We start from the raw sequence: 72,089 nt of genomic DNA, 5'->3' as shown, positions 1-72,089 counted from the left end.
TCCTTCAAACATGAGTGTTTTTGTCCTATTTTTATCTTCTGTAAACACTAGATGGTCACTCTTTCACTTATGAAAATGTAGTTTCATTCATGTACTAATTATATAATTATTCATGTGGCAAGCATCATTCATGCATAACAATAGCACTATGCTTTTGCCCATTTGTTTATAGGTGTATGTAATTTTTTTTTTAAATGTTTATCCATCTTTTAGATATATACATAAAGACAGCATAAAAGTATGCAATACATTTCCATTTTCACATTCTTCTTTTGTTTTTGGCAATTTACATTCTTCATTTATTGCCACCTACTGGGCAAGGAGGATAGTTTATAGTAAAAAGGACTTAAATATTGATCTGTTTCTCACCCACCCATATCACACATCTTCTGACAATATAGATTTAAGCACTCGAGTCTTATGGATTATTTTTTGCTGACTTTGTGCATTTTGGAGCTTCTAAATTTTGGTACCTATTGACTTGCATTGTAGACATGAGATATACTTCTAAAAATCTCTGTCTGTGTTCAGCAGAATAAAGAAAGTCATACACACCTGAGATGGCATGAGGGTGAGTAAATAATAAGGTGATGAGGTCTCTTTGGGGAAAATGTAGACATTTCACCTGGAAACTGAACTGACACAAACAGCATTGACTGTTTTTTTTTTAGCTCTTGTTACAAATTTGTAATGAGACCAGGTTGAAATATTTAATGTTAAATGTCCAATTTTGAGCAGCTGGACCAAAGACATTTCACTCTGGGCAGGGCTGCATGACAGAAATAGAACCCAAGTGATAGTCATATTGTCCTGTTGTTGGTCAAATTCATGGCTGGTTTGGACAAAATCTCTGATTAACATGAAAAGGTTAGCTTTAATCACTTGTCGCTTTATAATTTAGTGTCTGGTTCAGACACATTGCAAGCCATTTCCATGACTGATTTATACAGCAGTATACCAGCTGTCTTTTTCTGATTTAACAACTGGAATATTGGTTTAATCATGGCAATTGGGCTACTGCATGACAGATACATAATCAGACCATTGTTATATGATGACCATCTCATTTTGTGGGTTTACATGCAAATAAATAAGCCAACACTGTTAGAAAGTCATATTTGCCTTAGAAAGGTTAAAGGTGCTGTAAGCGATTTTAGCATTCTGAGATTTCATGTGACTTTGCTGTTGAATTAGCCACACCCCCATTCCAAAATCCCACTCTCCAAATATATTTTTGAGACCAAAACCAAGCAAAAGAGCAGCATTGTTTGTTCCTGTTGCTGCTGCTAGTAAACAGACCATGCCATCCCCCGGTGGAGGGCCGGTAGGAGAATCTTTTGTTCCTTTCTCATTTAATTTCGCCACACGCTCAAGTGGCTGTGGTACCCAAAAGTTTAACAAAGGAGCAGTTTCCTCAGTCCCTGGATCTCATAACTGGTGTTTAAGGCCGTCACCCGGACCACCGTCTTCTATCTCTCTTTGGCAGGTCCAGCACCCCACCGGCAGTCTCTGCGCACCAAGCTGTGGCACTAACATACTCAAACCCAGACGGTTTCGAGGGACCGCAGGGACCTCTTCCTCCCTCCTCGACCGATCTGCTGGTGAGTATCAGGAGGGAGGTAAGTGATTCGATGTCTCTCGACTAAGCACCTCCACAGGGCTCAGACCCCGTCAATGTGGCCTCCCTGGCTCTACCCCGCCGCAAGACCCCACCCACCGGTACGTCTGACAAGATTGTTCCCCTGGTCCCCCTCGCCCGGACGCGTGGCACATGCTTTCCAACCCGTCGCAATAGCTGACCTGGACCTTCCGACTCAGCTACGCGATTCAGTTCGCCAGGCCCCCGGCCAGGTTTACTTGCATCCACTTCACCACGGTGAAGTGTGAAGCGGAAATCGCCACCCTTCAGGAAGCATGCGATAGAGCCCATCCCTCCAGCGGAAATGAAGAATGGGTTTTACATCCCCTACTTCATTGGTTGCGGCCAATCTTGGACTTACGAGTTCTGAACCGGGCTTTACACAGACTCCTGTCCAAAATGCTGATACAAAGGTGCATTCTAGCAAGCGTCCGGCATCAAGATTGGTTCGGGAGCAGTAGACCTGAAGGACGTGTACTTCCTTGTCTCAATTCTACCTCGACACAGACCCTTCATGCAGTTTGCACTCGAGGGTTGGACGTACCAGTACAAAGTCCTCCCTTTCGGCCTGTCCTTGCCTCCTCGCAACTTCACGAAGGTTGCAAAGGCTTAAGGGAAGTGGGTATTCGCATTCTCAACTACCTTGACAAATGGCTAAACTTAGCTCACTCTCGAGACATGCTGTGAGCACACAGGGACCTGGTGCTCGTGCACCTCAGCCGGCTAGGGTTTAGGATCAACAGGCAAAAGAGCAAGCTCCTCCCGTTCCAGAGCATCTCTTTTCTCGGTTTGGAGTTGGACTCGGTCTTGATGACTCTCTCAGATGGTGCTGACCTGTTTGAAGGCATTCAGACAGAAGACCGCAGTTCCACTGAACTATTTCAGAGTTCAGGGCATATGGTATCCTCTGCGGTGGCCACACTGCTCGGGTTGATACATATGAGACCTGTACCATGTTGTAAAGGTATGCCTCCCCTCCCCTTATCTCTGAATGTCCCAGTTGAAAATTGAAATTGCAAATGAATGCAAGCTCAAGTTGTAAAGTAGCAAACTCCTATTTACAATGAATCCAAAGGCACATAAAGGCAGCATCAATGCTGCTATCTTTTAAAAGAAATAGCTTTCTATAACACATTAAAGGTTTGGTATGGAAGGAGGAGACGGCGAGCAGTGGCACACTTCAGGTAGGCTTTTTATTTTCTGAATTCAGTCTCTTTGAGTGAAGCCATCTCAGGGCTTTTCTTATTTCAGTAAGTTCAATGTCAGAAAACTCAGTTAACAAAACTTCTCAAACTCTTCAGCTTCACAGTAAATCAATAAAACACACAATAAGGCATGCCAGTCGCTGCACTCTCGTGCCATTCTCTCTCAGCTCTCTGGTGTGTTTTGACTGCTTTTGACATCTTTCCCCATTGTAACAAGAAACAGCTGTTAAAAATTATGCCAACCAAGTGCCACACCATGCCCTAGCAAAAATGTAGTTATCATTAAGTCAGCCTTAAGTCTTTACAAATCTGTAAGATTTCCTTTCTTCTGCAGAACACAAAAGGAAATAATTGAATGCATGTTCAAGTTGGCTGAATTCAATGCAATACCAGTACATACTGTAGTGACTCACAATGTATGATTGTGCATGTACAGCTGTAAACAAATTAATTGTCAATAAAAAATGCAGCAGTATTAGCTGATCTATAGATTGTTGGAAACAGCACCTCCTCCCTGTTTATGACACTGTTAATGATCCACTTTCCTTGTAATCCCTGCTCGGACTGATATTGTGTATAAGAGCTTACATTTTTATTATGGTACTTTGCAATTACAAAAATCTAAACAAGCTGCAAATTTAATGCAAATATGTGCCAGAAGGTTGCAGTTCTTCACATGTAGTGGATAAACTCCTGCAAACCTTTGGCAACAATTTGCCACAAAGCTCATTAAATTATCAGTGGCGAATTTGCGGCAAGTTTGTGGAAACTTTGTCATGAACTCTCGATTTTCGTCAGGGCAGTGATGAGTTGGATGTATGTGTATAAAATAAATATATCCTGTGCTTCAAAAGGCTGTATGAGTAACTGTTTCAGCGAATATAAATGGGCAAAAGCCAATGTACATCTGGCAGCATGTACCGTAACTGGCTGTTGAAGAAACACATATGTGTGATGCTACTCTGCAGGGTCCAGTTATTAACCATTTCTTATGTGAGACGGTACGTATGAAAGTGTTAAAATGCATAATCCTATATATGTATCCCAATAAAATAGAATCAAGGTCAGAATGAACTTTTTTAATGAAGGATTTTGTCCATTAAACCATACTGAACTGTATTTAGAGTAATAAAACTGTACCATTTACCTTTATCAACTATAGGGCCAACATCATTATCAAAAATGAGTGCATAAACATATATGTGTATGTGTCACGTCTGTGTGTTTTTGTTCATGTTCTGTTTTCATGTCTTTTATTTTGGAATACATTTTCTTCCTGTTCCTGTTTCTTGTCCACCTAGGCGCCTGTCCTTCGTTATTTCGTACACCTATCAGCCTAAAGTGCCACCTAAGTGACTACTCAGTCTTCCTCTCGTCCCACGAACAGCCTATTCGTCCACCTAAGTGCCTATTTTTCGTCATTGTGCCTAAAGCGCCACCTAAGTGGCCACTCTTCACCGTAGTCTTCCTCACGTCCCACGAACAGCCTATTCGTCCACCTAAGTGCCTATTTTTCGTCATTGTGCCTAAAGCGCCACCCAAGTGGCCACTCTTCACCGTAGTCTTCCTCACATCCCACGAACAGCCTATTCGTACACCTAAGTGCCTATTTTTCGTCATTGTGCCTAAAGCGCCACCCAAGTGACTACTCTTCACCGTAGTCTTCCTCACGTCCCACGAACAGCCTATTCGTCCACCTAACTGCCTATTTTTCCCAAAATCGACCCGGGGGGCCCCAAACTTCGCATCCTGGTAGCCTAGGGTCCCCACTGCCACATACTAGGAGGACGAGTCCCTAGAGCGCAGGGAAATTATTTTTGACCTTCTTTTTTCAAAATCTCTCACAAAGGCCTCTTCCACTCATAGACAGAAAGAGCCTCTCCAAAGGGCCAAGTGAAAATATAGGGTAGGGTTAGGAAACAGACTCGGTGCCCACCTAGGACCCTGAAACCCTGGATCCTGACCCAGGGGCCCCTGGACTACCACCGTGTCAAATTTGGAGCAGCTGCGAACTTTTGACCCCTGCTTTCCAGACGTCCGTCCTGCAACCTATTCTATGTAGGCTGTTCGTTGACACTTGGGCCAATTAAGCACGAAAACAAGTCGAAGGGACACGAGGCTTCAGACACGGCCCCAGGGGCCCGTGACGAGGTGTGGGTGTCAATTTCGGGCCAAACGGAGTCATTGGCTGCTGTTTGGCCCCCGGGGGTCCGAGGGGCCCCAAACTTCGCATCCTGGTAGCCTAGGGTCCCCACTGCCACATACTAGGAGGACGAGTCCCCAGAGCGCAGGGAAATATTTTTGACCTTCTTTTTTCAAAATCTCTCACAAAGGCCTCTTCCACTCATAGACAGAAAGAGCCTCTCCAAAGGGCCCAGTGAAAATATAGGGTAGGGTTAGGAAACAGACTCGGGGCCCACCTAGGACCCTGAAACCCTGGATCCTGACCCAGGGGCCCCTGGACTACCACCGTGTCAAATTTGGAGCAGCTGCGACCTTTTGACCCCTGCTTTCCAGACGTCCGTCCTGCAACCTATTCTATGTAGGCTGTTCGTTGACACTTGGGCCAATTAAGCACGAAAACGGGTCGAAGGGACACGAGGCTCCAGTCACGGCCCCAGGGGCCCCTGACGAGGCGTGGGTGTCAATTTCGGGCCAAACGGAGTCATCGGCTGCTGTTTGGCCCCCAGGGGTCCGAGGGGCCCCAAACTTCGCATCCTGGTAGCCTAGGGTCCCCACTGCCACATACTAGGAGGACAAGTCCCTAGAGCGCAGGGAAATAGTTTTGACCTTTTTTCAAAATCTCTCACAAGGGCCTCTTCCACTCATAGACAGAAAGAGCCTCTCCAAAGGGCCCAGTGAAAATATAGGGTAGGGTTAGGAAACAGACTCAGGGCCCACCTAGGACCCTGAAACCTTGGATCCTGACCCAGGGGCCCCTGGACTACCACCGTGTCAAATTTGGAGCAGCTGCGACCTTTTGACCCCTGCTTTTGCAGACGTCCATCCTGCAACCTATTCTATGTTGGCTGTTCGTTGACACTTGGGCCAATTAAGCACGAAAATGGGTCGAAGGGACACGAGGCTCCAGACACGGCCCCAGGGGCCCCTGACGAGGCGTGGGTGTCAATTTCGGGCCAAACGGAGTCATCGGCTGTTGTTTGGCCCCCGGGGGTCCGAGGGGCCCCAAACTTCACATCCTGGTAGCCTACGGTCCCCACTGCCACATACTAGGAGGACGAGTCCCTAGAGCGCAGGGAAAATTTTAACACCCACCTAGGACCCTGAAATCCGGGATCCTGAACCGGGGGCTCCTGGACTACCACCGTGTCAAATTTGGAGGAAATTAATGAAAATAGGCGCCTAGGTGGATGAATAGGCTGGTCGTTGGACGTGAGGAAGACTAAGGATGAAGAGTAGTCACTTAGGTGGCGCTTCAGGCACAATGAAGAAAAATAGGCACTTAGGTGGACGAATAGGCTGTTCGTGGGACGAGAGGAAGACTACTGTGAAGAGTAGGCACTTAGGTGGTACTTTAGGCTGATAGGTGGACGAATTACTGAAAAATAGGCGCCTAGGTGGATGAATAGGCTGGTCGTGGGACGAGAGGAAGACTACGGTGAAGAGTAGGCACTTAGGTGGCACTTTAGGCTGATAGGTGGACGAATTACGGAAAAATAGGCACCTAGGTGGCACTTTAGGCACTTCGTGGACATAGTAATGAGGAATAGGCACTTAGGTGGCACTTTAGGCACTTCGTGGGAAATGATTATGGATCCTGGCCCCCTAGTGGTGGAAAAAACATCCCCCTAAGTGCCTACGGTTCCGTAAACCAAATTCTGAGGGAAAACCATTCATTTAAGTTGGACGTTGGGTCCGGAATGGTGCCTTTTCATCCATTTGTCCCCCTATTTCGCCATATGGCAACTTATATGAACTACCAAAAATCCACAGACTGCCAATTTTCCCTTGCCTTAAATAGGGGACATGACATCATGGAATAACTTAAATGACAGCCCGTTGACGCGAATCCCTAAGCGCTGCGCGGCGCCCCCTAATAATTTTTTGGCCCCCAAACGATGCCTATGGATCGATCGGGCCTCTTCCCCTGAGGCCGGGGACAGTGGTCCCGTCTCCTGAGACCCTCCAGGGGCCCCGCAACGGGGCAAAATGGCCCTAAAAATGCTTTTACAGGTAAGTCACAGGAAGGATGCATTACATTAAAAGGTCATATTTCATAATTACAGTGGTTATATGTGGTGAAACCTACTGTACACCACACAGGGGACACACCACAACACACTGATGTACATTTCAGCTATTATTTATGCAAAATTAGCATAATATTCAACTGTCCGGGGGGAAGCCTATACGGCACCCCTCAAATAGGTTACAGGATGGATGCTGTTTTTGACCGGATGTATCTCAAGAACTAAGCTGACTTTGGGCTCCATACTCCGGGGTCATGGGGGTCCCACTGGTACCTCCCCATGCCCAGCGTATGGAGCTCCAAGTAGGCGTGGTTTCCGAGATACACCCGGTCAAATTTCCACAGGAAGTTGCCATATCTCAGGAACCAAGCCGACTTCGGGCTCCATACTCTGGGGTCATGGGGGTCCCACTGGTACCTCCCCATGCCCGGAGTTTGGAGCTCCAAGTTGGCGTGGTTTCCGAGATACACCCGGTCAAAGCTGCACCGGAAGTGGCCGTATCTCGGAAACAAAGCCGACTTTCGGCTCCATACTCTGGGGTCATGGGGGGCCCATGGGTCCCTACCCATGCCCAGAGTATGGAGCTCCAAGTCGGCGTGGTTTCCGAGATACACCCGGTCAAAGCTGCACCGGAAGTGGCCATATCTTGGAAACGGAAGGTCCCAGGAGCTGGGAACGGTGGGGTCAAACCCTCATGCCCGGAGTTTGGAGCTCCAACTCGGCTTAACTCCCAAGATACATCCGGTTATACATAAGGGACTTTTCCTAGGGGCCCTCTCAGACCCCAGAGTCCCGAGCCTCTGGGACCCTTCCTTCCGAAGTGCACCCTTTCCTGTTGGGCCCCGTATCTCGGACCGTGGGGGCGCTAGAAGCTCGTTGGAGAGGGCCCCTCGGGACCTTACTTTGACCCGAGTTTGGTGTCGCTAGGCGGCCGGGTCCCCGAGTTATAGCCTTTCAAAGTTTGGAGCCAACCTGCAACTTACTCGACAGAGCCCCTATAGGCTTCCCCCTGACAGTACAATAATGGGACAAATGTCATAATTACAGTGGTTTTATGAGGTGAAACCTACTGTACACCACACAGGGGACACACCACAACACACTCATGCACATTACAGCCATTAATTATGCACAATTTGCATAATATTCGACTGTCCAGGGGGGAAGTCTATAGGGCACCCGTCAAATAGGTTACAGAATGGATGCTCTTTTTGACTTTCAGCGGGTCAGATCCTGTAAAGATTTGGGGATTTCACATTATGTGGTGAAGTCCAGTCAGTAACTTATTAAGCTACAGGTTGGATGCTGATTTTGACCGGGCATATCTCAGGAACCAAGCCGATTTTGGGATCCATACCCTGGGGTCATGGGGGGCCCATGGGTCCCTACCCATGCCCGGAGTTTGGAGCTCCAAGTTGGCGTGGTTTCCGAGATACACCCGGTCAAAGTCCCATCCACAGACAGCCTATAGGGCACCTGTCAAATCAACACATTCTCACCCCGACTCGTCACATACGGACGCTAGGGCAGTTTCGTCACATATTGACACGCCGGGTAGTCCGATAGACTTCTATGTATCTCTGAACCGGAGCGTGTAGCGTTGAAATGTCACGTCTCGGGTAAGCTCACGCCGCGAATGGGTGGAGAGTCGAGACCGCGATAAATGACAATAAAAAGGAATAGGCTACAATGGCCCTCCAACTGTTTTTTGATGTTTAAAACACCGGACACGTCGTAAAATGACGCCGTTCTACATATCTCTGAACCGGAGCGTGTAGCGTTGAAATTTCACGTCTCGGGTAAGCTCACGCCGCGAATGGGTCGAGAGTCAAGACCGCAATCAATAAAAATAAAAAGGAATAGGCTACAATGGCCCTCCAACTGGTTTTTTATGTTTCAAAACCGGACGCGTCGTAAAATGACGCCAAAGGTACACCCGGCACGTCAATAAGTGACGCCAAGGGGTCCTGCCCTAGCGTCCGTATGTGACGAGTTGGGGTGTGAGAATGTGTTGGTCAAATAGGTTACAGGATGGATGCTGTTTCTGACTTAGACATTTTCAGCGGGTCAGATCCTGTAAAGATTTGGGGATTTCACACTATGTGGTGAAGTCCAGTCGGTAACTTATTAAGCTACAGGTTGGATGCTGATTTTGACCAGGTGTATCTCGAGAACCAAGCCGACTTTTGGCTTCATACTCTGGGGTCATGGGGGGCACAAGGGTCCCTACCCATGCCCAGAGTATGGAGCTCCAACTCGGCTTAGTTCCCGAGATACACCTGGTCATACATAAGGGACTTTTGGACAAAACGGTCTATATCTCGGAAATGACGAGGCCCAGCGGATCGTCCTTTGGGGCAGTGAGGGGCTCCTAGGGGCCCTCTCACACCCCAGAGTCCCGAGCCTCTGGGACCCTTCCTTCCGAAGTGCACCCTTTCCTGTTGGGCCCCGTATCTCGGACCGTGGGGGCGCTAGAAGCTCGGGCTAGGGCCCGTTGGAGAGGGCCCCTCGGGACCTTACTTTGAACGACTATAACTCGGGGACCCGGCCGCCTAGTGACACCAAACTCGGGTCAAAGTTTGGAGCCAACCTGCAACTTATTTGACAGAGCCCCTATAGGCTTCCTCCCGGACTGTACATTAATGGGTCATATTTCATATCTACAGTGGTTTTATATGGTGAAACCTACTGTACACCACACAGTTGACGCAATACAACACAATGATGTACATTAAAGCTATTAATTATGTATTATTAGCCTTGAAATGAACTGTCCAAAGACTGCTCACAGGGGCCTAAATGTACAGCATATCTGTCCCTGTCAAATATGGACTTAATCATTCAAAATGTTATGTGTGCTTACAACATAGATGGAGACAATGTATTTAAAGCCTTTTATTAAATTTAAAGTAGAAACATTTAGTGCAAAAGCTTACATTTAGTGCAAAAGTAAAACTTAAATGTCAAGTTAAATTAATAAATAATCTTAAAATTTATATATTTTTATTATATAATTTTATATTATATATATATATATTATATCTTAAAAGTCTAAGACTTACAGAGACAAAATATTAAAAAAGTTATTAAAAATGTAAAAAAAAAAAAGTTGTTTCTTTATATGATCTAACAAAATCACAAATGTTCAAAGTTTTATACATTTAGTTGGAACCCAGGAAGTCTTGGAAATTCAAAGTCAGCAGGTCACCAAATTGATCATTAAAACCATGGGCAGGATCTGCCTCTGTAAAAAAAAAACATTCACTGTTAACAGACCATTCAGATAATACAATAGAGCCTGATTTGCTGACACAAAATCTATTAACACTTACCCTGCATCATAAAAGACTCATCCTGTAAGCCGTCTGGACGTTGTTCACTGTCTCCAATTCTCTCAGGCTGATCCATGGATTCACCTGTAAAATTATAATTTTTTTTTTTAAATTCCATTCTGTAAAAAATACTCATGTTCAAATAAGATTGCAGATTGGTTTACTTACCTAGCAATTCCAAAAAATCCTCATCCTATTGAATCTGTGAAGCTGGCACTTCGTCTGACCTGGTCATACTTTCAGTGATATCCAATGTGCTGGCCATTGGAATGTCAGGATTTGTTTTCCTCAGGTGAGCTAGGAGAGGCTCAATAGATATTGCATGCAGGAGACCTGAAAGAGGGCACTCCTGCCTTATTCCCCTGGTTACAGAAAAAGGCCTAGTTAGGGAACCATTAAGTCTTAACATGCTGTAAATTTCATTATATAACATTTTAATGAGAGAAACAAAATAAGGACCAAAACCAAAAGCTTCCAGGGTCTTAAATAAATATTGATGGTCTACCCTGTCAAACGCCTTTTCTTGGTCTAGTGAAAGAAACCCAATATCCAAATTATGCATTTTTGCAACAGTAATAGTATCTCTCAACAAAACGAGATTGTCAAAAATCGACCTTTTAGGAATACAAAATGTTTGATCATTGTGATTGACTGATGCCATAAATTTTTTAAGTTGATTAGTCTTAAAATCAGCACAGATCAATGATACCGTATGCCAGTTCTTTAGACACCCAAGATTACCCTTTTTTGGGATTAGTGTTAAAATTGCCCTTTCGACAACTCAAAGGAAGAGTTCCTTGCTCAATACATTCAAGAAAAACACCATATAGGTCTTGTCCAATTAAATTCCAGAAAGACTTGAAAAACTCTGCTGAAAGTCCATCCAACCCAGGTGATTTCCCAGAACACATCTCCTGAACCGCTTGAGAAAGTTCTCCAAATGATAAAGGACTGTAAAAGTCATCATGATCCTCTTCAGATAGTTTAGATAAATCATATAAAAATTCATCAGCTACAGCTCCATCACATTTCTCGGAACAGTATAAATCCTCATAAAAGGAAAGGGCATATGCTTGAATTTCCCGTTGATCAGTTGTAACTCCACCACATGGCATCTTCAATTGATGAATGATCTTCTGTTCTCTTGACTTTTTTTCAAGTCCAAAAAAGAAAACTGTTGGAGCATCCATGTCATTCAGCTGGGCAAACCTGGCCCTTAGAAGGGCTGTTTTTCCTCGTTCCTCCAATAAGTTCTTTAAAAAGATCTTATCTCTTGCAACAGAGTCAATAAAAGATGAATTATTATGGGTAGAATCACTGCTTTGCCCAAAAATATCTTTTTCCAGATACTTCATTTTTTCTTTAAGGGCTCTAGTACTATGTGCAGTGTACTGTTGGCAAAAAGTCTTAATTTGATCTTTACCGATATCCCACCATTGACTCAATGACTGAAAACTGCATCTCTCCTCTCTCAAGAAATGTGTTTCCTGTAATAAGATCACATCTGCTTCTTTAAGTGCAAATAATCAAATAAAGCCGCTCTCTTTTCTATACCCGACAACCATTAATATTAAAAGTTCCAATGTTTAAGGTTGTCATGAGGAAAGAAAAAAGAAAAAACATCCCAAAATATCACCCTGTTAATAAACATTAGTATTTCTTGTAACAAATTTTCAGTCTTTTTTTAACAGCGCTCACATGTTTACAGTGGAATTATTACAGGAACAATCCCCCCGGAACAACCTGGAGTTAAGTGCCTTGCTCAAGGACACAATGGTGGTGGCCGTGGGGTTAGAACCTGTGACCTTCTGATTAACAGCCCTGCTTCAGCCACTACGCCGCCATCCCATGAAAATGTTTTTTTAAAATGTAAAATGTAGCTAGTTTTTGAAAAAGCTGAACTGAACTACTGTCACACTACTGGAAATTGTAGTTAAGTTAGTAGGGTTGCTACTTTTAGATGCTATATGTAATATTTTTACTGTACTAAATTATAAAATGACCATTCTATGTCATTAGAGATTTAGGAAGCATGCTATGTTGAAATCTTGGCTTCTCCGATAACAATGCTACAGCCAGTATATTCTACTTTGAAGTTTCCATTCCGGGCCAGAATTTCTGTTTATGTTTTGGCCTGTGTGATCCCGCCCACTGCCAACTCACCAACAGTATTTCGACACAGCCGGGTTACCGGTTTGCAGGCAAACAACACTGCGTGCTGCAGCCATGGAAGCCAACAAACAAACTGATCAGAGATAACAGATTCCACCCAACATAAAAAGCCTCGCCATCCATCTAAAAACCACCATGACAAGAGGCATAGTAAAACAAGGATAAATATTGGAGATACCTTTGGAAAATGGAGACAGCTTAAAGCCCAGAAATCCTTTCAAACGGATACTGAGTTGGCTAAATTGTGTGTCAACATTCTGGCAACCCGCATGAGGTTTGAGTCTGGGGCAGGGCAGACAACTTTCCAATATTTTGAATTTGGACTGCAGTACCCATTTCAAACGCTTGTTGTCAATCTTACATATAGCACCATTAACTACTCCCCAACACTTCAAGGGCCAAAATGTTGCAAAAATAAGATGCAATATAAAATTGTGTGCTGTAGGTAGTTAAAGTTTAATATACGTTATAAAACCTTCATTACATTTTTTATTGAAGAGTGTTTCTGTACAGAGTGGCAGCAGGTGCTGCAGGATGGTTAGAGGGACTTGTCAATGACATTGTACAAAGGTAGCATGTTTTTAAGGCTGCAAGGATCTCTTGGTTCCTGATAATGACTGGCTCATGATAAGATTTTGATTACCAAAGCCATTGGAATTGTGTTAAACTGGAGCCGATATTGGACAGACCTTCACAGAGAAATCATGCTCTGCCTGTTATACATGAAGTACTCACCACATTAGGAACTGGGCGATCAATCATGAATGTCTGTCAAATGTCACACCTGTATGGGAGGCCAAAATGAGGATTGCACCCAGATACATCGTCCTTAAACACTTGTCCCCTACAACATACTATACAAAGTCAAACATCAAAACACAACTTGGAACGATCACCAGTGCACTGTAAAAAAAATCATGTTCTTCTTTTGATCTTATGATAGTGTTAAACAAACTCCCTGCCCAGTATTGGAATTTATATCTCACATTGGGTCAACTGCATGAATGAACTGTCTTTTTCATGCGGTGACTTTGCAACATTAGAAATGCCTGGAATCATTTGTGCTTGCCAAACACACTGAAAGGCACCTTGGCATCTCGCTGTTCGAAAGGACTACAGATATCCCTACTAACATTGATATGAGGAAGAGAGAGTTTTTTTTAGTTTTTACACATTTTATGATCAGAAGATTGGTGTTATTATCGGGCATGCTAATGCTAACAATTCTCTACAATGTGCAGTTGTGTACTTGCGAAAGCTACCTTAAGGAAATAGTTCCTCTAAAATGTCAAATTAATTTTAAACCCCATTACTTTTTACCCCATTTACCCCATTACAGAACACGAAAAAAACGATTTTGTAGAATATCCAAGTTTCTATTTTCCACAGAACAAATGTAGATGGTGACCACGGTGTGACGAGACAGGCAAAGAATGAGGATCTAAGTGCAGCTTTAATGCAAACAAACAATGAACAATGTAACACAGGAAACCAGGCACAAAACATACAAAAACTAACAAAGGAAACACGGAAAACAAGGGCTTAAATACACAAGGGAAAACAAGGAACACCTGGCGAAACAATCAGTGAATAAAACTACAAGGACTACAAAACTAACACAGGAAACTAAACAAGAATTCCAACATAAAAATCACAAAAACAAAAGACAACAGGGAATATGTCAGAGCCACCACGGACGAAATAGTTTCTGGGGAAGCCGCTGGAGGAGCAATCTCTGGGGGAGCGGGCGGAGCCGTGGGAGGAATAGGCTCTGGGGGTGGAGCCGTGGAAGGCGGAGCCGTGGAGGAGAGTACAGGCAGAAAATGGGGAACAGAAGCCTTCCCTCTTTTCCTCCTCTGAACGTCCGAGGCTGGCAACGCTGGCTCTGGGACGAACGAGGCAGGCAACGCTGGGTCTGGGACGGACGAGGATTCCAGCTCGTTGGTCATGGCAGGCGTGGGGTCATTGGCCGTGGCAGGCGTGGGCACTGGCTCTTTAAGACGATTCTCAGAAGCGAACATCTCTAAAATTAAATCCACGTACTCTTCCCATGTGTAGTCACCGGTCTCCGGCAATTCCTTCCATTCATGAGCAAGGAGGCGGATCTGGTACAGGGACTTCAAGTGGGCATCAGCAAATCTAGTGCATCTGGCAATGGTGCCGAACAGACAAGTGTATTCAATTATAGGGAGGTTTGCTCGGCTCAACTGGATGAAGACCGCTGCTAGATCCATCTTGGGTCAGTTTTTCTGTGACGAGGCAGGCAAAGAATGAGGATCTAAGTGCAGCTTTAATGCAAAAAAACGATGAACAAAGTAACACAGAAAAATGCAGGAAACCAGGCACAGAACATGACAAAACATGCAAAAACTGACAAAGGAAACAGGGAAAACAAGGGCTTAAATGCACAAGGGAAAACAAGGAGCACCTGGGGAAACATTCAGGGAATGAGAAACAATCAGGGAGAATCAATCAAGGAATAAAACTACAAGGACTACAAAACTAACACAGGAAACAGTAAACTAAACAAGAATTCCAACATAAAAGCACAAAAACAAAAGACAACAGGGAATAGGACACATGGGATGTTAAGCTCCAAAAATCATTAGAAAACTTATATATACTTATAAGAATATAGTGCAGAAATCATGTGCACTTTATGATGCTTTTTAAAGTAATTTAGTACTTTTATGTGAGGAACAGCCTGAAATTTATTTTGCCAGGTGTTAGGAAGCCTAGTCAAGACAAGAGAAGTCTAAAACTTCCAGAGGAAAATATGTTGGACCAGAGCTTATATAACCATGTCTGAGTTCTTAGTCACTGACACCCACACTTTTAGGGCAGAAAAAAGAAGAAACAGAAGAAAATGGTAAATGGTCTGCACTTATATAGTGCCTTTTTTAACCTTAGTGGTTTTCAAAGTGCTTTACACTGCATCTCATTCACCCATTCACACACACATTCACACATCAATGACAGCAGAGCTGCCATGTAAGGCGCTAGCCTGCCATTGGGAGCAACTTGGGGTTCAGTGTCTTGTCCAAGGACACTTCTACATGTGGAGATGTGTGGGCCGGGAATCGAACTGCCAACCCTGCAATTAGTGGACAATTCGCTCTACCACCTGAGCCACAGCCGCTCTGATTATTACAAATACAAATACAAATTTACAATAGGTCCTATGCACTTTCATTGCTTGGGCCCTAATTAAGAGAAACTGTACGCTTTTAGTGCTCTTTTTATTTCTTTTACCACACTGACATAATGATGTGTCATTAAACCAGAAACTCTCCTTCAAAATCTGAACACAACTGGTAAAAGAAAACGCCCATAATACAGTTATATGGTGATGTCTTGATTGTCCACTTCTGATAGGATCACCCAAAACAAAATGCATCTATGGACAAAATGCATCTCTTTTATGTTTGTTTAGGCCTAAAGTTTATCATGAAAATTTCCTGTCGACATGTGCGCATGTTTGTGAATGAATTTCAGGATCACTCAACTGTCAATCAACTGATGCGTTAAAGCAAGAATTTTAAACCATATGCCTGAATCTGATGGCCTTCTACTCCAGAAGACGCAACGCAAGACTTTTGATGCAATTCTGAAGTGAACAGCTTTTGAACTGTTTTTGTGTGAGGGAAATAAACTTTTTAAACTGTCAAGAAAGTTAAACCTCCGTGGCAGTGCAGCGCAAAAAAAAAGTAGACTAATTACCGGCTAACGGAAACCCTGCTGCTGTCTCCAAGGTTCTGTCACACTGTCTCTATTTGATAGTGTTCTAGCCAGTGCAGAAGTTGGAGACATTGCTGGAACCCTGCGGGTAATCTACATTAACCCATTTAACCCTCTGGGGTCGATGGATGCGCATTTAAAATACTCCGTCATTTTTTGGGTATACGGATAAGTGAAAGACATCATTAGAGACTATAAAGGGTCTACTTTTATTTGTGTACTCTCACAATAACAACAAAACCTTGTGCTTTTGTAAAATAAAGAAAATAAAAAGGTTGAGCTGTAAGCGGTCTCTGGGTTTGCGAGCATATAACTGAAACTCCGTGAATACTTATCACACAAAGATGAAACATATGTCTAAAGAAAGCTTAAAATGTCTAATTAAATCATTTTAATTAATTAATTAAAACAAATATTCTCCTGCAATGCAATCTGTATGAAACAAAGCAATGTAAATTTTTTACTGGTTCATCTAATTATCCCTAATGGGATCACACCCACCAGCAGAGCACGCCATTCATATGCTAATGTGCTGAGACGATCAATGCAAATGGTAAATGCCCCGACTGTGCCTTAAAAACAATACAAGTTCGTAAATTTTCCTCAGAAGAAGAGCGGGACTTTGATGAAGGTTTGTATTTTGAAGAGAGACTTGATCCAGCCGAGGATACAATTTCGGATGAGTAAGCCAGTTAGTTTTCATTAGTTGACATGCTATTTTATATAAACATGTACATATTTTACTAGTGGGACTGTTTCTAGACTTGCCAGCCAGGATTCAGAGTATTGAATGTCCCAATAGGCAAGTTTTAGTTACATTTAAATGCTGTTTTAGCTAAAGCAGGTATTTAAATTGTATGCTGTATGATATAAATATGATATGTAATATGATATAAAAATAATATGAATGTTTAGATTATATTTTATCTAGTGTTTACGCTGCCACATTATCATCAACAAAGCTTGTGCTTGCAAATATGTGTTCAGGTTAAATGAGTAAAATGCACTATAAATATGCCCATATTAGAAAATCAGAAAAGTAGAAATTTCTGAAGGATCATGTGACACTGAAGACTGCAGTAATGATGCTGAAAATTCTGCTTTGATCACAAATGGCATTTTAAAATATATTCAAATAGAAAACTGTTCTTTTAAATTGTAAAAATAGTTCAAAATATCACTGTTTTTACTGTATTTTGGATCAAATAAATGCAGCCTTGGTGGGCAGAAGAGACTTCTTTTAAACAGTATTGTAGGTCTAAAATTAAGTGAAGTCTAGTCAAGAAAATGTATAGTCAGATTACTTCTTGTAACTTAAAACTTGGTTTTGATCATTAAGTCTCCTCAGATTCATTCTCTTTCTGTCACATTCCTCATTGATAGGCCAAGGGGAGGGGTCTTTTGTCTCCTCAGCTGTGAATAACAATATTCATAATAGTTCAGGCATCCTCGCATATGACCTTTTTAACACTAAAAGTGTCTTACAAAAGTTAAATTAGTATATTGTGTTGTATGAATGAGTGATCAGTTTTCACATCATTTTGTAGCAGAAACTCTAGGCTACAAGATCCAGTTCTCAAAAGTCATGGACAAACGTTTATTATTATGTGTTATATGGCCTTATTTCAATGACTTAAAATATATATTTTTTTAAAAACCACACATAAACATTATTTTCTCTAAAATACAAACCTGTACATACATGTTGCTCACATATTATTGTAGCCCAGTTTGTGCTGAATACAGTGTTATCAGACTTAAGCCATTAATGTGTTTTTAAGCAACTGACAAAAGCACAAATGCCAAGGCACATCAAAACGTCTCCAAGGCCCAAAAGACCCTCAGACCCCAGAGGGTTAATCCCACCAGTTACAATTATGAAAAGGGTCTAAAATGAGTTTTTGATATATATTTTCGCAGAGTTGTCAATTGTATGATAGCGCAGAATTTTTTGAATGAGTGGTGCAGATAGTCACATGACCAGAGCTATTTAATTCCACTGTGCTCCTGGAAAGATTACGTCTGTCAAAACTCCACAAAAATAAGTTAATAATTCCTGTCACAATACACTTAATAATACATGATTTTAACTGAATTGTGCTGTGTTCATTTTATGTTGTTCAACTCTGTTGGTTTTGTGTGGATTACTGAAAAATACATGTAACTAAAAAATTTACAAAAAACAATTATGCAATTAATCTCAATTAAATATTTAATCGTTTGACAGCCTTATTATTTTTTATAAATAACGTAATTTCAGAATGTTTTTCAGTCAGCAGGGTTTTAGTACTTGATAGACGGTAAGCCAATGTTTTTTCCCTTCTACTCTGGCATGCTGAGGGGCCATCGTGCCTTGTTAAAACTGTTTACTGTTACTTTACTTTTATGAATGTTGCCTATTTTGCTTAAATAATGATGCTTAAATAAAAACAACCTATTGCAACAAATGTACTTGCTTTGAGAAGAAATTATAAAAAGAGTGAGCGATTTCAAATTTGGTTCAGGCTTTTAATTTGACTGTAATTTTAACAGTTCAGCCCCCCACTTAATGCCCATACAGACTTCCCCAAGTACCAGTAACCCTGCATATCTGGAGTGCCTTGTTTCTGGGTGTCCGGCTAATACAGACCTCTCTTCGGGCGGGCCCAGGCCCCACTGGCCTGGGTCATAATCCATCCTTGGATTGCAAGGCCTAGCAAATGAAATAAACTTGATTGTTGCATTCCTCCATTAGGCCTCTTTCAAATAGCACAGAGCAAGCTAGCAAAGCTTCAAAAATTTGCAGCTCTTCACTGGTAGTGGGGAAACTGCAGAAAAGCATTGGTTATAATGAAGAGTAAGATTAAGAGGGCAAGCTTGCAGCAAGTTTGTGACAACTGTACATTGGGTGATCTTCTGATGTCTCAAAATGTACCTTCAGTTTGTTCACCAGCAGAGATCTGCACCCACTGAGACAATATTGCTTTACTCCAATCTAGACCAGGAAACATATTGAAAGAGAGGTGGGCTACAATATAGAAATGAAATGCATCAGGGGCCTGTAGATATACAGAGTATAATTTACATAAGAGTTTGTAATCACTCATCAGCTCTCACTAAGCTCTCTCAGCTTTTCAATATCAGGCCACTTCATACTACACATTGTAATGCACATGATATTGAACATTGAAACAGATTGTTGTGTCTCACTGTCACCATGTCTATGTATGAACATCACCTTGGTCATGGCCTTGTGATGAAATTTGTGGTATCAGGACTAGGCCATCTTATTTTGGAGCTGAGAATTGTAAATATCTTATTTAAATAAAAAAAGTTTTTTTTTACTTACACAGGAAATGGAGATGCTGCTTCTGAATGTTTATTTACCATCCAAATCAATGACATCCTGATGAATTACTGACAAGCCCCATTCCCCACATTTGTGCATCAGTTCAGATGTGTTCACTGTTCCTTTTAGCAATACTTAACTTCTGTGATATGGATTCTGGTCCCATGGAAACCAGGTAGTTGTCACTTTCATTCCAGGACACAGACTCTGTTCCAATGGAAACAAGAAAGAAGTCATGTTCACTGTGAGACACAGATTCTAGTCCATTTGGAAACCAGGAAATAGTTATTCTAGCAAACCAAAACATAAACATAAATGACTTGACTTGACAGACATGGCATGAAACTAACAAAACCCTAAACAAGATAATTAAACAAAAAAAAAAACAATGAAAGCAAGACACATGAACACGGAGGGAAAACAGGACATTACATGACTAGAGAAAATGGAACTAAACTTTTCAAAATAAAAGACATGGAATACAAGAACCAACACATTAAACATTACAGTTATGTTCACTTAGAGACATGGTTTCTGGTCCCATTGAATCCAGAAATAAGTAACTTTTATTCAGAGACATGGGTTCTGGTCCCATGGAAACAAGAAAGCAGTCACGTTTACACCTAGACACAGTTTCTGGTCCAGCAGAAACCAGTATTACATTCACATTTTCAATGATTAGCATGATTCAGAGGTGTGCATTTTGGCTATAAAATATTTTTTTTACTACTGACAGTTTAGGGTTTGGATTTAGGGCATTTGTTCAATAAAATATGCATTCTTGTTGTCTGTAATACATCACTTTTAGTGCCATTCTGTGGACATTGCAACTCAACAACACTTCCAGCAGTGGTTCGAATTTCTGTAAGCACAGAACATTTTCAGCAGCAAAACCTTTAACTTCCAGTTGCTGAATTCAAAGTGTGATCAGTCTGAAGTATCACTTTTTAATAATTGTTCACATAAAGAGTACCAGTCATACAATTAATGTGGATAGTAAAGCTCACATATTTGGGTCTTGGAAGAATTTGATGAGAGAGTTTTCATTATACGTATATATTACAGAGTTTATAATACAATGTTTGACTTTTGATAGCAGATTTTGGCAAATTTGTTCAAAGTTAATATTATTGCCATTGAGGAGGATCTATTGAGATATTGAAGATATCTAATTTCTTTCCAATAGGACATGTTATCTCCATTTAAGTAAGATAAACGTATTGCCATTGTGAGTCTTAAGTGCTTTTACAATTAAACGAAAGCATTGTAATTTTTTACTTGGGTTTTTAATGCCCCAGTTTTTTTATTTCCCCCTTTTTTAAACAAAAGTTGAAATCCTGCATTTATTGCTAGAATCTATTAGATATTTAGTCTGCGTTTATTCACAGGTAACAGCTATTAGGACAGTCTGTCTTGTCTGACTAAATAAATTTACAAGCAGCACTACAGTAACCCTAAAAGACACAACAAAATAAGGTTGTTTTAGTTGTGTCGCCACAGTTAGCTTGAGGATTTTCTAAATCAGTGGCTAGCATGACCCACATGCAGCAGTATCAATGCCCCAGGGGAAAGACCTCTTGCACTCCTCTCAGACTGAAGCTCTGAAGATCAAGACACTTTCTGGATGCTCTTCCCTTAGAGCCTATTAGTCACATTAGTCTGTTACAGTCATTAGTGAATGTCCTTGAAAATAAAAGGGGCCACACGAATGTGCAGAATCTAGTGCTGCATTAAGTTACTGCATGCATAGAACAAATTGCAGTTTTTTAGTGAGGACTAAACAAATCTGCTAATTCAATCGTCCAATACTGCTTAGAATGGAAGCATTCAGACATGCCTGGAATGCTTCCATTTAAGGAATTTACTTTTCCACATGATTTCTTTTTTTATTTTCATTTATTTACATTCATATATGAATGTAAATATTCATATATTTCATAATTATATATTTCCAGATTCTCTATATATTATTTTTAACTTTTTATCATACATTTTAATCAACAAACAAACAACATTCCTTTTATGTTTTTGCTTTACCATTTATCAATTTACATTATTTCTGCTACAAACATTTTAGTTTCGGTGCATTTTTATTATTTCACAAAAACATTTAGATTCATAAGCCTTCAAGTGACACACAAAACACACACAAAGTCTGAATTTAAGGGCAAAAGTGAATGACATCTGTGAAGTCCACCACCAGCTGTGGCTGTCTTGCAGCTCTCCTGCGCTCTGCCTCTCTGATGTTCGCAAGGCGCTGTGCTAAATCCAGACCTGGGCACTGCTGATAAGGCTTTCCATGCTGCTCAAAGTCCAGAGGCTTAGCGTGTAATGGGAAGGAGCTCACTTTAAACCCCAGTTTGAGGACAGAACGGACTGGTCTACTAGAAATTCCTGTCAATTGTTGTTTAATTTTGAGCTATGCAAGGGGCGCCTCCCACTTTTAGCCTTCAACTGAACTTCATAAAAATATGCGCATTGCCGGCACAGACGTTAATAGTAATAAAGCATGGGAATTGAATGAAAAGGAGTGACTGCTAGCCACTTTGAATCATTGCTTTACTGTTCTAGAGAGATAATAATCATCAAATTGATGTCTCACTTAAGCAATCAATAGGTCAGGCTTCAGCAAATTTAAAGAAGTGATGGGAGCTTAGGAAACTTGTTTCATAAAGCTTTGAGATGTTAATGTAACCCTGTATAATTTGAAGAATTAATTATAAAAAGGAATTAATTAGTTGTTAAAATAATAACCTATTCAGAAATGGGTGAAAAGTGTAGGAAAAAATATAAAATCAAAAAGAAATGCATGTCAGTGTGATGATTGACATTTTATTGATTTGTCCAATTACGTGAGGTTTATGTTGAAGTCCCGCCCCACCACCCCTGCTGAAAAAAACAATAGAAACCATTACAGAATTGCTAATGGTTTTATTGGTTATATAGGGAACTGTATTGTTTTTAATGGAAACTGTAATGGTCCTAGTAGGTCTCTATTGGTAATTTGCTTTCTCCTATTGGTGGCATGTTTTGTCTATTTTTCTGTATTGGTTTTAATGGAAACTGTAATGGTCCTAGCAAGTCTCTATTGGTAGTTTGCTTTCTTCTATTGGTGGCATGTTTTTTTCTATTGGATACCATTAAGGACCAATAGAACACCTTTGGCAACTTATAGGTTACAAGTATCTACTGAACACCAGTATGAACCATTACGACTCCAATAAATGTAGTGTTTTCTTTGGTTTGATGATAATGATTTAATATACACATACACATAATTATAGGCTAGATGCAGATTTTTTTTTACAATTATTGCAACAACAAAATAGATTTAAAAATTACATAAATAAACGTTTTGTGTGTGTGTGTGTGTGTGTGTGTGTGTGTGTGTGTGTGTGTGTGTGTGGTGTGCGATAACATTACGATATCCAGAAACCAATTTCAATAGCACATTAAGTTTAATTTATCGACATCGAACTCATGTTTACTATGATAGTTTCATCTTTACATCTACTAGGCTTGCTTCTGCATGATTTCAAAAACAACACATTCCAGCGCCAGATCGCCTCTTATTTAACTCTGCTTGTCAACTATGGTTTCATTCGTCTCTGATACATTTGTAACAGTGGTGGGGACAATATCGACCCAGGCAAAAAGTTGTGGCGACATGTCTCACCCACAAATTACGCCGCAAATTCAGTCTCCACTGTCCTTTTGCCTTGTAAGCGCATGAGAGAAAGAACAATAAGGGCAATTCACTCAAAGAGTCTGCTTGTTTGTGTGTTGTATCAGGAGCGAATGAATGCCTGCTGCTCCGTTTCTGATTGTCCACGCAACTCCAAATCTACACAACGCAGAGGTTATTAGTGTCTTCTAACTGGTGTCACTAAGCTATCTGCATGGCTGCACATCAGCCAGGCTTGGCCCACCGGTTACACTTACACTAATAGAGAAACTCTCTGTTCAAACTTCAATTTAGCAGGCTTGTAGAAAGAAAAAAATACAATCAGACAGGTATACAGAAGGAGGTCATTTAAATTATTTAAATAATACACATAATGCATGATATTACTGTGGACATTAACTTTATTAAGTTCATGTTTAGGCTCCGTGGTATAATAGAACTAGTTATTTAAAACACTTACATCAGGTTGCTTTAAATCAAAGATCAAGATAAAAAGGAGTGAATCACACACACACACACACACACACACACACACACACACACACGCACGCACACACGTCTGGCAAGGGTTTGTTCTAGTCCCTCTCAAAAATGTTTGGAAAACTGCAAATGTATAGTTTGTCTTCCACTTTGATACACATGCATTTACCCTGAAGGCAACTAACAGGAACTAATTCTGTCTTGGATGATTCCCAGCGTTGCACAATGGAAATGTGTGGAACAAAACCACAAGGTTGTGGTAGTGGAAATACTGCAGCTACCTTAAATGTTGTTAATAATAATGCTATGTGATCATCCGTGGTAGAGAAAGAAATAATTTTATCGATTACCCCACATGTTCCATCTGTTAGTTTCACATAGCTTTCATCTCGTCTCTGAGATTGAGTGTAATCTCTGCTACTATACACCAGACCTCCTTTGATCATACGTTTGTGCACTACAACTTCATCAGGTATGCACACGCTAGAGGCACAGAAGGCAGCCCGTTCTTCCTGTGTAACAATATGCACGCTCCCATTGTCAAGTAGCGTAGTATTGTCACATTTGACAGCATTTTGGATCCTTGGGTACTTGTTCAAATCAGAACAGAACCGTAACACCTCTTCTTTCACCGTGTACTTGGATGAGAAGTAAGGAATTGATCTAAACAGAAGAAACTTGGTAACTATCTGATTAGCCACTCCCTTTGTTCCTTTTACCAAAGTCAGGAGTTTGCCATTTGCGTTTTTGAAAGGAAATGCAGAATGTGTCCACAATGGGCCCCACAACTTGACTGACTTGGCAAGATGACTGAGAAGGTGAATGTTAAATGTCATCTGTGACTCGCCATATAAAATCTGAAACCTGAACATGAAGTCAAGCAACAAGATCTCAGCTCTGTTGATTTCACAAGGTTTTAGTTCATTCTTCAGTAGCAGATAAATGGCTGATACAAGTAGGCCAAGATGTTGCAGGTACTTTTTGGGAACAAATCCTTCAAGACATGGTAGGCTGTAGAACAGGAGCCAGGATCGCCACTCTGAGGCTTTCCAGTGCACCCTATCTGACAACCCTCTAGGCAGTCGAGTAATCAGGTGTGGAGGTTGGATACCAACAATTCTAGCATCGATCTCTCTCAAAGTGGCAGGGCTGCCTACATAATATGGCTGGGTGGATGAAGTAGTATCAACCAGGAGTCTAGTCACCTGTCTTGAAACCCCCAGTAAGACTGCATGCATGTAGTCTGGGACAAAACCCCAGACAACATCAAAGTATGGCAAGTTGATTAGTGGAGAAGGACCTTTTACGCCCCTAATATTTGTCCCACGTTCTACAGCCAACTCCATATCCCTAACCATTTCCTCATTTGTTCTATCAGAATATTCTTCTGCTGACACTGGATACTTTACTACCCTATCAACCAGCTTCCCAGGATGCAGACAGAATCCACAGCCATAATATCCATTAAACTGGGTAGTGTTTTGCATCAGTGGTCTCGCTTTGGAATCAACACTACAACAGAGCCCAACTATTTTGCTGTTAATAACAGACCCTTCTTTATGCCATGTGACACCAGTGTCAGCAAGGGTCTTGGCCTGGTCCACAAATGACTTCAGAAAGATTTCCATCACAGGCTCTTTTGGCCCAAACCAAAGGCCAGCAAGCAATACATTCTTAAACCTGAGTTCAGGGGAAGCTCATTGATCATTATGTGGATGGGCCATATAGAGAACTTTGAGGAATTAAAGACAGGGCTTCCATCTGAGTTAAATATGTATGATAGGTTGTGAGAATCTGAGAGGATCTGATTTGGGCCAGACAAATGTCTGTACTTCTCCCCATCATAGATGTCTGACACCATCTCATTATGGCTCTTTTGCCTATCAAACCTATAATTCAAATGGGCACTCGCATCTGTGCTTTCAAGCAGAGTCTGAATTTGTTGGGCAAGAGGAACATTGATAAAGAAGTTACCACCATTCATAGAACCAGAATCAAAAGTGTTGCCACATGATCCACATTCATCCATTTGTTTGTCACTGATTTCCTGGACTGTTCCTATGTTTAAGTAACAAATTTCACAGTAGAACTGAAATTCTACTTCCTCACAGCTGTTTTTAAACACTCTGTTAAAAAGATACTTGGATCGAGGTACAACCTCTTGCCCAAACAATTTATTTATCAACTGCAGTAAATCATGTAACTGGCAACCAGTTATTTTATGCTTTGCTGCATGGCTCATAATCATGAGCATTGCCTCAGCTTTTGTGGTAGTTCCTGTGGCAGTCAAAGCAGTGTCCATGTCCGGCTGTAGGTCAATCATTGACAGTGGATCAGAAGTGTTCTGCTCCATGCTGCCTGTCCTATGGTCTATCTCAGACTCTGACTCTGTTCCACTGCATGCCTTTAAAAAAGCAACATCTCTGTTAAAGGTATGGTTGTGTGTAGGTCTGCTCATACACATATTCACAGTTTACATTTACATTTTACATTTATTCATTTAGCTGACGCTTTTATCCAAAGCGACTTACAATTGCTATATATGTCAGAGGTCGCAGGCCTCTGGAGCAACTAGGGGTTAAGTGTCTTGCTCAGGGACACATTGGTGATTCGAACCCGGGTCTCTCACACCAAAGGCATGTTTCTTATCCACTGCGCCATCACTACCTCATAGTTATATTTTTTGTTATTTTTTTTAAACATACAGACCCTCCAAAATGAATAATTAATCAAATACTTTGATCAATTTATACTTCAAAACTTACATGTGTACCTGAGAGAGAGAAAAAACAATTATCAGAACAAGCTAAACTAGTACTCACATGTGTTTCTGAAGGTCTACTTGAGCCTGGTGCAACGTCTACCTCACTACTGTACTCATCTGTCATCAGTTCAGCTGTTTTTTAAAATTGTAATTAGTAGTGTACAGTACATGAGAAAAGTTTATCAGAACAAGCTAACTAGTACTCACTAGTACTTGAAGGTCTACTTGAGCCTGATGCAACGCCAACCTCACTACTGTACTCATCTGTCATCAGTTCAGATAATTTGCATATGGAGTTGAGTGTTGTTATGGTGGCTGCTTCACTGTCTGGACCATTCTGACAATAATGATACAGTTATGTTACAATCGTGACATCTATGTATCTATGTTACTATGTTACAATCATGACATCTATGTTACAATTATGTTACACCCATGACATTGCACTTGCACTAACAGTTAGAAGGACTGTGAAGAATATGACTTCATCTGACTCCTGTAGCTGCCTGTTTCCATGCTTATTTTTTGAATGTGTAACTTTAATGGCCTTTTACATAGCTTTCATTACATCTGAAAAACAGATCATAAAACTCACACATACCACAAATGGTGTACTCAATATTGAATGGCTGTTCTGTATGCTCTCTGTCTCACTGTTCTGTGTGCTGTCTCTCTCACTCTCTCTCACTCTGTCTGTGCTGTTTGTCTCACTCCCTGCCTCTGAGAGCATATCTATTAAAAATACCATAAGGAACAAGAAAAACAAGCTGAAGAAATCTCATATATAAATATATCACAAATAATGTATGTTATAATAATTTAACTGTTTCTTTGAACACTAGGCTACTGTTTAACAACAGTCCGCAATATACAGCACACTGCTACAAGCTATTCAAAATGCTTTCTTAAAGTTTATAATGTAAATAACCTTTTAAAATAGGCTCTACAAAAAAATAAAATGACAAAGAAATATGAAACTGACCACTATCTCATCTTTTTCACTGTTAATACTTTTATTTAACAGGTATACGTTGTGTGAGGACTTTTATTTTGATATATCCGATGAGAATTCTTCTCCTTTTCTCTGGGTTTTTATTTATTTGTCTATTAAAAATCAAAAGTTATTATTCAGTAAGAATGTCAGACTTTGCTGGATCACCTCCGCCGTATGTACTAAAGTTTTTCCTTTTCTTTTTTAATAATCAAATTTATTCAAATAATCGGGACAATCCTACTGGATAAGCTTGATAGTCTAACGTTAATTTACCTGTTTCATTGGCTGTTTGGCTCTCTTCCTCGTCAACATCAACATCAACACTTGGCCTGTCATGTCGACACAGTGTCTGGCGAGGTATCTTTGCCTTACTTTGAGGTTCCAAGTATAGCTTATATTTTTGCCTATTTCTACGCATATTTGTCCAAAAAAATAAATAATGATGCTCGAGACGAGTTGTTGAGTTCTTATCATGTAAAAAGGGGGCGGAGCTTAGCTTGCGCGTGACAGAGTGCCAACTGAAATAACGGTAAACTGATCTGCCCGTTCACTGGCGAAACCACCCAACTTTTTCTGTCAGGTAAGTTAGTGTCATTAATACTTTTCTTTCCTGTTATTTTCGATGCTATATTTATTTTCTGTCCATATTTTATACCTTTTCTCTGTCTTTACTACTTTATGTCAGTATTGAGGTAACGTTAGACTTTCGTACCGGGCTGTGTAACGTTAGCACTATTTATCCGGTGCTAACATTACCTCAGTGCCAGCTATGCAGATAATTATGGTTATGTTGTCGTAAGTTAGTAAAAAAATATGTATAGCCATTTAAAAATGAGACAAAGTGGACTCAATAAGTTATCCTAAAAGGATGGAAACTGCTGGAAAGGATGGACGATTTGAGTATTGAATTAAATGTGTCGGTCAATAGAGATTTTCTGCTAACGTTAAATCGTTTCTGTCTTGGAATGTAACGTTATGTATCAACATTGTTAGTAAGTAACTTGACTGCTTATTAACATACCACATAAGTTAAGTCTGTTGATAGTAATAATAACAAAAGTAACTTAATTAAAGGCTGACACAGACAAGCATGAAAGTAGCCTACGTTACCGAATTAATTTAACAGTCAATGTCTTGCCCAGTAAGGTTAACTTATTCACGTAACGTAAATACAGTTGATTGAGGATATGCCTTAAGTGAACGTAAACAGTTGAAACATTCCGATATGTTATCCGTGCATTAGGTCGACAGCAGCCTAATAAACATGCTGCTCTCTATCAAATAACGTTAACGTTAATGTTAATGTTAATTAAACAATAAAAGACAAAGAATCACACGTTTTGACTGGATGCCTTAAACTATAGTTAATGCATGCATTAATTTATTTGCATTTGATCATTCAATGTCAGTTTATTTATTTATTTATTTATTTCAGGCCTACATCCTACTTAAATACTAATGTTAGATAAACTTAACAGTTACCTGAACAAATTAAAGAACTGTTTATTTAATTTGTATCTTTGTTTTATTTGACTTTTTTTGTCATGTTTATTGGTTATGTTATATATTTGGTCACAAATAAGAAATTTTGTGTTGCTAATACAAATTAATTGATATAAAATGTGTTTTTATTAATTGTCATTTGTCTTGCATGTTAGCATGTTTGCCTACGTCCGGTATATTGACGACAACATCCGACAGATAGTGCCCTTGGACTACGTAAAAGGCTTCTGTCCAAAGGATCTCAAGGATTTTGAAACCAAGAAAAAATATAATATTTTGTGGAAGAAATCGCCAGAGGACCAGGGGCAATACTACAAAGCACAGATATTAAAATTGGCTGGTAGGCATTTCAAGCTACGCTTATACCCCTAAACGTATCTTTATTTTAAGTATATTGGTCAAAATATTTGTTGCACTGCTGGAAACATAGATGTGTGTATTACAGTTCCTGTTACAAAATATTCTGATAACCACTAACATCTACAGTGGTTACTGACAAAGAAGTAGTTATTTTTGTGTGAGATATTTTTGTTGGTTTGTTGTTACTTGTATTTAGTTTCTCTCTTCTATTCTTCAGAATCTGAAGAGGAATTAAAGCGCCAGCGAATCTCAATACCCCCACTCAACAGTGATGAGGAAGACTGCTCATCTACCAAAAGCTCAACGAATCCATCTGTAAGCTATGTAATGCATGTCTTAATTAATACAATTGAGTGCATTATTGCTGGACATTTTTCAGCAGTGTAGGTTCCAGAAGTAGTTTTTCCATTCATTTAAAAATAGTCTCCATTAAATTGTTGTAAGCCATGAACCAAACCAATCAGCTATTTGGTGAAACATAACACTACACTAGGGTGACCACCATCAAACAAACCAAATGTGGGACGATAACTCAGTTTGTGTGGGACAATGTGGGACATGTTACCAACACTAAAACATAACCTGAAACTGTTATATACAGGTGAAACTCGAAAAAATAGAATATCGTGCAAAAGTTCATGTATTTCAGTAATTCAAATTAAAAGGTGAAACTAATATATTTAGTATATATAACTATATACATATGCATGATTATACTTTTCAGAGGGCCGACATTTCTGTATTTTATTTATTTTATTTTATTTTATTGATTTCATGTAATATTCAAATTTTCTGAGATTTTGAATTTGGGGTTTTCATAAGCTGTAAGCCATAATCATCAAAATTATAACTTTTGCACGATATTCTAATTTTTCGAGTTTCACCTCTAATGTCTATCTAACTTAATAAAAACATTTGTATTCTGCATTTCAGCTGATAAAAATACTTTGTTCTTTAGTCCCTTCCAGAAAACACTATTACATCACATAACATGTCTTTATTTTAAATGTCATTTAAATTCAACATCACTGAGCACAAACAAATTTTTAAAAAGTTCTGACCAAGTCCAACTAAAATCCAACAACATAAATAATGAACAAATAAAATATAAAACAACATGAAATTAGGTCATTGACAGTCTTATATTATAAGAATATATTAAACCAAAAACTTTCATATTTTTAGAAAGGATGTGAATTTGAACAACCACAGCAAGCAACAAGTTGATCAATTCTGTTAAATAAATTTTTTAATTTACCGAATTATCCATTTGTTTTCTGGCAGGGAACACATGTAACGAATCACCGCTCCAGATTTTGATTGACAGCCGTCACAACCTACTAGTGACCGTGTTTACTCCTTTCCTTCCAACCATTGGATAGGCTTTAAAAAGCGGCTGTTGTATTTGCACTTCTGACGAAGCGCTGTTAAATATAGGTGAAAAACTGCGCAACAAAAAGAATAAATAAAATGCTTTTTTAAAAAGGCAAAACAACGCATGCACGTTTTCTTGATATGATAATTAAAAACCAACAGACTGATGAAAATGCGGGACATTTTCTCAATTTGCGATGTGCGGGACAAGGGGTAAAAATGCTGTGCAGTACAACGCAAAGCGAGACGGGTGGTCACCCTACACTACACACTTTGTGTTTTGCTTGTTTCGGTTTTCTGATTGGTGAAATTATCTAAATAGCATCATGGGAAATGTAGTTTTTCACCACAAATCCAGCTGTTAACAAACTATTTTTTTGTTTATTTTAAAGTGTGACAAGACAAATGACAAGACAAAAAAAAAGGCAGCAGTCCAAAGCATACAAAAAAGGAAAAATCTAATGGAAATCCTAAAAGAAAAGAAAAAAGTTGTCCAGAGCAGTTATGAAACACACACTGAGTATGTCCCCATGGCTGTGCACAAGGAACTGCAAGATAAGTACTATAACCTCAAAAAAAGGATGCGAGAGGAGGAGATGAGTAATGAAGAAAAAGGGGGGGAAATCAAATGTTTAAAAGAAGAGAAAAGGGACACGAAAGCTGAACTGCTGCAACTAAGGCAGTTAAACCTTCATCTCCAAGAGGAGCTCTTCCAAAACAAAAAAAGTGAGCATTTTCAAACTGATTGGCTATTAATTTAACATAGATGAGAAGAATTGAACATTTTTAAATGCAACTTATAGCCTGTGATTTTTCAAAAAAATTTGCAACAAAACTAATAAAAGTGTTGCTTAATCTGATATTGCAGTAACACAACAGGAGCCACAGACCTCTACTGCAGGCCACACTCCCCTCCCACCGCAGCCAGTTCATAGTCCAGAAGCAGAGGAGCAAATGGCTATATTACTCAAAAGTGAGCATTTTAAAACTGTTTGGCTATTCATTTTACATGCATGTTTTTAAAGTTCTTAGAAAGAATTGGACACATTCAAATGTAATGTATAGGCGGTGATTGATAGAAACATTGACAGCTAATTAGAATCCATCCTGCTGTAATGAGCTCGAGCATTTAAAGTGACAGACAAGCATGCGCTTAGAATATACAGAATGATATGCTAATATAGTTATCGTTCTTGGTGTGAATGGGCCTTTACTCTGATATTACAGTAACACAAAAGGAGCCACAGACCTCTCCTGCAGGCCACACTTCTCTCCCACAGCAGCCAGTTCACGGTCCAGAAGCAGAGGAGCAAACGGCTATAACGCACAGGGATGACAAGGTATTTCGTAGACTGTAAAACATAAACTCTAAATATTCCTATAATTTTCTCGCGAAGTCTCGAGAAGCCAGGTTATCCCTGTATACCCTTACGAAATGTAATGTGTTGTATTTGTATACTTCTTTTAAACTAGGGCTGCACGATTAATCACAATGAAACAGCACGCGATTTGGCAAAGGCTGCGATAATTTTATGCGCAGCTAGTCAGTGCAGTGCGGCTGATCGGTAGTAAATGCTTCTGAGGTTTGGAAAGATGTTTGACGGTTGTTGCTTTGTCAAATGCACGTTACAAGTGACTCAAACTCGCAGTGCTTTCAGATGGAGCAGTGTTTACAGAGCCGTACATCAATGACAAGCTGTGCATAAAAAATAATCGCAATATATATTTGAATAATTTCAAAATCGCAATAAGCCAACTCGATTTAAAAAGGCACAATATGCAGGAATTCGGTTTTGTCAAACAGCGACCCCTAGAGTCGCTGTGGAGTACTTGTATTTAACCTTACTGTCGTAAATACCACTCACGCAGAGCGTCTCTGCACTCACGGCCTGATACCCCTTTGAATACCCCTCTGATACCGCTGCTGACAGAGACGCTGCTCTCACACGCGCCTCATTCTCTCAAAACTCTTTACGTTCATTTAATAATTTATTTAACTAATTTAAGACTGCCCAGTCGGCTCTTATTAGGATACTCGACAAAACTGACATTTTGGCTCCCTGGGAAAACGGGAGTGTTGACAGGTATGCGCTGTGCACATTAGCTTGTTTGAATTGGAAACTGTTTACCTGCCGCATGTTGCTAGCGTGTGATGTCACACACTTGCGCACAGCATAGAATTATCACAAGAGCGTTTAGAGAGCCGACTGCTTTTGTAAGCTTTCGAATCACTCTCGGGGTAATTTGATGTCCCTACGGATCGGGCCAGTACCCGATCTACAATTTTATTGCATATCGTAGCCGATACCCAATACAACATACTTCTCCAGCCATCGTGGCCGAGGCAAGAGTCAAGGCCATAGAGGCCAGTCCTACATGACTCCTCAAACTACCTGCATCGCCATGGCCCCTGAGCTACCTGCTACCTGCTATTGGTGCCAAGTAATCAGTAAAACCAATATAATGGTTGACCTCTACTTTTAAATGAGCTAAAATTGTCTTGTTCTGCATATTCATGTTTTTTTGTTTTTTTGTCAGGATCTAGGACATGGAGTCATGATACCCGCAGAAAAATGGGACATCGTGAGGAGAGTTGAGGGTGACTTGAGATTCTGTAAGAGCCTGGCTGTCGTGATATGGGGTACCACAGTCCTCAAACAGAGGAGCGTTACCGGCATGAAATGCAACGCTAAAAAAGCTGCTGAGGCAAAACCACCTCTGACTCCTGAAAAGATCTCAGCTATCAAAGGTAAAACTGTCAAATTTAGCTATAATATAATTAAATCTCAACACAAGACACATTATTCATCTAATAAAATATACATAAAACAAGACATAACTCCAAAATCACTTAAGGCTGAATTAGACAGCATAATTTTATACATCTAAAAACATTATATAAAGTAGGCTACTAGTTATCACACAAATACAGACTTGATAAATGCCCTGAAAACAACTCTATCATATACCTGACGATTGAGGAAATACACCATATGTCCATAATATTATATCCAAAAAATCAGTTAGAATGTTGGAAAGCGATATGTTCGTCTTTGTCCTTCCCATGTCAGCGCTAAAACAACTTCATTGTTCTGACTCAATCATAAAGACAGTCTTTGCCGCCATCTAATGGCCTAAAAATGTAACTGTCATATAAGTCCATAAAGTCCATATCACGATTCTTTCGAGATAGGTCCGACTGCAGAACCGCAGAACCATACGTCATAGCAGTGTGAGGACGACAGCGCCAGCCTAACAGTCTGATGCCGGAAGTGGGCGTGGCAAGGCATTGCGCTACTTCTGTGTTTTAGAACGCTTCAAAGTTTAAAACAACATTATTATATATATTTTTTTAAACGATTTAATTAAAGATATATATATATATATATATATATATATATATATATATATATATATATATATATATATATATATATATATATGTATATATATATATATCGTCGCTGCCCGATGAAACTCACGTATGTCCAAAACGGTTACTTTTCAGGAAGTCAAGCAGCACTCTAGTACAGGATTTAAGTGAAATATAGCCAAAATGACACTTTACTTTGCCCTTAAGCCAAATCGATTTGCTCTGGAACAAATAATAGATTAATAAGACCAAGGATCGCCCGTTTGATTTACCCCAAATAATATCTCATGTTTAACCACAATCGACATAAGAGCCAGCGGCAAATTCCCGAAGGACTGGCCGTGATGAAGCTGTTCTCAGCGGGAACTTTAGCGCTGAACGGCCGCTGACGGCCTGGAGCTCACATCTGCGAAAGCGTCTGAACAGATTGTAAAATAGGCACTATGATTATATATGAGTCACATATTTGAGGTCTAAATAACTACAATATAAATAACTGTGTGTGTTCCGAACAGAATGTCTGTCTCAGAGACTGAAGGGAAGGGGTCACACCTCAGAGGACATAAATAAGCGCCTCTTAAGTGTCCGGAAATACCTTGCTGAGAAGATCAGTGACATAAACCGGGCAAAAACTGTCAGTGGTAAGTATTTACATACACATTTCTTAATGTAATAGAAATGTTTTCTAATAATATCTTGGTACTTTTACATGTATATGTTCATCATTTCATTGGGTAACTGTTGATCAGCTTTTTTGTTGAAAGCTTGACACATCAGTTCCTACACTTCTTGAGTTCTCGAGTAGTGTTACAATATGGATATTATCAGTCCTTATGATTGGCTGCATTGCTTTCTAAGCTGCTGCAAAATACTCTAAAACATAACAAACACCTGGGACCTCATTACAGCATAACCAGGGCTCTAGAGTGCGACCAATTTGTAAGGGTGCGAGTACAATTTTTCCTAGGTTGCACTGGTGCACTGAACGTCCTCACATCCGCTGCCTCTCCATGAACGAAGCGCTTGTTCTCCTTTGACGGAACTCACACTCATGGTTGGATCATATCGTGGTCTAAACCAATCAGAGACAGATGAGTCGGGTCTTTGCCTCTGATTGGCTGTGGTCCAGATATTCCTTTAGGCCTACACTGTTCGTGCTCCGTGCTGAGTGATTGAAATTGTCAGTAAGGGAAGTAGTAACATTACCAGTAAATTACCGGTATGATGCTATGCGTGAACAAAAAATTACGATTACTGGTATGAGCCATACGAAGTCAGAACATGCTGACGTAAGAAGTCTGCTTTGGGCCAATCATAAAGTTATTATGCAGGGTGTCCGCGGGGTCTTAAAAAGTATTACAAGTTGATAAATCAATTTAGAGAAAATTAAGGCCCTTAAAAAGTATTAAAGTCTTAAATGCCATTTTAAACTTACGTTACATCTTAATGTTTTCTTTTAGTTGAAAACATTAAACAATATGTGTAATCAAAAAGAACAAAAGCATTTAAGCTCAAGCAGTGCAAACGGAAAAAACGCTAATAAAACAGACCTTGCCACTTATCATATAGAACCGAACGTAGGTATACACTCGAGTCAGCATAATATTTATCTTGTTTATATTGTTTCACTTTCATGTTGAGAAAAACAATAATATCCACATGCTCGAAAATTCGCTGCCGCTGACAGATGTTGCAGGGACACAGAGACAGATAACGAAGTTTCTAACAGCACTTTGCGTTTTCTGTTATTAAACCTGTCTTCCTTAATGAAACTTAAAGGAAGCATATGTCTCAACATTATTTTGCTATCAGTTAAGTTATCATCTCGCTCACTCGGGTACAGCTGTGCTTACCTGCAGTCGTGAATGCAGTGATGGACAGCTGTCTTTCCTCATTCGACTGCTGTTTGATTTCATGTGATTTCTCATTGTGGTGGTGATATTATATTTTAAAACGGTTAGTTCCAATCCTTGATTCTGATTGGTCAATAGCTGTGCTTTATTCACGATAAAACACGGCTATGACCGCTTCACCCAACGGTTCTATTTATCACTGCGCAACACTGCGGTTCCTATGTTGTTTTTATTTGAGCTTTCATGCATATTACACATTGGAACGTTGTTGCTGTTCACGGTTAGCCTGACTACGTCAGACTTCCTACTTCCGCTAATTTCATTTCGCTCCTGTAGTTAGTCTGAGATAGCAGCCTATCTTTCAGTTTTCCTCCGGCCTGAAAACAGCCGGCCAATCAACGAGCAGAGGGCGGCTGAGAGCCGTGACATAGCCGCTAAGCGGCGAGTTTTACATTGTAGGTTAGAGAAATCGAAAACCGAAACGACCGCGGAAATGGGAAACGAGACACATGATTGTACCGTGGATGCGTAGATTAACTTCGCATAATCTGCAAAAGTCGTTTACAGCCATGTTCACCCCGGTATTTCGCTCGAATCATCAAGTGTTTACAGCAGGTTTACAGTGTTCATAGATTTGAGTTCGATGCATGATGTCTGTGGTTAGATGCGGCTGTGTCGGCGCATAACATAAATTTATCTGATTGGCTTACGGGTAACCAATGATTTTAAACTTCAGAAATCGCCCCCTAGCGGGAGAGAAAACACTTCTCTATTATGCTATTCCAGACTCTGTCTACGAAGCAAAGTGAAGTAGCAGAGTCTGGTATTACCAGGCTAGTTCACGGTCAGGGACTATTTTTTTTCTAGCGGAAGGAAGGCTTTTAGTGATTTTACTTCATGAAAGTTGCACTAATACATGTTTTTTTTACTTTAATATTTTTATTGTGTGGTAACCGTTTTATAAAAGCAATAAGGTACTCGAGGCAAGTGCTGTATCGTGAATAAGTCACGGCTGAAGGGGTTACTCTGCTTCGCGTCGTGCCTAACAACGCCCTCCAGCCGTTACTTATTCACGATACAGCACAGCCTCTCGTACCTTATTGCTTAAATAACTCCGTATCAATTAATTTGATTAATTTTAAAAGTAATTCCATTTTGTAAGATCATTTAGTAAGATCATTTTCATCCAAGTAATTCCAAACTTCGTGACGACATTATGTGATCAAATACAGTCAACATGCTACAAAGCGCCATCCAGTGCATTTAATTATAACTGCGAGTTAGTGCTTTGGATTTATCATGGATTCACAGCATTTATGGCCAGCAAAGCAACGTAGTAAAATTCGAATAGTATTAAATTTTTTCGAATAATAATTACAGATCGAATATTCGTGCACACCCCTAATGACACTCTGCTCAGGTGCATCAAATCAAGCACTCCGTGGTAATCACAGGTAAACTGCCTGACCAGTCAGGTGTTTGTCATGAGAAGTGTACCACAAAAGAGCTATGGTTTGCAGACAGTTTTAAGAGTTGATGTTACAAATACGCCTTTTGAATATACTTTGTGAACTTATTGTCCCTTTAGCTCGGAGAGGTTTATTTTCCCTCTTCAATAAGTTGTCAATTGTTTTGTTTATTGGTCTAATTCTGGTTTCTCTTTTCTAATAAACCTTGCATTGGGGTAGTCACTGAATTAATTATCTTGTGCTTCATTCCCACCCTTCTGAATTATGTTACATTAATAAGACTGTTTAGTTGTGCTATCTTACAATCAAAATGTAAGGTTTCGCACGATGTTAACGGTTAAAACTTGAAGTGGCGATGAGGTCTTAAAATGTATGGAAGGGGTCTTAAAAAGGTCTTAAATTTAATTCCATGATTCCTGTATATACCCTGTCATGGAGATGATGCGATTACTTCATGCTGTTTTCAGTCAGCTCCGCTGCTTTTTAACAGTTTTTCTATGTAAATATGTGTTAGATGGACAATTGGACATATTTGACCGCTATGCCGCGTCTAGCAGCTTTTCAAACATGTTGTACTCGAGACCCAGCCGCCTTTCCCATTCAATAGTGCTGCGGCTCTGCAGTTGGATACTATTATGTGCGCGTCTGTTTTTAAGAGCAAAAACACTAACTTGACTAAATTTCGGTGCATCCCTAACCTGAACTATCTGTTTCATAATTTAAAACCTACACCAGGTTAAATAAGGTTAAATAAAGAGATGACTGTAATGATATGGACATTACATGACTAGTGGACAAAGTTCACAGCTGTCAAGATCTTGAATCTGCTCAAAGTACGCCCAAAGATGTTGATGAATATATATAAATATATGTATGGATAATCTACTGGTAATGTGGTTTAAGAGGTACATTGTCCTAATGAATTCTCCTTTTTGCAGGTCTGATCAGTCAGCCCCAGTGAAGCCTGTGAATTAAGTGTGAACTTAACTGTGAATTAAGCAATAAAAATTTAATATTAATGTTTTGTGTCAGATGTTTATTTCCAGCTGGGTTGAGTAAACAAGCAGGTCTTAATACTGTATATAATTTTTATTTCAGGTGCATGTTCTTCATTCTTTGCTAAACAAAACCTGAGCTGTAAGCTATATTGAAAAGTTGGTGTGCAGTTTATATTGTGTATAATTGTAGTAATAATTCAAATTAATTAATTAAAATTAATTAAAAACGCATGTCCTAATTATTAACAGCTAAAAGCATGTAACCATTAAACATACAAATCTTAACCAATACAATCTTTACTGGAAACCATTAAATATGTGCAAATCAATACCAATACAAATTTGTAATGAAACCATTACAAGAACCAATACAAAACTGCAATGGAACTGCAATGGAAACCATTAAATATGTACAAATCATGACCAATACAAATTTGTAAGAAAACCATTACAAATCAGAACCAATACAAGCTGTAATGGAAACCATTAAATATGTGCAAATCAAGACCAATACAAATTTGTAATGGAAACCTATACAAACCAATAAATCCTAATGGAATATGGCCCAAAACACACTATGTAATGGACACCATTTGGTAATGGTTTTAATGGTTAACGGCTGATGGTTTGTAATGGTTTTGTATTGGAAACCATTAGCATTTCTGTAATGGTTTCTATTGTTTTTTTCAGCAGGGACGTTAGTTGCTGTATGGGGGAATCCATTTTCTTTTCTCTGTGTGACTGTGAGACGAGCAGCAGCGTAACTTTGTGTAAAAGTTAAGATCGTCAGAGAGGACTGAATAATAGACATTTATATGATATATTTTCCTTGGATTTGGTGAGTACACATTTTGAAATGTGTAAACTTTTATACATGTGATTGTGTACTGATGTGTTAAATTGAGTGTGTGAAAACATATTTTCTTTGTCAGTATGAAATGCTGATTGTAATGGTTTAAATGTGTATATGAGTTTGCGATGTTCATATTTTGTTTTGATCATATCGAGCGAGTGATTTCACGTTTAAGTTGCATAAAGTTATCTAAGCTGTCGAATTAAGATGGAAATGTAGCTGTTATATGTTAAACAGGATAACAAGTGTTACTATTTACTGTCGTTAAACTAAAAGCTGTGAATTTAATGTGTGCTGTGAACTAAATGCTGCCTGTTGCACATGCAGGTCAGGTCTTTATCCTACGCTGGAACTGCGTTCATTTCAGCGTTACGATTTAAGATGGCGAGCCTTCCCAGCGAGATGAACGTTGATTGATGCGAGATTTGAGTTAATCCAACACCTGTGGAATTGGGTAGGAAAGTTCTAATTGCCTGTTCGTTTTTTTTCCTTAACGGGACTGAGCTTTATTTTGGAAAGACTGCTCAGAGTATTTTGTTTCCCTGTGCAAAACGATCTCTGGAACTGTTGAATCACTTTTCCGCGATTCTAAGGAACTGTGGATTTTCTGAACTGAATCAACGAATCGAATCTTTTGAATCAAATTCTTCTAAACGAATTTGAAGTGAACTTTTCCAACTCAGCCTTTTGAACTGAACAGTTCAAACGAGTCCTTTGAACTGATCTATGTGAATTGTTTTCTTCTGAACTGTTGTTTTGCATTTTGTTCATTTTTGTTATGTTTTTGAATGTGATTTAGTGAACTGTCCAATTTTTCAATTGTGAATATTTATCAATGTTAGGGGGTTGTATTTATATTGAAAGTGAAGTGTTCTAGGAATCTTTATAACCTAGAGGGTGCACCCAACTGAGTGAACGAACAAAAGAGTCAAGTGAAAGTGTTCACTTATTGTGAATTGAAGTGAATCCCTATAACTGTGGTTTTACAGTGAACAAAACCAACTGACAATTTGTTTTGTTTTTTTCTTTTCTTTTGAATATCAACAATTACTCCAGTCATTTATTTAAATATAAAGATTTACTTTATTATTTAAACAGTGTTGTCTTTATTACACCTCCATAGTCGAACCTACTGGCCTATAGTTAATACTAGTAATAAGTGCAATATTATTTGACACGTGTGCTACATTAACGAATCACTTGATTGAATTAATGCTTCTAATTGTGTATCACATTGCCCACTCATGAGAGTTCACAAGCAGTTGTCACCAATTTGAGGCATTTCAAACACATCTACATGCCAAATAGGGATGGGCGGATCAATCCTAAAAGTACCAATACTTCCGATACTGATGTTGTATCAAACATATCGATCCTCACTCAAAAATATAGATTCTAAAAAAAATTGTGGCAGGGAGGAATGTGGCAGGGTGGAGGGCGGGGCCGGGTCGTGATCCTACACACCCGGTCCCGTATTAGGCTAATCAAGCCTCTTATAAAGGTCGACTGCAGAGGATCGTGCGGGAAAGAGAGATCATTGACGGACGTGTAGGAACACGACCCGGCCCCGTCCTCCGCCCTGCCACATTCCTCCCTGCCACAACATTTTTCTTTTTTTATCTAGGGAAATTATTATTTGGTTACTCTAGAAAGGACGAGACAGGGGGCAGTGATGCAGTCCAGTAAGGCTCTTTATTTATTTGCCTTTTTATGTCTGTGCAGTCCTTTCCAATTAAATCAACGTGTAACACAAACTTTTTCAACAGCAACCTATCAGTTTTAGGATTTTTCGTATGCCCACCTGAAATAAGTGATGATATGTGTGGCCGCCAGAACAACAAGCTTTTTACCCAGAACTTTTTCAATCTAATAATGCAATTCCGCAGCACTATTTAGTGAATTGTGTTTTATTATTATTATTTTAAAAATCTCTGATCCACCAATCAGAATGTTAATTTCAGACGTGATTGGATATTTGCTAACCAATCATATTTTCCATGTCAGTAAGGGGCGGGACATTTCCAGTGTCTGACACACAAGCATCCCTGGAGAAACTATAATTTGCACTGCATATTTATTCCCCTGGTAAACGTACATATATGTATTTACATTTAAATGTAACTTATGCAATTAAACTTTGTGAAAATACTGCATGTTATTGCACCCCTGATAGTTTTTGATGCTCTTTTTTTCTTATTTTAATTTTTTTTGCCTTTTACTGCTGTCTGTGGTGCATTTTTCTTGTGATATCAAATAAGTTAAATTGCTATTTCTATGTAGGAAAACAATTTCACTCTACACAGAAAAGCACATAATAGTACACACAAATGTACTAAAAATTATGTAGGCTATATATGATAATACAAGATAACGTGTTAACATGAACATTACTACACTCATAATAATACTTAACAGTTTATTGCATATTATGAATTAGTTTATTAGTTATAATAATAATAAAGTTTTAACAATTTTCATAGTAGTGTAATAAAAGGAACAATAATGACACCTATTAATTTAAATACATATTTAACATGAAGTTACCATACCATTGTTCTTAGCAGTGTACTCTACACCATGCCAGCAAGAAACTTAAATTCTTACACATTTTACATGAACTGTAATATTAGAGATCGGGTGCATGTGTTTTTTATAGAAGAGAGTCATGCCTACCTCTTCAGAATACACCACTGCTTCTTGAGTAAATTCATGCTGAAATAACATATCTTAAGGTGACATTTCTTATTTCTTATAACTGTGTGTAATTGTTGTTAATAAGTCATTAAAAAAATTGTTAACCATGGTTGTACTACAGTAATATTGTAGTAGTAACCATGGTTAATTGTGTAGCAACTGTGGTTTAATTAAATACCATGGTTAAACTATAGTTACTTTAGTGAAATGGTTAATTATTTTAAGGGTAAACAAAACAGAAGTCTAATCATTTTCTGTTTAGGTAAAAAAAAAAAAATAATGACTTGAATAATGACAAAAAATATTATTTTAAAGTACCCATTACTTATCCCAAGTAATAGCAAAAATAAAATCAATTTAACAGTTAATCATTATTGGTATCGGTATCGACGATATTGGACTTGAAATGATTGATTATTGATATCACCCATCCCTAATGTCAAATAATTTACCAAAACAATTGCTTCAGTTGTTTCAAGGCTCCGAAACCTTTTGAGTTTACAGTCTTTTCCTTAAATAGTATCACACATAACTCAAAAGAACACTAATCTCACCCAGGGTAACTAAAAAATAAACCCATGCCATAACAATAAAACAACATAATTAACATTAATCGGACCATAAAACTGTACTATATATATATATATATATATATATATATATATATATATATATATATATATATATATATATGTATGTATACATTATAATTTACAAGTTCATCTTATTTTGTGGGTCTACTAGAATAGGTTTACATGCTTTTAATGTTCAAAAAACACATAATTTTTCTCTTACTGTACATTTCTTTTCCCCGCTCTTCATCTAATGGCTCAGACGCTCTGTTTAACTCCTGTCTCTTTAAAGCGCCCCTTTCTGAAAAGCCCAATCGGCCCAGCAATGAATGGAGAACAGAGGCTTGCTTCCGGTTGCATATTACTGGGGGGTATTAGAGAGTTAGTGATCAAGTTAGCCGTGTAAGGCTGTGACCTGGATGTCTACACCCAAAAGGTGCCATTTCCGGTAAAAGTCAAAGAACTCTGTGAGAACCAACATCATAAAACTCTCACACAGAAGAGCATCTCCACCTGAGACAATACATCCTACTGAGTAATGACCATAAAATCTCACTCACATCTGCTCCCTTTCTCACCTCACCCATTTTAGGGTCACCCAAAAGTTATGACTAAGAGTTTAACTGTTCTGTAATGTAAAATGTTTTCTGATCATACATGTTTGGTCTCAAAGGTCTCGGTGCAGCTGGTAAAAAGGTCTCATTCCCTTTCAGCAAAGTCAAATCACAATTAAGATTTAAGAACTTCGTAAAATACTGTATTCTATCAGGGGAATGCCCCTCTCAGGTCTCTCACAGGAACCATATGCTGCATGCAGATTAGCCACATTCTTTGTAACCATCAAACAACCTACTCTATTACAAGTTTCAAAGGTCTACTTACAACCCCCTAAATTGTAAATCAAATTCTGAATAACATGAAGCAAACACATATGAAATGACAATAGAATAGTTTGATACTTAAGGAGAGATGGCAAAGGAGATTCTTTTGACTTGTCTTTTATTTTTTGGAATGTTTGTTTATGCTGATCATGTGTGAAATTGGCTTTGATTGATTTTGTAACTTATGTTTTAAATCCTAACTGGCAAATAAATTGTTACATTTCAGTATTCCTACTAAATCATTTTGTGGCATGGGGACGTGGTCATGTGTCGGTCTGTGGGAGAGAAAGAGCGGTAAGGCTTGTCACCTGGTTCATAATTAACCCTAACACATGTCTCTTGTTATAGTGATGCGGAGGGAGACATAAAAGGCACACTGAGTGTCCAAAGAGGGATAGAGAGAGAGTGACCTACAAGCCGATAGTGCTTCCCTTTGTTGTCCCTTATTTTTGATTCTGACGGTGACCGTCGATTGTGTTTTTGTGTTGGCGAAATTAAAGACTGATCTTGAACCTGCTTCTCTGTCTCCTGACTCCTCCATTGCCCAGAACGAAGAGCTTTTTACAGTGGTGCCGAGAACCCGGCTTTGGAGGAGAACGCTGATATGGAGACTTCACCGCTGGCCGAAGTCTTCAACACCCTCACCGGCATCCAGCAGGCACACCACCATGCCCTCTTGGAGGTTCGCCGGGAGAACAATGCTTCCAAGCCCTGGTCCAGGCACAAGCGGAGGACCGGCAGGCGCTACGGACCCTGATCGCCAGGGAGGAGGCTGGCGCTGTGACCCCCCACCAGTGGCCCTCACGAAAATGGGGCCAAGCGACGATCCGGAGGCCTTCCTCGACCTATATGAGAAAACTATGGAGGTGGCCTCCCGATCAATGACCCGCCTATTGCCCCTGCCGCCAGCCTCCTGGATTACAACCACCTAAAAAGGCCATCCAGCAATGGGTCGGTTGGACCCCGGATCAGAGTCGGCAGCTATTCCGCTCATTGAGCTTCGGGAAGGATGTCCGCTCATTCGCTTTTGCTCAGCAGCTCCGTGACGCCTGCCGGAAATGGCTGTTTGTGGGGGGAACCCGTGGTGTCATGGGTCGACATGGTGGTACTGGAACAATTCATCTCCCAAGTTCCCAGAGGCATGTCCGAGTTGGTCCAGTGCTACCAGGACCTCGGAGGTGGGGAGGCCCGTCCAGAGGACCCTTTCCCTTGTCTGTCTCTTCAAACCCCCCTGTCTCTCTCCGCTACCACCCCCGCCACCCCCACGAGTGCGGAAGGAAGACCTGGGCCGGTCTGCTGGAGCCGCGGGGAAACCTGACACAGCCAGGAGTGGTGTCCAGTGATGGAGGTGGGGACACTGGTTCGGATCACCGATGCTCCACAGGCTGCCCCCGATCGGCCAGGAATGTATTGTATACTGGTAAGGGTGAAGGGGGATACAAATCAAGCTTTGGTGGATACAGGTTGTTCTCAAACCTCGATCCACCAACACTTGGTGCAAGGCGGGGCATTGGATAAAAATAAACTTGTGAGGGTGAGGTGTGTGCATGGTGACATTCACAAGTATCAAGTGGTTATCAATTAGGATACGATTCAGGGGTAAAAGGCATAAAATATAGCACCATCAATCTTTCGATTAAGTGGGCTGTTCTGACACTCTGCTACTACCTGCTGGGGCGGGCCTTCGCCCTCTGTTCCTACCATCTGATGACCGCAAGGTAGAAGTGGAGAGAGGAAATTGGGAGTAGATGAGAATATTCATACATTAATTTATCAGTACTGAGCTCTATGCCTGCAAAGACTGCAACCCTTGCATTGCAAGCATTCTGAGATGAACAGGATCCATGATAGGGGAGCAAGTTCAGGTGGGAACACTGCTGGAATGAGACCTAAATGAAGAGAGAGTTTTCTGGTGACAGCAACAAGTAGAACAAGCGAAGCTAAGTGGTGGAGGTAAACTGGGACGTGGACATCTAAACAATCACCACATCGCTGTATATTCAAAGGGCTGCAAATCATCTATAACCATTCTAACGTTCCCCTTGGACATTCACAACCATCACCTTCAAGCAATACTTGACACCGGTAGCATTTATTCATTGATTCAAGAGTCCCTCTGGAATCAGGTCAGGCATGAATTGAGAAACCTTGCTGTCCTGTAAGGGTCAAACATTTTCCCTGGCCAATGGCTATATTAAGCATGCGCTAGGAAAAGTGGCTCTACTGTTCAGTGCACAATCACGTCTACCCATTAAGAACATTTGTGATGAGAGATCGTGATTTTAGCTTTCCCCACATTATAGAAATTGAGTTTCTGAGTACGTCTGGTATAAAGTTGGATTTTAACGCTACAGCCTATTCTTTCCCTGAAGAGGATTTTACATTATTTTAACACCATTGCTGAAATCACCCTTGCTGATGTGCTACCTTTTACTACCAGATTGCACATGGCACTTCCGACTATGCAGATGAGTGATATTAGTCAAACAATGGTAAAAGAACTAGTGAAGGTGGCTGATGTACAACTGAAACAACTGTTGTTCGACTGGCCTACTGCACGGATTCTCTAGGACGTAATTCCATTATTACTCATCAAATCAATACTAAAGATGAAATACCGGTAAGAAAAAGAGCATACTTGACACCCATACATAAAAAAAGTTCACTGATGACAAAATAGCTACAATTCTAGAGAAAGGAATTATCAGGCCTTCTACCTCTCCACTGGCTGCCCCGGTAGTGCTTGTTCTTAAGAACGATGGGAGCATGCTCTTCTGTGTTTATTACAGAGCGCTGAATACCAAAACTCCTCTCGATAGCTTCCCCATGCCACAAGTACATGACATCTTTACTTCTCTCTATGACGTTGCAGTTTTCAGCATGCTGGATTTGAGAATTGGCTACTGGCAGGTATGCATGGAAGAGGCCAGCATAGCTAAAACTGCGTTCGGCACAAAAACTAATTTCTATGTCTTCCCTTTATGCTAAAAAATGCTGCAGCAATCTTCCAGCGATTGATGAATTCCATCTTATGAGACTTTATTGGCAAGTTTTGTTTAGTCTATATTGACAACATAGTTGTAAGATTATCCACGAACAAAGCCATCAAATAAACACAACATCACATTCCACAGATCAGAGAGATCCCCCACCGAGCCATTAGAGAGTCATAAAAACGAATCTATGGCACCTAAATTGCTGAAGGAGACCAACTCTCCCATGCCTGTTTATTTTTAAACTAGGGTTTGTAATGACACAGCTGACCAAAAAAGATCCTTTTTTGTTCCACAAACTTAAACTCTCAGCATGACCCTCTGAAAACAGAGCTAAAGCAGGTTCTCTTACGAGAGGTTCTCTCGTATTGCGTAAGCTAGCTTACGCTACGGGAAAGATTCATCTTTTCTGAGATATTGAAGCCAAAAAATTATCCGTCATTTTGTATCCATTGTCAACGCAGTGCGGCAGCTACAGACCTTGAGCGGGCTAGCTAGCGAGCTCATAGGTTGCTCTGCGGCAACTGCTGCAGCCTATAGACGAGCTTGGGCAAACTCGCATCCAATGAGAGGCGTCCGCGCGCTCACTGCATCAAAGCCCGCCGAAATGGGCGTGACTAGAGTGCATATAAGCGTAGTTCGTAGGCTGGAACCCTGATTTTCATCTCTTCAGCGAAGCTCTTCGCATCTCTGAACCAGAAGCCGCGTCGCCGTTCGAGGGGCATCAAGCAAGCGTGGACAGCGCTCGAAGAAGCCGGCCGTCTTCGCCACCTTCAGCCGCCTGCGAGCTATGCCATCCGGCGACGTATCCTTTTTAAAGCAAGCTAGTTCTTAAGAACTACACAAAAGAGTACGAGCGTCTTTTTAAAGATGCCTCGCTCCACTTGCGCCTCATGCCGCGCCCCTCTCAGCACCGGAGACCGCCACATCATCTGCGCTCTCTGCCTGGGACTGGGGAATGCAGAGCTCGCCCTCGCTGAAGGCAGATGCGATCTCTGCGAGGAGCTGCCGATGTCGACCCTGCGGGTTCGACTCGAAGCGCTCAGGACCGAAGCCGCCGCGCCACCTTCTATTCAGCCGTGCAGAAAAAAGCGCCGCTCTCAAAGGCTGCCGGAACCAGTGGTAGAAGCGATTGCCTCGCCGGAGCCCATCCCTCGAGCATCGCCTTCACCCTCCCCGCCCACCCGGGACGCGCAGTTGCCGCCGAGCGGCTGCTCTGCTGCCATCTCGGACGAAGAAGCGTGTTCCATCATGGCTTCGGACAACGAGGAGTGGTCAGGCTCACACGCCTCCTCCTCGGCCCAGGAATCCAGCAGGACCCGCGCCAGAGTCGAAGGGGAACTAACACGCCTCCTCACACAGGCCGTCGACCGCCTCGGGCTCGAGTGGTCACCGCCCCCTGAGCAGGCACCCAACAAACTCGACGGCTGCTTTCTTCAGAGCCGCCGCCGCGCAGCACCCGCTACCCGGGCCGCTCCCTTCCTGCCGGAACTCCACGCCGAGCTTTCCAAATCTTGGAACGCGCCTTTCTCGGCCAGGGTCCGATCCCATCAGTGGACGGCACCACCGAGAAGGGCTATGCTTCCATTCCTCCGGTCGAGGATGCGGTAGCAGCACACCTTTGCCCGCCCTCCGCGAGATGGCGGTCTAAACCAGTGCTCCCGTCTAAGGCCTGCAGAACAACTTCCGCCTGTGTTGGCCGCGCCTATTCCGCCGCCGGCCAAGCTGCATCTGCTCTGCACTCTATGGCCGTTTTACAGATCCTCCAAGCGGACCTTCTACGGGAGTGGGATGAGGAAAGCAGGCATCCAGAGGCGGTTGCAGACATAAGAAGTGCGACGGACCTCGCCCTCCGCGCTACCAAAGCTGCAGCCCAAGCTATAGGGAAGTGCATGGCTGCGCTGACTGTGACCGAGAGACATCTACGTTCCTCAATGCACCGCTCTCTCCATCCGGTCTTTTCGGCTCCGCGGTGAGTGGTATCATTGACCGGTTTTCAGAGGTCCAAAAAGCCACACAAGCCATGAATCTCTTTCTGCCTCGTCGCGCTAACTCCTCTGCAGGCCGCCCACGTGAGCCTCCTGCACGAGCCTCTTCACAGCGCCCAGTTCAGCAAAGCCAGACTTCTCAGCGTCGACAGGGCGGCCGCCCTCGATCGCGCTCAGACAGCCGCCGCAGACCGCCGCCCCACGGGCCTCGGCCTAGAATCGCGCTGAAACCTGAACAACCGAAGTCCTCCTAGCTTTGTTGACAAAACGACGGATCAGTCCCGCCGCGGCCGGACCACCGTCAAAGCTTCGCCCCCTGTCAGTCCCCTTCTCTCAGGCTACTACAGTGGTAGATTCAGCAGCCAACAAGCCGGTGTTAACACCCGCTTGCCTGCGCTCAAACGCCGTTTTCACGGCGACCCAAAGAAATCTTGTAAAGAGCAAACATGCCCTGTGTGTAGAAAATGTGCCCACAACCCAGTGTTCACCCCTACACACAAGCATTACACATACCGTGTCCCTATCAGAGCACACTCACATAAAGCGGTTACGAACCGCTCGAGTGTTAGAGTTAATAAACGCGCCCACGACCCCGTGCGCGCACCCCTCCTCTGCCCGCTCTGTCACACGGCCAGCAAACACCTCTCCGCATGTAAGTCCCGTGCCCGTGACTATGCTCGCACATCACTTATCAGATGTGACTCTTTCCCCATTTACCCCAATCGGGAAGTCACTCACAGAACAGCCTGTCTCTGCTGTCTGCGAGCAGTCATGCATAAACACACTAAGCGCGCTCACACATTCTGTTCAGCGCGCTGTGTGCGGCAATCAGGGCGATTTGGCCATTCACCCTCTAACATTACGCTTCAAAGCGTGGGAAGATATTCCAGGGATATCCGAATGGGTGTTAAGCACAATAAAACAGGGCTATTTGCTACAGTTCGATCGCCGTCCTCCTCGCTTCAGAGCGCGGCTCGAAACTACTGTGAACACGGAAGCAGCATGCATGCTTCGTTCAGAAATAGCAAACCTTCTGTGCAAAAGGGCCATAGAGAGAGTGCCGCCGCCTCTGAGCGAGTCGGGGTTTTACAGCCGTTATTTTCTTGTCCCCAAAAAGACGGCGGCCTCAGATCTCAGGGTTTTGAACAAAGCGCTTGCAAAAAGACCGTTCAAAATGCTTACAACCAGCAAACTCCTCGTGCATGTGCGCCAGGGGGACTGGTTTATTTCTCTCGATCTGAAAGATGCATACTTTCAGATTCAGATAAATCCCCGTCACAGGCCATTCTTGAGATTCGCCTTCGACGGCCAGGTTTATCAATACACCATCCTTCCGTTCGACCTGTCCTTAGCACCCCATACTTTCACGAAGTGCATGGACGCGGCGCTCGCACCCCTGCGGAGTCAGGGTTTGTGAATTCTGAACTATTTGGACGATTGGCTGATTTTGGCACAATCACATACGGAGCTCCTGTCTCACAGGACAGTTCTCCTCAGTCATCTGAACAGTTTGGGCCTTGCAGTCAATTGGACCAAGAGCTCACTACAGCCCAGTCAGGCAATTTCCTTCCTTGGAATAGAACTAGACTCAGTGGCAATGACGGCTCGCTTATCTACACAGCGCGCGCTTTCAGATGAACAGCCTCACGCCTCTGAAAAAATTTCAGAGAGTGCTAGGTTACATGGCCTCAGCCGCAGCAGTACTTCAGCTGGGTTTACTGCGCATGCGCCCGCTTCAGCATTGGCTAAACACCCGCGCGTCTCACCGGGCTTGGCCCACAGGCCGCCAGCCGATCAGAGTGACTCAGACCTGTATCTCAGCTCTGCAGCCCTGGACAGTGGCCGAATGGTACCAGCGGGGAGTGACGATGGGAGCTGTATCTCGCCGAAAAGTCATCTCGACAGACGCGTCCAACACGGGTTGGGGCGCGGTCTGCGAGGGCTCTCCGGTTTTTGGCCTATGGTCAGTTCAGGAAAAGCTCCTTCGCATAAATTGTCTGGAAATGATAACGGTCGAGTACGCGCTCGTGCGCTTCCTCCCGGTCATTCAGGGTCACCACGTCCTGGTCCGTTCGGACAACAGATCTGTGGTATCCTATCTAAACCGTAAGGGTGGTGTCAGATCCAGGAACCTCTTCCATCTGACGAAACGCATACTGAGTTGGTCCCAGTGCCACCTGCGCTCGCTGAGGGCGACGCACGTGCCAGGCCACCTGAACGACGGCCCAGACAGACTGTCCAGAGACAATATTCCCCCAGGAGAATGGTCCCTGCACGCTCAAACAGTCCAGACGTTATGGCGCATATTCGGCAGAGCAGAGATAGACCTCTTTGCGTCCAAAGAGAACTCTCACTGCCCAATATTTTTATCGAAAAGCGAGGACGCACTGGCCCAGGACTGACCCAACCACCCGCTTTACGCCTTCCCTCCCGTCTCGCTATTGCCACAGGTAATGCAGAGGATCAGGGAAACGCGCCACTCGGTGCTCCTCATAGCCCCGCGCTGGGAGAATCAAACATGGTTCCCGGAGCTTAGGCAGCTGTCACTGACAGCCCCGTGGCCCATCCCAGTGAGAGCAGATCTGCTCTCGCAAGCTCGCGGCACGATCTGGCATCCCCACCCAGAGCGCTGGGCGCTACACGCGTGGGTGATCAACGACTACCCGTCGCTTTGCCAGAAGGAGTAATAAACACCATCATACACGCTAGAGCCCCCTCCACGAGAAGACTCTATGCGTCAAAATGGTCTGTGTTTTCAAAATGGTGCACCGACAGAGACCTGGACTCACGGACATGTGGGGTATCGCCGCTGCTCGTGTTTTTACAAGAGCTGCTGGATAAGGGCAGATCCCCATCCACGCTCAAAGTGATGCGTGGCGGCCGTCGCGGCGTTCGCTGAACCACTGCACGGCCAGTCACAGGGTAAAAACGAGCTGGTCATCCGCTTCCTCAGGGGAGCTAGAAGGATGAACCCTCCGCGCCCCCCATCGGTTCCTATCTGGGATCTTTCTATAGTTCTCGAAGCTATGAAAGCCCCTCCCTTCGAACCGCTTCAATCCGTGGATGTGAAACACCTCTCACTTAAAACCGTTTTTCTAACTGCCCTATCATCAGTTAAACGGGTGGGAGATCTTCACGTGCTGTCTGTTAGCGCTGCGTGTCTTGAGTTTGGACCAAGTGACTCCAAGGTCATTTTAAAGCCTACACACGGCTATGTCCCCAAGGTGATCGGTACTCCTTTCAGAGCACAGATCATTTCCTTTTCGGCGCTACCATCATCAGATAGCAAACGCAACGCCAATCTCCTTTGCCCAGTCAGAGCACTGAGATTGTATACTGCGCGCTCCACATCTTTCAGACGCTCTGAGCAGCTTTTTGTTTCGTTTGGAGGGCGCACCAAAGGTCTCGCCGCCTCGAAACAGACACTGTCCAGATGGATAGTGGACGCTATTGCTGCCGCGTACGCGTTAAAAGACCTACCATGCCCGCTAGGCATTAGGGCTCACTCCACTAGAGGCATGGCCTCCTCGTGGGCATGGTCCAGCGGGATTTCCATTCACGACATTTGTGTGGCAGCGGGCTGGGCTTCCCCCTCCACCTTTGTCAGATTTTACAATCTGGAAGTACCCGCTCTGCAGGCTAAACTGCTAGCGGTTTAATACGCTACAGCTCCCCTGGTAAGCTGCATTAATGGGACACATTCCACACAGACCGGCACCGCCGCTCTGTCTATGTGCTTATGTACTACACACACACTGGCCTGCACTCTTGCCAGCCAAATATTAATTCCCCACTCACAAGGGCTCCCCCGGGTCCCCCTTAATTCCCTGGGGCTCATGCAGTGGATGCTTGGCGCGCACGGCGTTGACAAAGGGTTCCCGTAGCGTAAGCTAGCTTACGCAATACGAGAGAACCTCTCGTAAGAGAACGAATCGGTTACTAACGTAACCTCGGTTCTCTCTAGATGAGGGAACGAGTATTGCGTAACCCGCAGTGTTCGCGCCACGAGCGATTTTTCGCTTCATTCAATGAAAACCAGGGTTCCAGCCTACGAACTACGCTTATATGCACTCTAGTCACACCCATTTTGGCGGGCTTTGATGCAGTGAGTGCACGGACGCCTCTCATTGGATGCGAGTTCGCCCAAGCTCGTCTACAGGCTGCAGCAGTTGCCACAGAGCAACCTATGAGCTCGCTAGCTAGCCCGCTCAAGGTCTGCAGCTGCCGCACTGCGTTGACAATGGATACAAAATTAAGGATAATTTTTTGGCTTCAATATCTCAGAAAAGATTAATCTTTCCCGTAGCGTAAGCTAGAGATCCTCATGAGATCTTCATTCCAGTACTTGTGATTTAACCCTATAAAATATACACCATACATAGCCTTGCTAAATAATTCTGAAAATGACTCTATGACCTGTGATCACATTTATAACTGAAAAATGTATGATTATAGCCTGATGTACCTTCTTAAAATCTGTAGTGATTTGTAATCACTTCTAACTAACAAATTGCTGATTATAATCTTTAATCTTGTATGGTAACTTCAAGGTTCAACTGGATATTATACCCCGACAATCAGGTTTCTCAACATGTAATGTATTATCCATGTTGTAAAACGAATGAATTAACCAGTATGATTTGTAACTAGGGATTTTGTTTTGTTACTTACACGTATAATATTCATGAAAGAATGTCATATTTAGTATGGAAATGCTTGCATGCTTACGTAGAAAATGTTAATGACAACGAATGTCATGTCTCTTGTACCATTTTCATGATATAAAAGTTAATGATTAAACATGCACTGTTTTTGAGTGGGAGCCCAGTCGACCATGTGACTCTGGAAAATTACTTCTGATTGGCTCAGGACATCTTTGGGCTGCGGCCAATTTTAGTTCAAAACTTTCCTACCCAAGGAAGAACTCTCTTTTCTCTTGATCTTCCTCTTCTGCCGAACTTCACTCTTGCAATGCTCTATTTGTAAGCATGTCTTGCTTCTTCCAGATCATCCGTGCCATGTAGAGTCCAAGAAAAACTCGGGACAACAAAAGTCCAGAGGAAGCCTCTCACTCTCTGCTCTACGTTTCACACACCCAACAGAAGTTGCGAGTCTTCCTTGCAGAAGGCCTTGCTTCAACCAGACAATAACTATCCACAATCTTAACAAAATCCAAAACATCAACGGAATGAACTTTCAATAAAGATCCAAAGAAACAAGCAACACGAGGAAATGCAAATCAAGGAAACGCAACGACATGCAAGTACATCTCCACACATTTCAAAGCGCTTTTTGGGTAATCCGATTGCAAATCGATTTAGACTCAAATAAGGATAAATGGTTCTTAAGGCTTTGCCAACAGACGTAAATTTAATTTTCTCTGTATTTATCAGTTATTTCACATTCTGTCAGTACTCACCTACCTGTTTCATGTTGTATGTGTTAGATTTAGAATAGCAATAAAGTTTGTCTGTATTCAAAGATAATTTTACTGTGGTATATTTTTATATAATCTCATCCCTGTTTTTAAAAGGTTTTGCTTCAAATCTATACCTAAATATGTGTGATATTATTTTCAATAAGCCATGAGAATAATATAACTCCAATAAGTTAATTAATCATAATTCCCTTATTTAAGCTAATTCCTTACAATATAAATTGTGAGCTGATACAACAAGACTTTGTATTACAATTTTAAATAATCTATAGTATTTGTAATAATCTAGTTATTTGTCATTTATCTAATTTATAATTGTTGTCAAATGCAACTAATTCCATTATAAATTTCCTTACATAATAATGTAGAATAAGGAGAGTTTAATTTAATTCCTACCTCACACATACTGTTCCTACATATGATGGTATGCCATGTATATCTTTATACCACAAAATGTTCTACATATAATGGTGGAGGTACGTTGGCAATTTAACCCATCCCGTGTACATCTACATCAACCAAATTTCCTACATAGTGGTCTATTCTGCCAACGTCCAGGAGCATTATGTACACCTCCAACAACTGTTTGAAAATTGGAAGCTGCAGGGTTGACATTAAACCTGAAGTTTATCTTCTGAAGAAATCACTTTCTTTTCTTGGGCACATTGTCTCAGTCAGGTAGTTAGGAACCCGCCAAAGTGGAAGCCATACAAAATTTCCCCATTCCCCAGTCAATGAAGGAAGTTCAAGGTTTTCTTGGGCTAGCAGGCTGGTACCATCGCTTTATCATTTAATTCTCGGAGAAAGCAGCAGCACTCCATGCTCTGAAGAGGAAAAACGCTAGATGGGAATGGACCCAAGAGTGCCAGAAAGCCTTCAAAAACTTGAGAGAATCTCTTCAGAAAGCTTCCGTATTGCGGCCTCCGGATTTCATTCAAGACTTTCGAGTGCAGACTGAAGTGTATGCATAGAGACTTCTGTAAGGAGCTGAAAATGCATATTCTACTGCAGAGGAGGAGTGCTTGGCAGTCGTGTGAGTAGTGCAAAAATGGCGTTAATACCTGGAAGGCCGTCATTTCGAGGTACTGACAGATCATTCCGCCATTACCTGGGAATTCAACCACCTCAGATCTTCTTCCCGTCTTACTAGATGGGCGATTAGACTGCAGAGCTTTGAGTTCAAGGTGCAGTATCAGAAAGGCCAATGTTACCTGGTTCCTGATATGCTGTCACGAGAGATGGAGGAAATCCCTGAGACCATAGCCCTTTCACAAGCAACCAGTGTGCCCTGTGACTTGCCAGTAAACTAGGGGGGTATTGGTCGAGAACGGAAGGAAGATACTATTCTTCAAGCTCTATGGGACGAGGCTAAAAATGCTAATACAAACCGTACACATTATGTTAACCAGAATGTCTACTAAAAGTACCACAGACAAGAATGGAGGCCAGAATTTACTAGTGGTAATGCCGGCCAAACTTCGAGAACAGTGTCTGGAGTATGCACATGCCAATCTGTTAAGTGGTCATCTAGGGTTTATGAAGACATTACAGAGGTTACATGAAGTAATGTATTGGTCTGAGATTCGTAAAGATGTCTGGAGGATGTGTAAGGAATGTCAAGTTTGTCAACAGTATAAACCCCACATCACCAAACTTGCAGGTCGACTCCAGTCCATGCCAGTAGTTGAGCCAGGGAACATGCTAGGGATTGACCTGATGGGTCGATTCCCAAAGAGCACTTGCATGAATGAGCATCTACTGGTGGTATTGGACTATTGTAGCAAATGGGTGGAGCTGATAAGATCTGCAAAGAACCATCTAATTGCCAATATCTTAATCAAAGACATCTTTACAATGTGAGGAACATCGGTGTATCTCGAATCAGACCGGGGACCGCAATTCACTTCCCAACTGTTGAACGAGACCTGTAAGCAGTGGGGTGTAATACAAAAACTTACCACCGCCTACCATCCCTAGATTAATCTTACCGAATTTGTCAACTGAACCCTCAAGACGATGATAGATGATGAAGACATGTGTACTTTATTTGCGTATTGCCACCAGTGGGTTGCCTCCACCTGTCACAATATTACAGTCCCTTTAGCCACTCAATGTTGTACTCCAGGCTTGGAGTCATGCAACTGAACATCAGCAACCCCCATAATGACTGACATATTTTACCCATCGCATTTCACTGGTGTGTTGAAGCACATTCCTCAAATTCACCCAGTTTTGGAGAAATTCCCTCCAGTGCTTGTGGTTTTGTGTATGTGGTGGGTGCTCCACCTAAAACAGCTATTGAATCACCCACAGGACAACATGTTGATAATGTAGAACCATGTATTAAGCAAACTACATCATGGTTTAAGTTATTGGCTATTAACAAGTGGTGCAGGATTTCCCCTCCAGTAGGCACGTATTGGCTATGTGGCACCTCAATTTATTGTGAGCTACCAGCTCAGTTCAATGGCCAATGTACTTTAGTCTATGCTCTACTGGCCATCAGAGAAAATATAAGACCTACTCCATTCCCAACCCTGGAGGTTTTCATAACTAATGGTCAAGACTCTCCACATTTACGTGATTCAGCCCTTTCTGTTAGCTGGGAAAAGGGCTGCATTCCAGGCCTCACTTGCACCCAAACCTGGTGGTCAAGAACTCTTGGGGCGTTAATAATACACTAGCCTCGCACAAAATCATGATCTTACAGAACAGAGTGGCATTGGATTATATCCTTGCTACACAAGGGGAAACATGCACCATTATTGGCCCTGAATACTGCACAGGCCTGGTTGACCCAAGTGATGAAACAGCATACAAAAAGATATTAGTGATTTGTCAGTGAAGTTGCATACTATGACTATGGAAAATTACTCATGGTTCGGCAACATTTTTGGCAAATCCATTTTATGGATTATGGAAAATGCAGTTTTGGTTTTCTCTTCTGTGTTTCCAACAGAACGATCCTGCCAAGTTTGGAATCTATGATTTACAGTCTCTGATGCCCAGACACTTTTTCTGCAGAACAAATAAATAATAATAATAATTATAGTAATAAATATAGCTGCAAGCAGCAATTGTCAGGGTTCAAGCCTTTTAAGAAAAATAATAAGAAAATCGGAAACAAATACAATTGTCACGACTGTGAACAGGAAACAGGAACTAAACTAAACTTCAAAATAACAGCACAAAACAAAAGACAACAGTGACCAGGACAGAATAAAATAACCTACAAAAGGACTACAAAAACCAAAACAGGAAACAGGAACTAAACTAAACTTCAAAATAACAGCACAAAAACAAAAGACAACAGTGAACATGACAGAATCCCCCCTCAAAGGATCGGATTCCAGACGATCCTAAACAAAAAACAAAAGACAAAAAAACCCCACAAAAAACAAAGTGAGGGCACTAGGGGCAGACAGACAGACCAAGGGGACACTAGGGGCAGACAGATAGACCAGGGGGGCACTAGGGGCAGGCAGACAGTCCAAGGGGCCACAGAGGGCAGGAAGGCAATCCAAGGGGGCACAGAGGGCAGGCGGGAAGTCCAAGGGGCAGGGACAGGTTCAGGAGACCTGGGAGGTGGCCATAGGACAGGGACAGGTTTGGGAGGTCTGGGAGGAGAAGTGGCCGCTGGGGGAGCTGGCGGAGCCAAGGAGGACTTCTGAGGCGGAGCCGAGGGCGGCTTGGGAGGCGGAGCCGAGGGAGGCTCAGGAGGTGGTGGCTTAGAAGGCTCAGAAGGCGGAGCTGAGGGAGGCTCAGGAGGTGGAACTGAAGGAGGTTCTAGACGCTCAGGAGGCGATGGCTTAGAAGGCTCAGAAGGCGGAGCCGAGGGCGGCTTGAGAGGCGGAGCCCTGGGTGGCTCGAGGGGCTTGAGAGGCGGAGCCCTGGAAGGCTCGAGAGGCGGAGCCCTGGGAGGCTCGAGAGACTTGAGAGGCGGAGCCCTGGAAGGCTCGGGAGGAGCAGCCCTGGAAGACTCGAGAGACTTGAGAGGCGGAGCCCTGGGAGGCTCGGGAGGAGGAGCCCTGGAAGACTCGAGAGACTTGGGAGGCGGAGCCCTGGGAGGCTCGGGAGGCGGAGCCTTGGACGGTCATGGCTACTGGCGCTGGCTCTTGGATGGTCATGGCTACTGGCGCTGGCTCAGGGACGGTCGAGGCTACAGGCACTGGCTCAGGGACGGTCCAGGCTACAGGCGCTGGCTCAGGGACGGTCCAGGCTACAGGCTTGTTGACTGTGGCTGACGTGGGCTCAGGCTCGCTGACCGGGGCAGGCGTGGGCTCAGGCTCGCAGACCGGGGCAGGCGTGGGCTCAGGCTCGCAGACCGGAGCAGGCGTGGGCTGGGAGGCGGAAGCCCGTCTTCTCCTCCTCCTCCGAGCAGACGAAGTTGACCGTGCTGGCTCAAGGACAACGACAGGCGTGGGGGTGAGTTCGCTGACAGGTGGGGCTGGCGCGACAGGAAGCGCCATGGGCGACTGGAGAGTCACCACTGAGGGAGGAGAGGTAGGGTCCTCCTTAGCGACGCCCACGGTGAACGGTGAGCCACAGACCAGCAAAGTCGCCTCCAGGAAGTCGCGAAGTCCATTTGCGCGTTGCCGGTGGCAACCGCTCCCTTAGTGCGGCGTTCAGATTGCCCCGGAAGAAGGATACCAGGGCTGAGTCCGGGAAGTCAGAAACGTTTGCCAGCTCGAGGAAGTCGCCAATGTGGTCCCCCACCGGTCGGTCCCCTTGTCTTAAGCAGAGCAGCCTGTAGTTCGCTTGTTGTACCGCTGGATACATTTTGGTCGATCGTTCTGTCACGACTGTGAAGTCAGGAGAAGGCAGACGGGAGGTGCGGATCCAAATGCAGCTTTATTGGGCAAGCATATAAACATAAACAAACTCAGTAACAAATGAAAAGTCCACGATGGGAAAAAATAAACTAAATGAGGGAAAACATAAAGGGGCTAAACAGGTTGGGGAAACATCCATAAAAGACAGGGAAACCTCGAACGAACACAGATAATATGAAGAACATGCAACGAAACATCAACATTCAACAACGATCAACAATGACTGAACAAATAACCAGGTTTAAATACAGGAAGGAACAAACAAGAGAATGAGGGACACCTGGAGGAAACAATCAGGGAAGGAGAACCAGTCAGGGGAACACCAATAATAAAAAGAAACTACAGAGGACTACAACAACCAAACAGGAAACAGGAACTAAACTAAACTTCAAAATAACAGCACAAAACAAAAGACAACAGTGAACATGACAACAATAGGGTTCCTGCACCTTCAGTGCTTGGACCCCTAAAAAATAATAAGAAAATCAGAACAAATACAATAATAATAATAATAATAATTAATAATAATATAAGTAATGTATGACACAATATAAGGAATATTTAAGATTCCACAAAATTTCATGATCAGTAATCAAATAAGCAAATTTGTGACATTAACTGTTAACTCATTTTGTGCAAAATGACCGGTTTTATTTTATTAAATCACTTTCACAACATGCTCTGTGAAAATTCACATGCAGGATCACGATTCTATCATAATCTTCGTGTTTTGGACTTCAAACTGTTGTGATTATAATTTGTAATGAGAAATATACAATTAAATTAGAAAAATGCTAAATATTAACATTTTCACAAGTGGACTCACATACATGCACATGTTTTTTTTTTATTTCTTTGGTTGGTTGGTTGGTTGGGCAACCAATAGACAGGAAAATATAAAATGGCAATCCATGTTATTGCCGACCCCTGTGAGCCATTTATTGCCACCGCAGTAGAAAACTTTTCAAATTATTGTGGTATGACTTCTGTCAGTAAAAGGAGACTGAAATAAATTAGGCTGTATTCTTAAGCTGTCACCCCTCACACAGCTAATTTATTTTATCAGTCCAGTCTTAGCAGGGGTTCTTGTGTAAGCCAAAAGCTGTTATTCACAATACTTGTCACTGCTGCAAGCAATGATGTCACTGCCTCTGAAATATCCCAGATGCTGCTGAGACTAAACCTCTCTGTTTGATATACTGGGTGCATCTCATAAAAGATATATTGAAATTCTTTTCATTTTTGCATTCATATATTTTCTTTATTTTAGTGAATGAGTGAGATGAGAACACTACAGTGGCATACTTAAGCTTCCATCAACTAAATATAACAAATATACAGTAATTAAGTGCATCTAGTGGCTAAAGCACACTTTGCTAGTTTTAATACTTTTTATGTCATAAACCAGTGAGATTCGGTACACACTGATTCTTAACTTTTCTAGGAAGACAATATGTCAAAGAATTCAAAATCCTCAGCTCTGGAGATATTAAAAAACACTTAAGATGTGGGGTGGACAAGTTATCTTTAGATTTAGATTTTCGAGCGATGTGGGGAGGTGGGCTTCATTACATTTATCTATGATTGAGACGGTTAATGTAATTAAAATGAGGGGGCCTGGGAAGCTCAATGGTAAATATGCTGGCTACCACCCCTTGAGTTCAATAGTTTGAATCCCAGGTTGTGCTGAATGACTCCAGCTGGATCTCCTAAACAACCAAATTGGCCTGGTTGCTAGGGAGGGTAGAGTCCATGGGGTAACCTCCTTGTGATCAATATGATGTGGTTCTCTCTCGGTGGGACACGTGGGGGTTGTGTGTGGATCCTGCGGTGGATGGCGTGAAGCCTCCACAGGTGCTATATCTCTGCTGTAATGTGCTCAACAAGCCACGTGATAAGATGTGCGGGTTGCTGGTCTCAGATGCCGAGGCAGCTGAGATTCTTCCTACACCACCCGGATTGAGGCGAGTCACTACGCCATCATGAGGACTTAGAGCACATTGGAAATGGGCATTCCAAATTGGGAGAAAAAGGGGAATTTTGTTTTGTATTCCAGAATCCAACTACTTGCTACAATATCTCCCTGTAGATGTGCCCCTCTCTTATTTAAAGCAATTTGATAGCATAGCAAAGTACTTCATTTGGAATGGTATACATCCCAGATTACATTTCAATAAAATACAAATGCCGATTGATCAATGTGGGCTAGGCCTACTCAAGATTTTGTTTTATTATTATGCATTCAGTCTCAGACATTTGACTCATTGGTCGCTTCCACCTGAGAGAGAAAAAAAGGCCTGCTAGCCTTCTTGCATTTCTTATTCTTATTCTCATCCATTTGTCGTTTTAGCCTTCGTCATTTTACCATATGTTTTTCTGCTTTTCTACTGTGTCATCTGTGTGCATTTTACCTGTTGCTGCTGGCACTTGGATCAAGTCTGTGTTTGTAGCCTGCTAGCTTTTTTAACATAGCTTTTCTATCTGTTTTCAGCTTTAATCCTTAACATCTGCCATTTTTCAGCATACATCAAGATTTCCGCTGCATTATTCTCTTATCGCGATTCAACTGCGTACATCCTCTTTCTATTTTTATAGCAATTAAGCTGGATGCATTTTACAGCATGCACCTGTTTTTCTCCTGTGTTACACAGATTATTGCATCAATCTCAAAGCACCACTTATCAAAAACAACTATAACAACAAACAATTGCATAAGGGATTCACATCGATCTCAAACCCTCACCGCTCAGGAACAACAAAGAACAACAACATCATCAATCAATTGCGATAAATCATGGCATTCGCTTATGTTATTTCTTCCTACATTGCATGTCACATGTTTATAATAGCTTCTTCTGTCAGCAGTGAGAGATTCACATGTGATACATGTAAGGAATTAATCAGGCTGACAGAGAAGTTTAATGAGTTAGAGACACACATCCAAATGCTAGCTGAAGTCAGTGAGAAAGGGAAGCCGGTAGATACTGTCTCGGATGCGGATAGTACAGAGAGCAACACACACACTGTGGTTTTAGCTCTAGAACCCCCAAAGCAGGACGTTTTTGTGATGTCTCACCGGCATAATCGCTCAGCAAAGCGACACCACACTCCCATTCCTGTTAGGGTTTCCAATTGATTCTCCCCACTCAGTGATGCACCCACTGAGAATCATGTAGGAAGAGCCCTTATAATTGGTGATTCTATTGTAAGGAACATGGAAATAGAGACTCCAGCCACTAATGTTAAATGCATTTTGTGTGCCAGAAAATGACATCAGATCAAATTTACAAGTGCTGGCTAATGCTAAACATAGATATTCAAAAATTGTTATTCATGTCAGCACTAATTATGTCCGGCTTCGCCAGTCTGAAATCACTAGGGATAATATTAAAGAGGTGTGTGAAAAAATGATGTCAGACACTGTACTATGCTCTGGCCCCCTCCCTTCCTGTCATGGTGAAGAGGTGTATAGTAGATTAGTGTCACTGAATGGATGGATGTCTGAGTGGTGTCTGGTGAATAGAATAGGATTTATAGACAATTGGAAGAGTTTTTGGTGTAGACCTGACCTGCTAAAGAGAGACGGACTCAATCCCTCCAGGGAAGGTGCCACTCTCCTCTCTAGTAATTTGGCTCAATAATTAAAGTATTTGACTAACTGGGGCCCAGGTCAGGAAGCAGATAAACTGGCTAATCTGAACGTTTGCAAGTCTTTGCATGAGACATCACACAGGTCACATAAACTACAACACATAAAGACTATCAGTTAGATATCACATAAAACTGGGTCTGTTCCCTGTACTACCAAACACAAAGCTCTCACTAAATAATTTAGAAAAAAATGGATTATGGTCAAACTTGAATAAAACAAAACAAAAATAAGATTAACATCATATGAAGGAAGGGCTACTAAACATAAGATATCTTTCTACCAAAGCACTAATTGTAAATTAAATTATTACAGATCATAGATTGGATGCACTCTGTTTGACTAAAACCTGTCTTAAACCAGATGAATATATTAGTTTAAATGAATCAACTCCCCCAGGTTATTGTTATAAACATGAACCTCGTCTGAAGGGTCGAGTAGGAGGTGTTGCTACAATTTACAGTGAAGTTTTTGGTGTTACTCAGAGGACAATATATAAAAATAAAAAGTATTTTGAAATAATAATGTTTAATGTGACACCGTCAGATATAGATAATACAAAAAAACTATTGTAGTCGTTTATACTTGCTACAGTATATAGATCACCTGGGCCATATTCTGATTTCCTTGTTGAATTTGCAAATTTCTTATCAGATCATGTAGTTACTGTAGATAGAGCTTTAATGGTTGATGACCAACATTCACATAGATTGGGATAAGCATTTATCGATATTCTTAACTCTCTTGTAGTCAGACAAAATGTTACAGGACCAACTCATTGCCATAATCAGATCATGTCATATGTCATATGGAGCTGATGTTGATACCATAGAAATTCTGCTGCAGAGCGATGACATCTTGGATCATTACCTCGTCTCTTGTATGCTGTGATCAGCTAATGTTACTCAGGGGACTTTCACACTAGAACTTTTGGTGCGCACCCCGGTTCGAATGACGTCAGAGTTCGGTTCGTTTGGATGATGTGAACGCTGTCTTCCGAACTCGGGTGTGCACCCGCGAACCGTACTCGGGTCCGCTTAAAAAGGTGGTCTGGGGTACGGTTCATGTGAACTCCAGTACGGTTCGCTGCTGATATGAACGCAATCGAACCAAACCGCGGAAGTGTACCGCTATTGATGATGTATAATGTGGTCGTCAGTCTCACACGCGTCACTTTCAAAATGAGCGGAAAGGGTTTACTTTCGTGCGTGCGTGCGTGCGTGTGTGCGTTTGTGTATACACTTAAGTTGACGAAAAGCGGGATTGACGCACATGCACACGCACTGCAAGCAGAGAGATGATTTCTGCTTGCCTTCGCAAAAATTGTCTTCGGCGGACAGCCCGCTGTCATTTGAACGATTTCAGTATTTTTGCGGCAGACAGACGCAAGTGTGTTTCTGTATCTTGATGTTGAAAACAAAACCAAAGTTTAAAAAAAGAAGAACAAATGTGAACCGAGCAAGTCTATTCATTGAATTTTGACGCCTTTTCATTTCGCGGTTATCAAGCAACACGATTAAGCACCAGCTGCAGCTTCATGAAGCAAGCGTACCGCGGTTCGGATACAAATATATAATGTGAACAGAGTCCATCGGGGGCAGGGGGGAGCAATCGAACTCGGGTTCGGAACAGGCAATCGAACCAAGTGTGAAAGCCCCCTCAATCTAAACCACGCTATCATTCAGGTAGAACAATTTTTTCAACCACTAAAGATAGCTTCACTAATAATCTAACAGATCTATCTCATACACTCAGTAAACCCCAAAGCCCAGAAGAAATGTATGAAATAACAGAAAATATAAATACAGTCTTCTCTAGCACTCTTGGAAGTGTCGACCCCCTTTGATTAAAGAAAATTAAAGAGAAAAGCACTGCACCATGGTTCAATGATCACACTCATGCTCTCAAGAGAGCATCTAGGAAAATGGACCGCAAGTGGAAGAATACAAAATTAGAGGTATTTTGCAGTGCATGGAAGGATAGTGTCTGTATCACAGACAGGCACTAAAAGCTGCCAGGTCGGCATATTTATTATATACTCATAGAAAATAACCACAAAAATCCTAGGTGTTTATTCAGTACTGTGGTTAAATTGGTTAGGAATAAAGCCGCAACAGAACCAGATATTCCATCGCAGCACAATAGTAATAAACTTCTTGAATTTCTTTTCTGAAACAATTTAAATAATCAGAGATAAAATTGGAATTATACAATCATCTGTCACAGTACTTCAGAAAACAGTGTCTCATAATATTCCTCACGTGCAACTTCAATCCTTCCCTGTCATAGGTCATGAATAGCTAACAAAACTTATTAAAACATCAAAAGCCACAATATGTATGTTAGAGCCAATACTAACCAAGCTCTTAAAAGAGGTATTCCCTGTAATCTCAGAACCTCTTCTTAATATTATTAATTCCCGCTATCCTTAGGAAATGTCCCAAGAAACAAGAAAATGGCTCTTATCAAATCGCTTATTAATGTAGGGCTCTACGTTTAGGAGATATTGTTAGCTTTATAATCCTTTAAATCAACAGTCATCAAAGACAACCATCAATTATCAAATTCAATAGGATATTAATTATTATCAAAGATAATCATTAATTATTAAAATTAATGGAACATTGATTATAATTAACACTAACTTATTGATCCTTTAAATTCAATAATAATCAAAGATAATTGTCAATGATCAAAATCAATAGAATATTAATAAGGATTAACACCACCCTGGAATCAGGGACTAATAACCAGACAGTATAACAGTCTCAATATTAGATTGTTCTCTTAGGAAAATCGAGGTCCGGAGAACATCAATTTTCAAAAGGGAACAATGAAGGCTTGAATTTGAGCACTGACATCCCTTGCCAGCCTTTGACACATGTTTATGCAAACCAAACCAAAACACTTCTGAAATGTAACAAAGTCTATTAATGCAATAATATTAATTAATAATCAATACAATGCATTCAATAAACTTCTGACATACAACTACAAACTAAACAGTGACATGATTAGTTATAGTAACCAAAAATAAGCATATAACACATGAGGACACACATTTACCGCGTGTCTCAGTTTGTATGATAACTTGGGGACAAAGCTGAGATTTATCACAAAGTTATCTAATAGCCAAATTCAAGGGGTCGTGTGTGTGCGGTTAGTACGACAGAGAGAGAGAATAAAGTGGCGGCGCCAAAGCTGGTTTCGCGATCGTGGGAGAGAAGGCAACTGTTGGTTTATCACTCAGAGGCACGGTGAACGGCTCGTAACACGTCCCGTGGTCTTTGGTCCTTTAAATAATGGATAAACACAGTGTGCCAGTCTCATCCGCAATGCCGTAAATACACAACAGCCCAACATGGTTTGATTTCAACACAGCAAATCTCATTTGTGATAACAGTATGTTACAGTAATACCTTAAGTATTATTAACAGCAATGAGCGGACTCGATGGTCCGTAAACTGTACAAGCAATAACCTTTATACACAAGAATAACACACCTTAATATTCTATCTTTGCCCAGACATAACCTCTTACTTGCACCGCGGTTAGAATGTGTGTTCATCCATCGTTTGACTCAGAATCAGTTCTTCAAGGCTCAGGAAATGACAGGAGGCCACTTCCTTGCTCTGTCAGCGGGCGGTACGGCTGATGATTCTGGTGGAGAACTCAGCAATGTCGACTCTCTTCTTTTTTCACTTCTGCAGGCAAATGGATGAAGATGCAGATTGCTCTACTCTCTCCGTCAGATCCGTTAGTGTTCGGTGGAACACAGAGTAATCTCAACTCATCCAGGCAATATGTAGTTTGTATGGCCACAGAGTTTCAAGGTTTACGTTACTTCCTTATGCAACGAGGCTACACCTGAGAGCAGCGATGAGCTGCATCTACGTACGGTATGCAAAGTCGCTGGAAGCAATGCTCAGAAGGACCTCAGAGGTATTTCTACTCCCGATGACATCAAGGTTGAGGGGGGTTCTGTTGAGTGCCTCATCCAATAGGAGTTGGGAGTTCAATCCTTTGGAATTTCACACAGCTGTAAAGTGAGCAAGGCTTCTTGGGATTTGTAATCTGTTTTGTACTACCTTTGTTTTATTTTGGAGCAGTTTTTATCAGTAAGATTTATGACTGTATTTGTGGCCCTCAGTCAGGCGTTACGACTGTGTTAGGCCTGCCTGTGTCTTGTATCTGAATACATGAGGCCCAACATTAAGAACCCCATAACTTGATCCTGGAGAACTGGCTAATTATAGACCAATTTCAAATCTCCCTAGAACATACTAGAAAAGGTAGTATCCTCAAAATATGCTAATTTCTACAGATAAATAGTATATTTGAACAATTTCAGTCAGGATTTAGGTCTCATCACAATACAGAGACTGCACTTATCAGAGATACAAATGACTTGCTCTTATCATCTGATCGCAGCTGCATTTCACTTCTAGTGCTTTTAGATCTTAGTGCGGCATTCAACGTGATAGATCACAACATTCTCATGAAGGCGAAACAATTTTGTTGACATTTGTGGAGTTGCATTAGCACAGTTTAGGTCCTATTTAGCAGACCGCTACCTCTTTGTAAATTAAGAATTGTAAAACCAAACAAAAGTAAAGTATGGAGTACCACAGCCTCTGCTTTTTTCCTTGTATATGCTTCCCCTGGGAGTTATTATCAGCAATCGTGGAATAAGTTTCCACTGTTATGCCGACGATACTCAACTTTACATTTTTTCAAAACCTGATGGGATTTCACGATTCTCCAAATTAGCAGAGTGTATCAATGAAATAAAAGATTGGATGGCCAGAAAATTCCTTCTACTCAATTCCAACAAAACAGAGGTACTAATTATTTGACTTAAAACCTCTAAAAACAAGCTGCTAAAACTTAATTTTACTCTGGATGAATGTACTGTTTCATTGTATTCAACAGCGAATAACTTAGGTGTCATATTTAAAACCAATCTGTCCTTTGAAAATCAAATTACCAATGTTTGCAGAACAGCATTATAAACAGCTGTCTAGAATCAAGAAATATGATCATATTAGCCCCATTTTATCATTGTTACATTGGATACCTGTTAAATTTCGTGTTAATTTTATAAACATTCTGTTAACTATGTACAAAGCTTTGAATGGTCTAGCTCCACAGTACTTAAGTAACCTTCTACTATGCTATATCATGTTCATTATGGTCGCAAAATTCTGGCCTGTTAACTCTCTGGGGTCTGAGGGTATTTTGGGCCCTGGAGAAGTTTTGACATGCCTTGACATTTGTACTTCTTTCAGTTGCTTAAAAACATATTAATGGTTAAAGTCTGATAACACTGTATTCAGCACAAACTGGGCTACAATAATATGTGAGCAACATGTGTGTACAGGTTTGTATTTAAAAATAATAATGTTTATGCCTGATTTTTGAAAAAACTAAAATTTTAAGTCACTGAAATAAGGCCATATAACACATACTAAACATTTGTCCACAAGTCTTTTGAGAACTGGATCTTGTAGCCTAGAGTTTTCGCTACAAAATGATGTGAAAACCATCCTGATCACTCATTCGTACAAAACAATATAGTAATTTAAGGAGGCAGTCCTTAAGACTGAGAGTGTTCTATGCACATAGCAGCCATTGAGCAGTTATTGAGGTAGCAGACAGTTGTAAAGTGACAGTAATTAAAGTGCAACTCAGGACACAAGTGTGTGTGTGTGTGTGTGTGTGTGTGTGTGTGTGTGTGTGTGTGTGTGTGTGTGTGTGTGTGTGTGTGTGTGTGTGTGTGTCAAACCAGTCTCTGAGTATTGAGGAGTCTGATGGCTTGGGGGAAGAAGCTGTTACACAGTCTGGCCGTGAAGGCCCAAATACAAAGAGTTTGTGTGAGGGGTGTGTGGGGTTGTCCACAATGCTGGTTGCTTTGCGGATACAGTGTTTTTTGTAAATGTCTTTGATGGAGGGAAGAGAGACCACGATGATCTTCTCAGCTGTTCTCACTATCTTCTGCAGGGCTTTGCGGTCCCTGAAATTCCGATGAACAAATGTTCATCGGAATACCGCTCTTCTTCTCAGGAAAATGTTAACTCTTCCTTAATATCCTGGAGTTTCATTGGCTGTGTATCATTACACAAACTCAAATTTACTGCATGTTTGTAACGATACACAGGCGATGAAACTCCTGGATAGGAAGGAAGAGTTAACATTTTCCTCAGAAGAAGAGCGGTATTCCAATGAACATTTGTATTTTGAAGAGAGACTTGATCCAGCCGAGGAAACAATTTCGGACGAGTAAGTCATTTAGATTTCATTAGTTAACATGCTATTTTATATAAAAATTTACATATTTTACTAGTGGGACTGTTTCCAGACTTGCCAGCCAGGATTCAGAGTATTGACATTTGAAATATGTCCTAATAAGCAAGTTTTAGTTATATGTAAATGTTGTTTTGGCTAAAGCAGGCATTTCAATTGTATGCTGTATGATATAAATATGATAAAATTAGACTTCAGTGGATGAACTGATGCCAACTCCAACCTAAGGAAATGGGATACTTCATATGCAGTTGCCTGAACCTGACCTCACCGAAATTACTGGCCAGGTTGAACTGTGATGCACCTAACTGACCTCTGCCTACATCACCTCGATCTAATGATAGATTACACTCTTACAGTGGAATACATATACTATCCAAGCCAACAAAACCTTTCATCAGCCAACTAACAAGGACAACTGCATCTATGTGAACTTCTGCAGTTAATCCAGGATGGACTTCAAAGACATTAGTCATTAATCTTACAGTTCATACATCATTGTTTTAAACACACGCTTAACACTTACTTAATTTAATTTACTGGCACTATCCATAAGTAATATTGGCATTATATTCATGATGTAAGCCAGATCTCAATGACTACCGTCCCGTTGCACTCACACAAAATCATCATGAAGTGCTTCGAGAGGCTCGTCATGAGGCACATTAAGACCCAGCTGCCCCCCTCACTAGACCCACTGCAGTTTGCGTATCGTCCAAACCGTTCAATGGACGACACTATCGCCACAACCCTCCATCTGGCCCTCATTCGCCTAGACAAAAAGGACTCATACGTTCGAATGCTGTTCATAGATTTCAGCTCAGCATTCAACACAATAATTCCTCAGCACCTGATTGGAAAGCTGAACCTGCTGGGCCTGGACACCTCCCTCTGCAACTGGATCCTGGACTTCCTGACTGGGAGACCTCAGTCAGTCCAGATCGGGAACAGCATCTCCACCACCACCACACTGAGCACTGGGGCCCCCCAGGGCTGTGTGCTCTGTCCACTGCTGTTCACTCTGCTGACTCACAACTGTGAAGCAATGCACAGCTCGAACCACATCGTCAAGTTCACAGATGACACGACCGTGGTGGGTCTCATCAGCAAGAACGATGAGTGAGCATACAGAGAGGAGGTGCAGCGGCTAACGGACTGGAGTAGATCCAACAACCTGTCCCTGAATGTCAAAAAAAAACAAAAGAGATGGTTGAGGAGAGCACAAGGTGAACACTCTCCACTGATCATCGACAGCTCCTCTGTGGAGATCGTCAAGAGCACCAAATTCCTTGGTGTTCACCTGGTGGAGAACCTCACCTGGTCCCTCAACACCAGCTCTATCACCAAGAAAGCCCAGCAGCGTCTCTACTTTCTTCGAAGGCTGAGGAAAGTACATCTCCCACCCCCATCCTCACTACATTCTATAGAGGGACTATTGAGAGCATCCTGAGCAGCTGCATCACTGCCTGGTTTGGGACTTGCACCGTTTCGGACCGCAAAGCCCTGCAGAAGATAGTAAGAACAGCTGAGAAGATCATCGTGGTCTCTCTTCCCTCCATCAAAGACATTTACAAAAAACACTGTATCCGCAAAGCAACCAGCATTGTGGACAACCCCACACACCCCTCACACAAACTCTTTGTATTTGGGCCTTCATGGCCAGACTGTGTAACAGCTTCTTCCCCCAAGTCATCAGACTCCTCAATACTCAGAGACTGGTTTGACACACACACACACACACACACACACACACACACACACACACACATGTTGTGTTTCCATGTTTTATGGGGACTTTCCATAGACATAATGGTTTTTATACTGTACAAACTTTATATTCTATCCCCTAAACCTAACCCTACCCCTAAACCTAACCCTCACAGAAAACTTTCTGCATTTTTACATTTTCAAAAAACATAATTTAGTATGATTTATAAGCTGTTTTCCTCATGGGGACCGACAAAATGTCCCCACAAGGTCAAAAATTTCGGGTTTTACTATCCTTATGGGGACATTTGGTCCCCACAAAGTGATAAATACATGCTCACACACACACACACACACACACACACTTGTGTCCTGAGTTGCACTTTAATTACTGTCACTTTACAACTGTCTGCTACCTCAATAACTGCTCAATGGCTGCTATGTGCATAGAACACTCTCATAGATGTTATCTTTATGTTTTTAGAAACTGTCATCTTTTTGTACTACTGTGTACTGGTCGGTGCTGTCTCTCACTGTACCTATTGTCCTGTTCATTGTTAGAAATTTCTTCATTGTTACTTTTTGCACATGTTTGCACGTGCACTTTATATAGGCATATAGGTATATATAGGTATTTTATATAGGTATTTTATTTTGTTGTGTAGTCTCATGTGGTTCTGTGTTTGTCCTATGTTGTATTTATGTTGCACCATGGTCCTGGAGGAACGTTGTCTCGTTTCGCTGTGTACTGTACTAACTGTATATGGTTGAAACGACAATAAAAACCACTTGACTTGACTTGAGATGGGAACTGGCCCCTACAGTGAGCCTGGTTTCTCCCAAGGTTATTTTTCTCCATTAACCAACATCTTATGGGGTTGTGTGTTCCTTGCCAAAGTCGCGTTCGGCTTGCTCACTGGGGTTATAAATACAATTATCATTTAATTACTTATTTTTAAAAACAATTCACAATCATATATTATCAAACTACACAATGATGACTCAAAGACATTATAGATATTACAGTTTTTTCTGTTAATGCATGTTATTCTGTAAAGCTGCTTTGAAACAATGTGTGTTGTGAAAGGTGCTATACAAATAAAAATGACTTGACTTGACTGAAAGAGCCCCTCCCAGGTTTTGTATTGAACAAGAAGTTCTTTCTACTATTTCGACATTGCAAAGCCTTTCTATCAAATTAATCAGAGAAGTTACACCCTGTTATCTCGCATTTGCACTTTGTATGGACAAAAGTGACCAGACATTTATTTAAATGTTGCCTCGTGCATATGGCTTAACCCAAACTATGTATTAATAAGTCTCCTTTCTGCTGGTCAGAGTGGCTTGAGAGGGAAGTTAATACGCTCAGTGACTTATATGAGAGTGGAGTGTTGAGATCCTTTGAAAATTTGGCTCAACATTTTTGAATTCCCAGATCTCAGTTCTGTAGGTATTTACAGCTGTGCCATCTGCTCTGTACTATTTTAAATTGGCAGATACTCTAGAAGTGGTGATTACTGCTTTTGGAAAAGGACACGATCTGGGGGATGAAGCTTTAACTTCTATCAAGAGAAAGATTTAAATTTGGTATTGGAGTACAGTCAAGTCTGTATCTAGAGATGCAAGGGTGTACCTTATGCAATTCAAGATTTTATATAGATTCTATTGGACCCCCTCTAGATTGTATAGGCTTGGCCTTAAA

At 41.5% G+C, this 72,089-nt stretch overlaps 2 protein-coding genes across 2 annotated transcripts; one reads left to right on the top strand and one right to left on the bottom strand.

The window, feature by feature from the left end:
* Positions 1–13,810: 13,810 nt before the first annotated feature.
* On the bottom strand, positions 13,811–19,309 carry LOC127658468 (uncharacterized). Its single transcript, XM_052147791.1, has 2 exons — positions 19,212–19,309; positions 13,811–14,808 (listed from the first exon to the last, which is right to left on the bottom strand). Exon 2 carries the CDS (start codon positions 14,791–14,793, stop codon positions 14,173–14,175), a length of 621 nt encoding a protein of 206 aa, XP_052003751.1. The 5' UTR covers positions 14,794–14,808; positions 19,212–19,309; the 3' UTR covers positions 13,811–14,172.
* An 8,746-nt stretch (positions 19,310–28,055) lies between these two features.
* LOC127658335 (BEN domain-containing protein 5-like) lies at positions 28,056–38,526 on the top strand. The gene is made up of 9 exons (XM_052147573.1): positions 28,056–28,128; positions 29,207–29,391; positions 29,629–29,726; positions 31,178–31,511; positions 31,654–31,758; positions 32,013–32,125; positions 33,324–33,534; positions 34,674–34,799; positions 38,419–38,526. Exons 2-9 carry the CDS (start codon positions 29,208–29,210, stop codon positions 38,439–38,441), a joined length of 1,194 nt encoding a protein of 397 aa, XP_052003533.1. The 5' UTR covers positions 28,056–28,128; position 29,207; the 3' UTR covers positions 38,442–38,526.
* The last annotated feature ends 33,563 nt before the right edge of the window (positions 38,527–72,089 follow it).

This window comes from Xyrauchen texanus, chromosome 17 (genome assembly GCF_025860055.1).
Source record: "Xyrauchen texanus isolate HMW12.3.18 chromosome 17, RBS_HiC_50CHRs, whole genome shotgun sequence".
Lineage (NCBI taxonomy): Eukaryota > Metazoa > Chordata > Actinopteri > Cypriniformes > Catostomidae > Xyrauchen > Xyrauchen texanus.
The sequence above is the reverse complement of the archived record's forward strand: the minus strand, read 5'-3'. Positions and strand labels throughout refer to the sequence as shown.

Excerpts from the sequence above, each read along its gene's own strand:
- LOC127658468 (XM_052147791.1), bottom strand. The coding sequence starts at position 14,793 with ATGGATCTAGCAGCGGTCTTCATCCAGTTGAGCCGAGCAAACCTCCCT.
- LOC127658335 (XM_052147573.1), top strand. The coding sequence starts at position 29,208 with ATGTTTGCCTACGTCCGGTATATTGACGACAACATCCGACAGATAGTG. Across the intron at positions 31,759-32,012 it reads AATGGCTATATTACTCAAAA|TAACACAAAAGGAGCCACAG; the intron begins GTGAGCATTTTA and ends CTGATATTACAG. Across the intron at positions 34,800-38,418 it reads CCGGGCAAAAACTGTCAGTG|GTCTGATCAGTCAGCCCCAG; the intron begins GTAAGTATTTAC and ends TCCTTTTTGCAG.